Below are 72,089 nucleotides of genomic sequence, written 5' to 3' on the forward strand. Positions count from 1 at the left end.
GCTGTTCTGGAACTCACTATGTAGACCAAGCTGACCTTGAATGCACGGAAATCCACTTGCTTCTGCCTTCCAGGTGCTGAGTTTAAAGGTGTACACCGCTACTCCTGGCTCCCTTGTTTCTTTTAAGATGAATTTTAAGATCCTATGGTGACAGAGGTAGATGTTACTAACTTTTGCTGGGAAAGATATATATATATATATATATATATATATATATATATATATATATATATATATTACATAAAATAAAAATATATATCTTACATGTTCTCATCACAGAATGATAAATATCTGATAAGATAGGTGTGCCGAGTTTTCCAGTGTATACATGTGTCAGATAGCACAGTATACAAAACAGATATATGTGATTATTATATGCCACTTAAAATTGAAACAGATGTAAACAATTCTATAAAAGACTCTTAGGACAACCTTATGATAATCTTTACTGAAATATCTGCACTGGAGAAGCCCAGAGGACGTTTCCCCCAGTGTCAGTTAAAGTGTCATATAAGGAGGGATAGTCGGTGATCTTTCAAGCAACAGCCTCAGTATCTCTGTGAAACTTGTGCTGAGCTCCTGGGCCAGGATGACAGTGACCTCTTCATCCCGGTGTCAGCCTGTCCAATGCTGTGCTTCTTGTCCTCTCCAGTGTGGCTGCTCAGTTTTTCTGTATGCCAGTCTTTGTTCTTGACCCAACTCCCTTCCTTGCTCTTAGTTGTTTTGTTAGCTCTCATAGAACCCCATTCAAATAAACTACCATTATATCTTTCTTTCACACATGATAAAGACATATGATAAGGACTGCTACGTTTGGAGTATGTTTGTGTATTGGAGGAAAGGAATATAAAAGGAAAAGATAGTACGATGAGCCAGAAGTCTGAGCACAAAGTGTCTGTCAACAGAGGGATGAAAACATGAATCACAGAATACATGCACGACGGAATATTACTCTGCCATAGAAAGGAATGAAGAACTGATATATGTCATAACATAGACAACTGGAAAAACATTAGCTAAGTCAGAGGAGGTAGGCACAAAAGGTCATCTATTTTATGGTTCATCCACAGCCATTATCTGAGATAGAAAAATATACTGGGACAGAATGCTGGGTACAGTTGCCAAGGACAGGAGGCGTGGGAAGAAGAACAGCTACAGAACATGTCTGGGCTTTATTTCACAATCTTGGTTGTCTTCTGGAAATAAAAAGAGTGGCTCTACAAAATTGTGAGTAGATGAAATGGCCCTGGACTATCTATTATGAGATGGTGGCTATTACAGTATATGAATTTTACTCTAACAAAAAGTAAAGTTTTATATAAATGTATATATATATATATTATATTATATATATTATATATAAACATATATGTAAATGTACGTACATATATGCTGCCGTCATGTGTGGAGGTCAGAGACCAGTTTCTGGGAGTCAGTTCTCTCCTTCTACCATGTAATCCTCAGGGACTGACAGCAAGTAGTCAGACCTGGTGACAAGTACCCTTGACCTCTAAGCCAACTCACTGGCCCTAAAAAGATTTTTAAAGGGGGGAATGATTCAACAAAACTTTCCACCCTGCTTTCTTGATCTTAAAACTTTCAGATCTGTTTTTCTCTTTAATCACATCCGAAAGAATGTTTACTTTTAGTTTAGATACTCAGCTGGCATGAGTGGTCCTGAGTGACCTTCCAGATCTGGTCCTTAATAAAACAGCCAAATAGCAGTGAGAATAATAAAGTCATCTGATGAGGTGCAGTGGGACCGTGCGGGCATCCCAAGGACCGCTGCCTTTGAGTCGACTTCTGTCCTGCTGCTGTCTCTCCCTCTCCCTAAGCCTCCTGACATGATTGAAGATGACTTGTCAAATGATGTCATCCACTCAACCAGGGGAAGGAGCACAGGGGTCTTTGAAGGTGGCATACAGATCACCATGAGCCCCCAAGCTACTGAGTCTGACTCCGTGTTGCCCTTGGCTACATGAAACGACATCATATTTGTCTGTGTTGGCCTTAACTCTCCTTTTCTGTGTCCTTTGGTCCTCCTGGGACCCTGCTCTCTATCCCCCACACACCTAGAGTGACCTTCCCTTCCATTATCCCTCCTGTTTTCCATCTATCTACACCACTTACAAAGTTGACATCATGCCTCCATGATGGTGAATTATGCATAAGTGTTTCCTAACTACATTTCCCAGCTCTCAGCTCACAATCGGCCCTCACATCTTCCCGGAGTTGCTGGCTGACTGGAGGACAGCGGCTGCGCATATATATGGTGCTGTGCGTTGTTCCTTTCTTTTCTAGAAGACACACCTGGGTGAGTCACCGTTACTGCTCAGTCAGATTTTAAATTTCAGTACCATCAAGAAGTATTTCAATAGTGTGAATAAATCAACTAGAAACTGAGCTGCAGGGAACAATTGTCAGTCTATAAATGTGATTAAAATTCTAGCTTTAGCTTTGCCCGCAGGTAAATTTCTGCATTTCTATTCTGAGAAGGACTTTAGGTGCGTCCGAGGCTCACTTTGTTGTGTTTCCGCCTAACTTCAAAGCCAGCAACTCTTGGGACCCTAGGAGCCGTTTCCATATCTTCCTTCCCACAGGCATGGGATTCTTCTATAATAGGTTCGCGTTCTGTCCTGGCTTACTGAAGTCACAAAGGTGGGACATCCAGTATCTGAGGGCTGAGCTTTAATCAGAAACCGCGCCTCTATGCTTCCAGACAATATAGTGTATAGGACACCTCACTCTGTTGGCCCAGCCTCTGCTTGCCACAGAAGCACTGTTGGCTGGGTTCAAGGAAGCATGCCCCCAGTTTCAAGCAGCTTGTTAATGCCCTGCACCTCCAGGCTTTGGGAGCACTCACTCTCAAAAAAAAAAAACGGTGTTATCAGGGTCAGATGATCCAATTAGCTTGCAGTTAACCAGCCAAAGATGGCGTTGGGTCCCTGGCAGCTGTAGGTGTGTTTCAGGGACCGGAGCTTTCACTGTGCACTGCTTACTGCTCCCAGCCACGCCCCTAAAAAGGAATGTTGGAGAAAACTTATTTAGACTCAGTTTTTATAGTTTGCTTTTTTTTTTTTTTTTTGAGACAGAGTCTCTAGCCCAGACTGTTTTCCAAACCCCTGTAAAGTTGAGGCTGACCTTGAATTTCTGATCTTCATGTGCTAGAATAATAGGTACGTAGCATTGCAGTCCGTTATGCTCTACAAGATTGACATGTACTTTATAGCCCAGGTGACATCTTCAGCACCCTGATTTACTTATTTATTTATTTATTTATGTATTTATTTATTTATAAAATCCAAACTGCTATAATCTGAAGGAAAAGTTTGGCGAGGTCACTGTGCAATCGTAATCGGCTCTCTCCTCTCTCCGGAGCACACCACCTCCCTGGGTTCTTGGTGAATACTTGTCACCTACTTGTGAGAATCTTTTGGGATGAAGACTTTATTTTTCTTTCTGCTCGAAGTACAGTCTTTTGGGGAAAGCTCCTTGGTCTGTGTTCAGGAAAATTACTTTTGGGGCTGAAGCCAAAATTTCGGGTGACTTTGAAGTCCAGACAGCACCACAGTGAATACGGCTAGACCTCCAATGCTGTTATCTGCACAGCTGCTGCTGCTGCGTCAGTGCCTCTGACTCTTTGGAAATTAGATTGATTTCAGCGAGTTAATTAACTCATCAAACCTTCTCGGGTCACATCAACAGGCTTCTGAGGGCTGGGGAGAGCATTTGTAAACACGACTTCAGAGCTCTAGAAGAGCACGTGTGCAGGAGCTAGGTTGCTCGTCAGTCTTTTATGGCATCATTTTCAGAGACTGCAGGGGTCACTCTGAATGCTAACGGTTTTTGATGCTTGACATGGATAGACTTTTTGGTAAGATTAATCACCCCTATTTGCCAAGGGCTTGCATGTGGCTAAGCCCCAAGAGTAGCTTAGTTCGCTCCCGGGTTTCTGAGACGTTATTTGGCCAACTGACTGAGGAAATTTATCCCTAACATTTGCAGTTAGAAGGAAGAATTAACCTGATACCCTTTCCTCCTTGTTCAGCCAGATTGTTTGCTCGTATTGTTTTTTTTTTTTTTCTTTGTAAGGACCTGTATCAGCTCAGGACCCCCAAGTTCTCACCATGAATAAAAATTATTTCCCCCAAAGGACAGAGGGCAGGGAATAAGAGACAACCACAGGTGGGTAGAGGAGGAGGGAGGAGGGGAAGGGAATAAAGAGGGAGTAAGGGAGAGGGGAAAGTGGTATTTGTCCCAGAGGACAAAAGACTGTCTCTGGATAGAGAGGAGACAGATGTGGCTCACAGGAAAATGGCAGCTTATACAGGTAAAAGGGGGAAACCCTGTACTAGGACGAGTGTTTAATTTTAATTGGGTGTGTTAATTAGGTGAAGCAAAGCGGGCTTTTGATTGCTGGGCTTCGATACTTTGATAGTTGGACCTTGGTAGTCAGCCTCAGGAGGAAGAAGGGCCAAATAAGAAAATAGGACTTGTTGGCTGGCTTTAGGAATATAATGTAATGCTTTTTATTAAGGCAGAGGGAATCGGGAGAGGGGCAAGGCCATGCTTGCCAAGCTGCAGCTAGCTAGTCCCTTCAGTCCTGACTCTGGGGCAGTGACATGTAGATCATCAGTGTGGCTGCTGTCCCTCAAAGTGACAAATCTTTGGCTGCAGTCTCCCTGGAGGGCGATGGCTAGGCTACCTCCAAGTTTCCAGAGCAATTCAGCATGAATAAAGCCATCTCTGTGTAGTTAGTAATTTCCCCAATGGATTAATTACCTATTGCTGTAGGATAGATTGTTTCCAAAGTTAGCAGCAGAAGACACAAGCCAGCATTGATTACGCTGCAGCTTTTGTGGTCAGGGGACAGGTGGTTCTGGCTCCAGGTCTCCTCAGAGGCTGCAGTGAGGGGCTCAGCCTGTGCTCTGTCTCTGCTAGACTTAACTGGACTGAAGCGTCCCCCTCCAAGAGATGCAATCTCACGGTGGCAGTTGATTTTAGTTGCTGGCAGAAAGTCCGGACTCCTCAGTTCATGGACTTGCCATGGGAGCTCTGGTGTCTTCAAGGGGCAGCTGGGTTATTTCCAAGTCGCTGAGAAGCAACACTTAGGGAAAGACAAATTTATTTTAACTCATAGTGTCATGGCAGGAAGACATGGCAGTGTGGGCTCCTGCCTTCCTGTAGGATCTTGTGATTGGTCACATTGTGGCAGCAGGTGAGAAGCAGAGAGGGATTCCTAAGGCCACAGCGGAGTCCAGAGTCTCTCAGTCTGCCCCCAGCCACCTGCTTCGACAGCCTCCTAAAACAGTGCCACAGGCTGGGGACCAGGTGCTTAAATACAGGAGCCCATGAGAGATACTTCACACTCAAGTGTACTGCTCCCAGCACTGAGAGGATGGCCTTACAAGTACATGGACCTAAGTTGGAGTCCTTGCACCAACGTGAGAAAAGCTACATGTCGGGATGGGCATTTGTAGTTCCTGAGCTGGGAAGACAGAGGCAGACCCCTTGGGGCTCCTCAGCCTGCTGGTCTAGTTTAGTTGGTGAGTTGCCACAGCAGCCAGGAACTCTGTGTCAAAAGACATGGCAGATAATGTCTCAGAGTAACACTCAGATCATCCCATATTGCTTCAAGAAACCAGAATTGTTGGTTATGACAGAAGGTTTATCAACTACCAACTGGGTGACAGAGGCCAAGTTTAGTCTATGTATGGTTGGAGCATTCACGGGATCGGAGCACAGGGCCCAGGCCATTGGGGCTATATTGAATTGAGTTATGACACCTAGGTTTTCTCTATCTGATTTCATTATCTTTGAGTAAGTGAGGTCTTGGAAGGCAGACAAGGCATCTATTTCTGAACTGTAGACTTCCCTGACTCCTAGGGCCTCTGTGCAGTGTTGTCTCTCTAGCTGACTTCTTTGTTTCCAGGCCTTTGGACTCCAGCATTAACTCCTCATAATCAGAACATGGCGAGTTAGAAAGGTGAGCAATGGTCTGGGTCTGTTCCGTTCCCCTTCTTTTGTAAGAAGGACCTAATGCTATTTGCAAGGCCGATCTACGATACGTTAAGGCAGGTTTCTTAAAGTAACCTGTAAAGCAAGACCAGGACTGCGTAGGTGGTGAGGCTCTAATATGGGTTTATTCCGTAAGACGACACCTTCTCTGCCTCTCCCACTTATTGACAATAGAGACAGTCATGCCTGTGGTTGGATAGGTCAATCAAATCTCTCATGCCCAAATCTATCGTTCTTGAGTTTCTCCCCTTCAATTTCTAGACCACTTGTCTTTCCACCAAGGGATGGTGTTCACCAGGTTCCCTTTTCTTCATTTCCACAGCTGTCCATTTGTTACATGACTTCAAGTGAGGTCAAGTGAATAGAGGCAGAATACACTTCATTAGACCTGAGCCAGAGGTGGCTCAGTCAGCAAAGTACTTGCTTTGCAAGCATGAGGACCTGAGTCCAACCCTCAGAACCCACATGTAAAGCCAGACATGATGGCACATGCTTCTAACTCCAGTGCTGAGGAGGAGAGAAAGAGAACCATGGCAGCTCACTGACCAGCCTGTGGTGAGCCCCTCTGGTCTAGTGAGAGAGCCTGTCTCAAACAAAACAAAACAAAGTAGATAAAGATAGCACCTAAGGAATGACATCTGAAGTTGACCTCTGATTTACACACACACACACACACACACACACACACACACCCCATCAACATACAAAATAAAACCCAGCAAGTAGAGACTTGAAAGCCTGGTAACTATATTTCTTAAAGAAGTGGGACAGTAACAAAGTGTCAGAATTAAGACAGAGGCCTCCCTCCCTCCCTTCCTCTTTCCTCTCCCACTCTCCTCTTCTCCATCCCTTTTTTTCTTGTATTTCTTCTCCCCCTCCCCTCCCCACTCCTTTTTTCTTCCCTTCTTGATGTTGGTGATCCAGTCCAGGTCTTGTGCATGCTACACATGCACTGTCCCAGGGAGCTGCGCCCATCTGAGATTCGATTTCCCAGAGCACTATCAGATCTCTGAGTCATTTCTCCTCAGCCATGATTTGTCATTGCACATATTCATGTTGTACCAAATGCTGACACACTGGTGAGCTTGGGGAAGCTACAGCTCTCCCTGATCTCAAGTCCCTTGCTTCATAGTGAAGCCTCTGCACACTCTTTGGAGCCAGCCCCTGAAAAGATTCGGGAAATATTGTTGTAGGGCCAGAGAGGTATAGTTGCTGGCGTGCATGCCTGGAATTCATTAAACTTGTTTTTCCTTCAGTGTCTAAGCTATACAGACATAAATATATGGATATTTTCACCACATTTGGGTGCCATTTCCTCACCTATTTGGGCACAGGCCAGAGGTAACCCCTCTCATAAGGAACTAGGGGGAACATGTCTTGACATAGTGTAGAGCTGCATCAGTTTTAGATTTTTGGCACAGAAGCTTGAAAAAAAAAAAAAAAAAAAAAAAAAAAAAAAAAAAAAAAGGTGGGTGCCTGCAAACTGCTTGTGACCAGAGCTGCTGCTTCCAGGAATACAGTCAGGCTTTTGTCTGATTCTTCTTAAGTCACAACAGACAACTGACGTGTGTGTGTGTGTGTGTGTGTGTGTGTGTGTGAGAGAGAGAGAGAGAGAGAGAGAGACAGAGAGAGAGAGAGAGAGAAGCAGATATATAGAAACGGAGACTCAGAACAAGACAGAGAAACAGAGGGAAGTGGAGCAGGGATGGTGGCTTCTAGCGGATTTTTAGGAGCACTTGACCCTACAGCCAGAGCATCCGATGTGAAGTGAAAGACTCGGCTGCAGTAGATGGAAATGTCACAAAAGTGCATTGACACGAGAAGCAGATAGCAACACCAACTGGTTAAGCAATGGGACCAAAGGAGAAGGAGGGAAGGGGATATTTTCACTAAACGTTTGCGGAGCGGACATTTTCTGGAGGAAAGGCCATTGCCCTGGCTAAGAGGGCACAGCTGGCGCACCAAAGAGCATGGCCCCAAGCCATGACACCCACCCTGCTCTGCCAACTGAAGAGATGAGGGAGGACCATGTGCTGGCACTGAGTACTTTATCGCTTTCCACTAAGCTGGATGCAACCAAAGGAAACCCTGAGAAACCTACACGAGCCAAATAAGCCAGGCTGCATTTGTGACAGAGCTGAGGAATGAGAAATCAAAAGCTAAACAGTGGAAAACGAAGAAGCATTGCAGAACCAGGAGAGGGAACGAGTCAATAACAGTGGATGGATGCTGACAAAATAGCCAAAGGGGAGGATACCGGACGCTAGCCACAGAGACGTGCAGACTGTGGGGCGCTGTTGTATAACTAAGGCAACATGAATTCCGTTTTAACTTTTCACAGGGTGTTAAAAAACCTTATAGAAGTGAGTGCATCTGAAAAAGCTGAGAATTTTCAAATGTCCATTTCAGGCCCTGGTCCCTGTTGTCTCCCTCGTAGATGGTGGGACCGAAGACCACCAGCAGTTTCCTCTCACCTGCCTGCGCAATGGATGTTCTCGGACTGGTAGGAGTCTAAATGGTGGGAAGCTTGAAGACTTCATGAAGCCTATGGCTTCGGGGTAGAGGAAGTGGAGTATTTGGAAAAGAACCAATTATGCAGAGGACATTGCCAGGGCAGAGTTCTATTGTTCTTCACATGTTCTTTGCCCACAGAGCTCTTCCTCTCATATGCCTTAAAAGTGATGGGTTTCTAAAACAACAACAACAACAACAACAACAACAACAACAACAACAACACCACCAAATGTAGGGGTTAACATCTAGGTTAAGATGTGTTTTGTACACTGAAACAGATAGCTATAAGATATTGTAAACAGGCAGCTTTGGTGGAAATTTACCAGCCTGGATAAGAACTAATAACCATAGACCTTGTGGATAGGCAGCCTTGGTGGGAAGTACCAGCTTAGATAAGAAACAAGTGAATCATAGACAGAGTCATAGTGACATGTTCCCTGAAGCTTCACCCAGCCGATACTCTGTTCTGTGAGATATCTGTACTCCCCCTGAACACCTACACTCCTGTGTCATCCCCTTCCCCACATCCTGCCTTTTTGTGTTTATAACCCCTGTGTGAAAAAGTAAAAATCACGGTTTGATTAAAAACATAAAAGTAAATAAATAAATAAAAATTTTAAAAAGGATGTGTTTTGTAGGTGGTAGACGTGGTAAGCTATCCGTCATCATGTGTTTGTGAAGATACCATATCTTCTACTATGACGGGCATTGGTGGAATCTAGGCAACGCACCTTTGTTCTGAAGGAACCAAAAAGCCACAGGGTAAGTGGGGATCTTGCACAGTTTGAGAGGGTGATCTAGCTCCAGGGGAGGGTCCTGAAGGAGATCTTACTCGGAAACTTGGAATTTCTCTCTCCAGCATTCTGAAAAACTGACCCCACAGTTTAGTCATGCAGTAGACTACAGCAACTATAGTCAAGACTGAGGTGCTGTCCCTGAGTTGTCAAACTTGGAACAGCATCTGTGTGTGTGTGTGTGTGCCTGTGTGTGTGTGTGTCTAAAATCTGGCTTCCCAAAAAAGGGAGGAAAGGAGGTAGTTCAGTGGGTAAGGACACCCTGGTTAAGCCTGACTCTGATTCTGGATCCCTGGGACTCGATGGTGGAAAAAGAGAGCCAATTTCCACAATTTGTCCTGTAGCCTGCACCCATGTACTGAGGTACCCTCCACAATAACTTTAATTTATTTTATTTAATAATAAATATATATACTTATATATTGTAACTATATCAATATTATATATTGTAACTATATCAATATCAAGAAAATTTATTTCTAAACCAGATTTAGAAGTTTTGTTGGTGTCGAGCTTCTATAATAGGTTAATGAACGCTGTGAATATCTAAAAGAAGACAGCAAGATGCAGCATCCACGAGTTTCTTCTGTGAAGCATCTGAGTGGTGTCACACAGGATGGGTGTTGAGTGGGACACATTTTGGGGATATACACTTCTCACGTTTTCAAAACAACCCAAACACCTACCTCTGGTCCTCCTCTGAAAATGGGAGTTAGACTTGTTTTCATTTCACCCCATAACTTGTGGGGTAAGAGGGCACGTGTCATCCAAGTGCAGGAGGCGGGGAGAGGATGGGTGGAGATGTCAACAACAGACGTAACGTGCAGAGTCACTCCTGCGAAAGAGCAGGAGAGGACCTCATTCCTACTCAAGCTCATCTGTCCAGCCCTGCTCCTGGGATGCAGGGCCCAAACTGTCTCCAAGCTCAGTCCATCTCTAGCAGTCTCCAGCCTTTCCTCTCCACTGAGGAGGCCTCAACCCAGTCTCCCTCCACCTCTCTGCTTCCATCCCCCCCTCTCCCCCTACACCTTTCCCCCCTCTTTTCTCTCCTGCAACAGGGTCTCATGTCATCCGGGATAGTCTCAGATTCACTCATGTATCTGGGATGACCTTGAACACCCAATCCTCCTGCTTCTAGCTCCCAAGTTCTGGGATTACAGACATGTATCACCATGTCTGTTCTTCTGTTCTGTGAGGGATCGACCGCAGGGGTTTGCGTGCTCAGCAAGCATTCTGCCAACTGAGTCACACCTAGTCCAAAGTCTGCACTTCTCCTATGGCGTGTTCACAGCTTCGTCCACCTCCACAGGGGTTTCCCAGCCTTGGGCCCTGTCTGTTCTCCAAGACCTTCATGAGGTCTTCACATGTAGCTGGAGGGATCTGTAGTGCACATGCATGTGAAGAACACAGGCAGGGCTTGTGCTTCAGCCGTGCTGGCTTCCTTTAGTTGCTGCCTGTTGCCACCTGCCTGTCCCAGGACCTTGGCTACTGCCTTTACCTTGTTGCCTTTAGTCTTCAATAGTTGTCTCCTCGGGCATCCTTCTCTGCAAGTCTGTCTGGCTCAGATTTCCTCTAACAAGCCTTCATAGAAGCATAGAGCTCTTTTTTTTTTTTTTTTTTTTTTTGTATTTCTTGCAAACATGCATTATTTATCAAATTCTGTACTTGCATGGTGAGTAACCACCTTACACATTACACTAGCTCTTTGTATGTTTCATGAGGACATGCTGGATTTGATGCATTTCACTGCTTAGCATGTACCTGCCTTAGCAAGTGTTTCAGACTGATCTTGAATCACCATGTAGCCAAAGGTGACCTTGAACTCCTGGTCCTTGCCTCTGTTTCTCAAGTCCACAGATTACAAGCACATACCTTCACCCTCTGCTTTTGATAAGATATTTATACATGGGATTTCTTTCTTGATATCAACTATCTGATTTCTATCCTTGTCTAGGGCAAGGCTTCCAGGGAAGTAGTGAGGACTTGCAAGGGTTTCTCCATAAGCCGTGGAAAGTTCTTGGTGCTAGGAGACGTGCAAATCGCATTCTTTTACAGTGAATGCCCTTAACTGCAGGTTGGGAGCAGCCCACACTCTGATCTTAATAGGTTTGAGGGTTGGGGCTGCTTTGTGGAAAGCAGCTCAAAGGTTTAATTCTGTTTTATCTCAGAATGCCTCATTAGTGATCAGAGTTGCTAGATAATGCCTCAGAACCAACTGACAAGATGTTTAAAAGCACAAAAACAAACAGACAAAACACCAAGAGGATTCAGAAGCCGTTCTGCAGCTTATGTTTTTTCTGGTAGACTTTTGATTTCTGTTCATACAACAGTGTGTAAACCCTCTTCTAACTAACAGACATGGAGATTGGCTTCCCGAGTCATCTCTGCATCTGGAAACTGTTGAGTAATTAGCTTCTCACTTGTCTGAGGGCTGTTCTCGGATGTTGATAATGCGGTTATTGACAAGCCAAGAACATTCATTAGATGTTCATCCTAAGAGAAGGCTCTATGGGAACTCAACAGACACATCCAGTTGGAATGGATACTTGTATCTTGTCCCAACACTACCCCTTTCATGTTTAACTGCACGCAGAGGAAGCTGGAGGTGCCACAGAGCTGTCCATTTTCTTGGGTAGAGGGTAAATGGCAAATGGATATTGTTGTGACCCTGAAGGAGAACTTACTGCATGATTATTTCCCTCTGCCTCCTGGGTGCTAGATCACAGGCATGAACCGCACACTGGCTATGCGGTGCTGGGGATGAATCCAGCAAATACTACTAATACAGCTACACCCCGGTGTCAGGAATTCTTCAGTGCCTTCTCTGGCATGACCTTTTCATCTATGAAATGGGAATATAATTCTCCTCTGTCATTCAAAATGTCATAAGAAATGGCTAGCTAAAATAACACAAACCATTTCTGTAGGTATAAAACTCTGATGTGAACAAAGAATACTGTGCTTGGCCTTGCATAGCCTGCAAAGAGAATTGATGTGGACACAGAAAGGACTTACATTATGGCTTAAAATCAGTAGGCCTTTCTTTCTGTGTGAACTTTAATTTAAGTCTGAAGATTTATGGGAGGAAATGCCTGGCGGGGCATGGAGAGAGACAATAATTTGAGAGGGGTGGAAAAAACGTAATTACTATTTTATTTTCAACAAATATCAGGCACCTATCCTCTGAATTCACAGCTAGGTCTGAAGAGCATCAGCTGCTCTCCTGGGAAGCAGACACAGAGATTCCTTCCACTGAATCTACTGTGCGAGACAAAGACAAATCACAGGCGACTGTGTCTCTCGGTTAGCAGCTGTATCTTATGGAGCTCTTGCCAACAAAAGGAAACGTGGGGAAAATCCCTCTGCACTCATTTTAAAATGTTTCCCACTGAGCTTAGCAAGGGCAGCTTTATATTCTCATCTTTTCTACTAAGCATTTTGAGGCCGATGTCTAATAATGTTACGTGCATACTGGCCAAAACTGAGTCACTAAAATCTTAACGAGAAGGCAGGACGCCTATTAGCAAGACCCCAAGGCAGTGTGATGAGGACAGAGAAGCTTAAGTGTTTAGTCCACAGCCAGGGTGAGCCTCAGGCTCCAAGCTCGCTGGACCAACTTGCCCTCTGCCTCACTGGTGTTGTTGTTGTTTAAGAGCTCTGCACTTCTGTTCCATTTCCATAACTGTGCCTGTTTGAGTGAGAAAGGTATAGTAAAGTAAACAGCAAAGTGGTCGGAGGAAGTCCCTGTGCATACAGTCAGTGCATAAGTCTGCAGGTGACAGGGCATGGGTGCATACAGTCAGTGCATAAGTCTGCAGGTGACAGGGCATGGGTGCATACAGTCAGTGCATAAGTCTGCAGGTGACAGGGCATGGGTGCATACAGTCAGTGCATAAGTCTGCAAGTGACAGGGCATGGGAGCTGTACCGGTTTGTGTCCCCAGACCTGGGATGTGGAGGGTACAACAAGGAAATGCTAGACCAGAGCTACAACTGCTATCTGGCAAAGACAGCAGAGAGAGAGAGAGAGAGAGAGAGAGAGAGAGAGAGAGAGAGAGAGAGAGAGAGAGAGAATATCAGAGAACAACTCTCATGAATCTGCTGTCTCCTTTTAAGGCATACGACTCAGGGATCAAATAGCCTTTGCCTCTGAGTCATTGCCCTGACCAACATTAATTAATTTGTCCTTGCATTCCATCCCTGTTCCAGGTCCTCAGCAATACTCAGAGTCAACGTTTTCCTGAGGTCTGTCATCACAGGTTAATTTAACCTGGTCTTGAGCTTCAGATAAACTGAGCCTTAAGAGTAGATACTGCTTTTTCTGTCTTTCTCACTGGGCATTATTCAGTTGAGGTCCACAAGGAGGTAGCCATTTGAAAAACATTTCCCCTTTGATACTTTTCTTTGAGGACCAAGTTAAGGGGATATGCAGATTCTAGACTAAAGGAGACCATCTATGTAACAAGTCTCAGACACCAGCAGCTAGGGATCCCAGTCAGAGGCTAAGCCAGCCTATTTTCATTGCTTAGATTTTGCAGTATGAGCCTCTCAGGTCACCTATTGTGGCTGTGCCTCCCCCCCCCCCCCCAGCCTTGCAAAGGTGGCCTTTTGTTCCCCAAGAGTCACAGAACTGCTACTAACTACATCACAAAGTGTTTAAGGCTGTGATTGAAATTTAGAAGACAGCATCCAATGTCACCTTTGATGATCTAAAATTGCACACAAGGTAACCCGGGCTCCCTGTAATAGACAACCCACAGAGGCATGCTTCTGGATTGTGCTCTCCCAGGGTCTTGCTGCAGTCGACTGATGTTATTAAACCCCCAGGACCCTTCTCAGAAGGATGTTTGGCTCCAAATAGCAGTGTTCTCAGGGACATTGTGACCAGGTGCCCTCACACAATCGAATCTCTTTCATTTTATACAGAATCTGAGGCTCTCTATTATTAAGCTGACGAGAATAGCAGTATGGATTTTTCCTTTTCTGCTTTTCTCATTCCAGGGGGGCCAGGGGCTGTGCTTTCCGAGTTTAACCAGGACATGAGCTTGTGGCCATATAATGAGATGAAGGATGCACAGCCAGATTTACAGATGTCATGCAGCAAAGGAACACCAAATGCCTAAGCCGAGTGACCCAAGCCTCAGCCCCCTTCCTCTGTCTCCCTTCTTCCTGTCTCTCCTTCCCTTCCTTATATGTGCATTATGTACATCGTGTGTCTGTGGGTCCATATGTCTCTATGTATGTGTGTGTGTGTGTGTGTGTGTGTGTGCATGTTTGTGTGCATGTGTGTGCGGACTGGAGATTTACTTTAACAGTCATCCTTAAGCACCTGCATTTTGGTACAGGGTCTCTTTCCGACCTGTAGCTTACTAGGCTGGCCTGCCAGTGAGCCCAGGCACTTGCCTGCATCCATCCTCTCAGCATTGGGTTTGCACCATCATTTCTCTTTGTCATTGTTATTATTGGTTGGGGTTTTGTCTTTTTTTTTTTTTTTTTTTTTTAACGAAAACATGGCTTCTAAGGACGGAACCTTAGCAGTCCAGGGTCTCATGCTTACACGACAAGCACTTTACAGCCCCAGCCATCTCCCTAATACCCCCTCACTCCCACACGTTTTAAACGGGGAGATGAACACTTCTCTTGCCTAGTCCAGCCCTGTGGAGGAGTGGCCCCCCCAACAGCCTGTGGTAAGTACTGGCACAAGGTACTTACTGCACAAGTACTCCCTTGTTCCCTTCACAAGGAGCATTCGCTCGAGCTCGAGCTGACGATGGGGCCCTGGAGAAAGAAACGTAGCTGTTCCGGAGGTGGGGGTGGAGAGCTGCCTGCTCTTAGGGGCACAGTACTGCGTGGATTCATGGAGAATACCTTGAACGTGTATATGCCGTCTTCTTCCAAGCCTGATGAGCTAACAGGTGCAAGCATTTAGAAAGAAGAGGCTGAAAAGAGTTAAGGTGCAAAGAAGTGGTGTGAGCAGACTTCTGCGGGAACACTCTGAGAAACCAAACCAAGAGAGAAGGCAGGGTTACAGTTGCCAGGAGTGTCAAATTACAGCACTCTGCTCTAGGTGGGGGAGGACCCTCATTATTTCAGGGATTATGGGGGAGCAGTTGGGAGTTAAAGGGGTTATGTAAACTGTTATTATTTTAGGAACACAGAGATAGACCGTGATTTTATTATTCTATATTAGCTCAGGGTGAGCACATACTTTTTATTTTTTAGTTTATGCTGCATTCAACCCTCAGTCCTAACAGGAGCCAATCACAGCGGTTGCATTTTTTTTTTTGTTGTTGTTGTTGGAATTCCTTTCTTTACATGTCAGATTTTACCAAGTGGGTGATTGGTTCTTTCTTTCAGTACCATTAATTTTAAGTTTTATTTAATGAGTTTCACTTTTATATGAGTAACCACTGTACAAAGCACAAAGATTCCTTTCTGACTATTCAAGAACCTAGAGTGACATAGAATGAAAGCTTAAGCCGTGTCAGTATGAGGCCAAGCTTTGCTCAGCCCCCAGGGACAGAAGAGAGCTAACCTTATGTCTCTAAGTGTTTTATTTGGTCAGTTTCTTCCCTGGGAACAAGGCTAAGCACCTTTCAATCTCTTTCTCCCTGACTTTGCCCACAGTGCATCTAACTTTGGATAGCCCAGGATCACAATTTTCTCTGACACCCACTGTGCTAGCATTTCTGCCCTGCCCTGGCCTGGGTCAGGGTGGGGTGGGGTGGTGGTGGTGGGGGGGATGGTGGAATGGGAGAGGAGCAGTGCAGAGCATTGGCCATATTTCCAGGAATTTACTGCAGACCTTGTCTTTGTGCGTGAAATGTGGACTCTGGGTTTGCCTCACCCAATCAGAGGAGGTTTTGTGCCTATGGATTTGACTTATTCAGTTATACAGTTTGGAAAAAAAAACATATTCTCCTTGTACCTATGCAAATACTGCTCTGGTTGTACGAGTGGAGGGGCGGTGGACTGGAGCAGTCACTCAGGAGTTAGGAGCATTTGCTGTTCTCCCAGGGGACCAGAGCTCAGTCCCCAGCACCCACATCAGGCATCGGGAAGCTCACAATAGTCTGTCAAGCTTCCGAGGACCTGAGACCCTCTTCTGGCCTCTATGGGCACCTGCACACATGTGGTATATACTCAGATATCACAACATAAAAACAGATTTAATGACAAATATTTAAAAACAGAATAAGTGACAAAGGATGAAGAAGAGCCCAGGAGTGCGTTTGGCAGAGCCCTCATCCACTGCTGCTGTCGCTCTGTTTTGTGCATGAAGTGATTTCTTAATGATTTTGTAAAAGAATCATTACATTTAAAGTAGAATTTCCCTTATGATTTATGCATGATAATGTAGATTCATATTTTTCAGAGAAAAAACTCTCCCCAAATTCTGAGGTTCAGTTGGAATAAAACAACCACTAAAGGAGGTTTTAGCCAGTTTGAGGGTTGCAGCCTGAGAAGTTGAGGGTAGGTGCTAAGATACAAAGAAAGGAGAGGTTTTTCCTCCTATGTCCATTTAAATAGAACAGTGGACAGAATTAAGCGAGTTCTTGTTAGTCATCTGGTCCTCGGGAATTGATTTGTGCTTGGGTGATCTCAGACTAAACAGTCTGTTTCTACGAAGGCCTTGCTTTGTGAGGATTGTCTGGGACCCACATGCAGCCATCTCACAGTCTGTAGTGAAGGGGTACCCCTTATAATTGGGGTGTGGGCTGCCAGCCTGTTCCTGCAGATCCAGTTTCCAACAGTCCCTCAATCAGCTCTCCACCAATATTCTCCTTATTTCTGTCACATTCACTTTTAATCTGTTCTTTATAGCTAGGGCCTTTAGGTACATTTAAGGAAAATGCAGAAAATATTTATGGATAATGAACCTCTAGGGTCTGTCTATTTATTGTAATAGCCACAATATCAGAATGTGGTGACAACAAAAAAAAATTAAGTGCAATAAGCAATGAACTTATTAGGGTCTAGCTAAATGCTCACCCCCACGGATAGGAACACATAAACAATGCTGTCCCAGGGATAGGAACACATAAACAATGCTGTCCCAGGGATAGGAACACATAAACAATGCTGTCCCATCTCCGGCATGTGTACTAAGCCCCTGTGTATTCTGAAGGTCGTAAATTAACAAGCATTCATAAAGACAATCAAAAGTCCTTACAAATTAACCTACTTGTAGACAGCCGTGACTATGTTTTTATTTACTCATGTTCAAATCAGGGACATAAAGTCTTGCTGACATGAAACGTCACAGTACCCAGGCCCTGCCATTTGACTCATGTGGTTAACCAGAGGCCTAGTGTTTCTTTGTCATCTTCGGTTTTCACGTTATGGACATAAGGATATTTATTCAAACTGGAAAATTTGAGGTTACTTCTGTGATGCTTTTTTATTTTAATTAGACGAGGTCGACACTAGTTACTCAGTGACCATCTGGAGAGAGCAATGACTACTTAGGTTTAGATACCACTACCACTCTTGTCTTTGGATTTTGAGGTCTGAACTTGGGAAAGATAATGACGGATTTGTCAGAGTCTGGATGTTGTGGGCGCCTGTCACAAATGGCTCTGGATAAGGAATGGGTTCACGTGATATTGAAAGGAAGTCCAGACTGATTCCTAAACACTCAAACCTTTTCAGAACTGAAGGCCCGTGCAGAGGAGTTCAAAAGCATAACACAGAGCGAGCTGCAGGATGTTTTGGTAAGAAAGGCCCAATAGCTACCCACAGATGATTCTGCCTTCTTTTTGTTAAGACCATTGTATGTACTTAAGGATCAATTAGCCATCTTAACAGAAAGAGACCCAGATTCTTATTCAGTTATCTTCCTTTTAGTAACTTGTGTTAACCAAGTCACAAGACTTTTTCACTTTGTGACTGACCGTCACTGTGCTAGTTAGAAAAGTAACACCTCCTGTCTGTCTCAGAATCTCTGCACACAGGCCTTCAGAGCTGTTTACTCTTCATTCTCAATACACTTGCATCGTGCTTGAAGTCTTCCTGTTGGCATTGTTACTATCAGCAATGTTATCAGGAATGGCCAGGTGACTTGATTTAAAACAAACTAAATTATACCTACCCTTTAAAAAATACCTTATCTCTCCATATGTTTAATAAATCTTAGAGGAATACATTTATATGATCAGCTAATAAATTATTCATGTTACTTTGTTTACTTTCAGTGGCAGGAATGCCACTCAGAGGACAAGTTGCAGGAGCTGGGTTCTGGGATTTTGGTGAGGTTGCCAGGCCTGACCAGAAGCATACTTCCCTACAGAACCTTGTATACCAAGTTTCAAACTGCTAATTTGTTGCTGCCCGAGCTGCCCCACGTTAGGTGCCAAAAATGTTAAGAGCCACTCTATCAATGTTGGAACCTGCACTGCCACAAGCCTTGGGCAATTAAATAAATTGTTAGAGCCTGCACTGCCCCAGGCTGGTTGGGGTTCAGCAAGAGAGAGTGAGGATGGACTTGAGGAATGAAGACCAGATAGAGTGCGATTCAATCCCGTTTATTCTTCAGTCTCTCTTCCTAGTCCAAGTCTCAAGTCTTGAATTCCTAGTCCCTAGTTCCTAGTCCCTAGTGCCTCTAAGTTCCAAGTTTCAAGTTCCAAGTTCTAGTCTCGAGTCTCAAGTGCCTACTCTAAGTGCCTAATACTTAATAATAATTTCTTCTGTCTGCCTCTTGACTTTTATATGTCTCACTTCTAAGCCACGCCGTTAAGTCATGCCCTTAGGTCTTGTCTCTAAATCTCTAAGTCACGCCCTTAAGTCACACACCTTTAATCTCACACACCCAAGGGAAAATCCAGGGTATCTAAAACAAGATGTTATCAGAGTGTGCTCAGCTGTTGTAGGCTGTTGTAATCAAGTCTCTTGTCAGGGTATATGGCTCAAGATGGCTGCAAGGATGATAGCTGCCTTCTGTCGGCTCCCCACACTAACTGATACTGTATATTGTTGTGGTAAATCTCTGACCCAAATAAGTCTGGCCAAGGAAAACACAACTCAATATTTATGATTATAAACTGCAAGCCTAGATTGGGCAGATTTACCATTGCACTACTCTGTTCCCCAGCTATGAGATCCCTTACAACTTGCGGTTTTTCTAGGCCACGTTCTTCTCCTCCATTGTCCTTCCACCTCTGGCTCCTCCTCCTCTCCGTAGCCTCTCTCCTGTCAACTTCCTCTTCTGACTCCTCCCCTTCCAACTCCTCCCCTAAGCCTTTTTCTCCACTTCCCCTTCTACTGCCCAATCACTGGCTCCAGCCTTTATTTTACAAATTCAATTGGACAGAAGGTTCACAAGATTCACTCCTCCTCTGCAGCCCCTCCCACGAGTGGAACTACCATCAAAACCCGAGGCTGAGGCTATTTACAACAGTATATGAATAGAGTTCCAGGCATGCAAAATAGATACCAATAACTCAATTTCCTATTAGGTCAAAGCCTTTAACTTCACTAATGATGCTGAAAACACTAACTAAGATACCGTGGACAAAGTTTGTCAGACTGCTACTTAATGAGGGAAATGATGTTTGAAATAAGTGGAACTCGAGGTGAGGGGACAAGTGCAGTGCAGTTGCCTTATACTTCAGAACATATACAAAATTAATCCCAGGCAAAATAACCTAAATATAAGAGGATACCGCAAAAACTATTGGGGAAAACATAGGGGCAAAGCCTCCTGACCTTGTAGATAGCATTGACTCCTTACAAGAAAGCAGATGTAACAGAAAGACATTGGACATTATTAAAGTTAAAACCTCTTTTCATCAAAGTATATTACGTAGGAAATGAGACAGTAACCTACAGACTAAATACACATTTATATTGTATATGTATACGTACATGTATTGTATATGTATGGATATTTGCATTCAAATATCCAATAAGGGTGGAGCATCACAGAAATGTGACACCCTCTTAGAAGCCAGCAACAGAAAGATACTTCTATTTAAATGACTGCATAAGACTTACACTGGACACTTCTCCAGAGAAGAGTTATAAGCAGCCGAAATGCACACAGAGCAGAGCTCAGCGTTGGTAGTCAGATAGCACGTCACAGCCCCGAAGATAACTGAATAATAGTTAAAAACAAACAAAAAACCATGCTGGGTAGGATGTACAGAAAAAAATGTTGGCTGGATTGTACAGAAGAGGAAAGTGCATGTGATGTAATAATCATTTGGTGATTTCTATCAAGTTGTCTATGGAGCTTCATGTGACTGGTCAATTCTGCTTATGGGTAGATCGTCTGCAGGCTCGATTGAAGTACTCAGCAAACACCAGTCCCCAAAGCTTGGTATGGGATCATTGTGGTAGCTAACAGGTAGAGAGCATCGACTGGAGGGGTGACTGTGCAGTGTGTATGTGGTTCTCTTTTGGGGCCGTGGAAGTAGAACCTGGCCTTGTGCAACCATACAACATCCTGAGTGTAATAAATGCCACTGACCTGTACACTTTAAAGTAGTTAGCTCAATAAAAACTGGGATTGCACATTTATTTCTTTCATATGTGTGTGTGTTCACTTACATAAGATATAATTGTAAAATTTTACGACAGCTAGACATTGTGTGGTGCAGGGACTGGGATCTGGGACTTCACCCAGGCTGGCGGCATTCGACCCTGAGTTGTATGCCTAGCCCCTGATTTTGTGAGACAGGGTTTTACTGTGTAGTCAAAACTGACATGGCCCTTGAGACCTCCTCGCCCCTGTCTCTGTGGGGATTAGAGGTGTGGGCTACCATGCCCACGACAAATATGCCTTTAAAATTAAAGAACATTAGTGATACAATTATTTAGTTAGACAAATCTTTTTATGTTTTGTAGAATAACAATAGCTTTCTTGACTTAGGAAAACTTCTAAATACCAAGACTAATTAGGCTTTCTTTGAGAAAACCAATCTAATTTTTGAAGGAATTAGGATATTGTTTTTACTTTGTAACATAATCAGAAACATGTTGTAAGTGACTATTTCCATTAGAGTTGAGCTTGAACCGAAGGTCATGCAGATCAGCGGGCGATGGCTTGCTTATCATGCACATCGCCCTAAGTTTGATCCACAGCACTGAAAAAGAAGTGGAAAATAAGAAACATCTATGCTTAAATTAAAAAAAAAAAATGCATACCTATAAAGGTCTGTTTGTAGACCAGATACAAACTAAAATTCTTTGTGGGTTTTTTTTTGTTTGTTTTGTTTTTGTTGTTGTTGTTGTTTTTCAAGACAGGGTTTCTCTGTGTAGCCCTGGCTGTCCTGGAACTCACTCTGTAGACCAGGCTGGCCTCGAACTTAGAAATCCGCCTGCCTCTGCCTCCTAAGTGCTAGGATTAAAGGCGTGCGCCACCACCGCCCGGCATTCTTGGTGTTTTAAATCCTTTCACCTCCCTGTTTTGTTTTGTAACCTGTAAACAAGCACATTATTTTTGACTCTTTAATACATTGACTCAGCAACCTTTGATGTTTTCTTCATAAACAACCATCACAATGAAAGCATTAAGTTGGATTTTCTGCCTTCTGTTATTACTTTAAAATTTATTTTAAGCTTCTAAATTATTTTACATGCGTATGTGTGTTGTGTGTCCGTGAGCCCCTAGCTTCTGTATGCTGATCAAGTAGTCCGCTAAATCAGACTGAGTCTGTGTTAGAAGTTGTTCTCTGGGATGAGATCCGCCCGCTCATCCAGTGGGTACAAGTGAGAAGAATGGTTTTCCCAACTGTCTCTGAGCATTTCCAAGGGCTGGAGGAAAATAGAGAAGAGAAACAAAAATTAATGAGCACCGCAAAGAATGGTGATTACTTTTAACTTTCAAGAAGAGAAACAGAGGGCTGGTGTGGCTTAGGCTCACACCTGTTATTCTAGAAACTGGGAGGCTAAGGCAGAAGAATTGTGAGGTTGAGGCTGCATAGTAAGCTTCCTGAGCTACATAGTGAATTCTAGGTTGGGGCTAGAGAGTAAGACATATTTTCAGTAATATCAACAAAGAAAAAAGGAAGGAGGGAAGGAAGGAAGGAAGGAGGGAAGGAAGGAAGGAAGGAAGGAAGGAAGGAAGGAAGGAAGGAAGGGGAAAGAAAAGAAAAACCCCAAGGCTCAGGGAATATCATATAAAAATGGACAGAGAGGATTTAATAGCTGAGCGACGGGAGGCAGAATTGTGGAGTGTAGTCTTATGTAAAGAGATACCACAACTGGTTCACCTATAAACCCACAGCCACCATGCTTACCTGTACATGACTAAGCAAAAAGAGATCCCAGCATGAGGAGGGGAGGGCTTCTGGGCAGGGGGAGAGACTAGGTTTTCTTTGATGTCATGACCATTTGTGGACTTCCCATGCTCCAGAGGAGAGCTCTGCATGTATGCATATCTGGAAAGCTCTAATTAGACGCAGTGTATTAATTTTTAAAGAGGAGGACTTGAGGTTGGCAGCACGTGGAGTGGGGGCATTGGTAGTGGGGGTAGGCGGAGGATGTGATTAAAATACACTGCATCTATATTTGAAAAATCTCAACAGTTATGCATGCATGTGGATGTGTGTGCGCGCACATGTGTGTGTATGTGTATGGTGTGGTAAAAATTAATCGGTGCTTTTTTCCACCCCACCTTGGTTCATTTAGTTCCCAAATAAAAGACACAAAACCTTTATATTTATAATAAGCTTTAACAGTATTGGAGCTGGGCAGGTACCAACCCTCTATGCTGTTTTGTCTACTTCCCTGTCAATAACCCCATAAAATAAGTTGCCATGTTCTGCTTGGGCCACTTTTACTCCAACTGGTCAGTACTCGTGGCACGTTTTCATGATTCACTACCCCATGGTATCTTCTTCTCTCCTCTCTCCTCCTCTTGTGGTCTCTGCCCTAGACCCCAAGCCCGAGAACCAAAGCTCTGCTGTTGCCCAGCTATAGGCTGTCGACATCTTTATTCAACTAATAGTTTTAAATTACGGAGCAAAGTTGTATAGAATCATTTGGTATATATGGGATTTCCTCATCTCTAGGGGCAACCAGACTTTGGGGCTAGTATTTAGCATTACACTATATAGCCACAGACCAAACCTCAATGTGTGTGTGTGTGTGTGTGTGTGTGTGTGTGTGTGTGTGTGTTTACTGTGTGATTTGGCTTTACTGCACACAAACCAGCAGCTTCAGTCTCCCAAGTACAGTAAGAGCCCACAAACACCAAACATAAAGCTAATGATTACAGTCTCGGCAGACCTCAACTGGCTGACTGCCTTTCTAGTTGGTCTAGGGAATGAGAATATCCTTGAAGGTCTTGAAGTCACAGAAAGACTGTGTTCTGTATAATAGCCAACAGGACCCACTCCCAGGATGGGAGGGGGAGGCCAGGGACAGGGTTTGTCCCCAGTTAGTCTTTGTCTGATGCTCAAACAGCATAGGTCTTTTCAAAGAGCTACCTCAGGGGCTGATGGTTCCTTATAAACCGAATCTTGTTGAAAGATTAGAATATTTGCAAAAACACATCCGGAATGTTTATGCTAGCATTTCATAAATAAAGATTTCAGAATCCCCAAATTACAGAAATAACAGACAACCGGGATTCTTCATGATCTGCCACCTAACAAGACCAGAATTTCTGTTTCTGTCCACTCAGCGCTAAGTAGGGAGCCGTTAGCACCTTTGTCAAACATCATCTGGGGCCAGATCTGATCCAGAAACACAAATAGAAGCAGAGCCAGAGAGCTAGTTAGGAGCAAAAGGAAAGAACAAAGAAACAACAGTTGTACCACTGCGTGAGATTCACTCTGGAAACCCTAAGGCATCGTAGTAATAGCACAGGCCTCAAGCAGCACACAAGGCTCCTGAAGATCCCAGGGAACCAGTTGAGTTAGGTAAGGAAGGTATGGGTGAGAGTGTTCTCCATTTTCTTTTTTACTCCCTGAATATATACGTGTGTGTGTTGGCCTGTGTAGGGGCATACATGTATGACACATGTGTCTGGAGGCCAGAGGTTGACATTGGTTATTTTCCTGGATCACTCTACCCTATATATTGAGGCAGGGTCTCTCATCTGAACCCAAAGCTTGCTGATTAAACTAGTCTAACTACTCAGTTTGCTTCAGAGATCTCCGATTTATATCCCTTGTGCTGTGATCACAGGTGGGCTGCTACACAGGCCTAGCATTTATGTTGGGGCCAGCGTGCCAAACTGTGCTGTTTCTACCTCTTTGGCAAGTGCGCCTAAACAGGCCCCTCCTCCACTCTTCTTTTTCTCCCTCCTTTCCTCTCCCCTCCCCTCTCCTTCCCTCCCCTCCCTTCCCTGCTTCTATCTATCTATCTATCTATCTATCTATCTATCTATCTATCTATCTATCTATCTGTTTGTTTTAGAATATAAGGGTTATAAACTTGCTCATATCTGTGTTCTTGGAGGTGATAACTAGATAGGGTAAAGTTACTTTTGGTCCACTGATAGTGTAAGGTTTTCTGAGGAAGGCCATTCCTATAGAGATGTCTGTGTACCTAGGCCACACATGGCTGAACCAGCAAGCCCTGGAGACAAGGTGGCATGCACCCAGTTGCTGTGACTCGGAATGAACTTTTTGGAGCTGTGTTTCCCAAGCCTGACTATATAATAAAAAGCCTAGGTAACTTAAAAGCAGTAACTGTCTGCTCAGCTCTCAAGAGTCAGCTTTCATTGTTGGGAGGTGAAACCTGAGGATTTGTGGATGTCGTCAGCTCCCCAGATGAGCCTGCCTGCAGCGTGGTGATGAGGACATCTTTACAGAAGCCAGCCAGCCAGCCAGCCAGCCAGCCAGCCAGCTAAAACCTGTCTACCTATGCTTCTCAAGTTGCTGCGGCTGCTCTTGAAGCCATGCCAACAGGTCTAAAACCTGAGGGAGAAAGAGGGAAGAACTCAAAGTGAAGTGCACTGAGAGCAGGAGAGAGTCCAGTCCTCTGGGCTGGGGCTGGGCGGGGCGGGGCTGGGCTGGGCTGGGCGGGGCTGGGCGGGGCTGGGCTGGGCTGGGCTGGGCTGGGCTGGGCGGGGCTGCAGGAAGGGGGCTGCTCCCCTATTGGCTCTATGTTGCCACAAGTTCAAAGATGCCGTGGTATGTCCGTGTCCATTTCTATTGGAATGTAAGATGCTGATAATTGAGTGAATAATTGGCTTGCAGGAGCTGGTAGAACTGTAGCGTGGGTTTGTTGAATGAATTAAAAAAAATCACACATCTTCTAAGATGGGGCTTTTTTTTTTTTTTTTTTTTTTTTTTCCGCAATACCATATCCCTCTCCACGATCTTAAATTTTGATTCTCTGGAATTGAGGTCCCAGTACTCTTTCTAACGAATTATTACACACTAAGAGGAGTTATTCATTGCTGGTGACTAGTGATAAAGTCAGTTGCCTCTAGAGAATCTGGAAGGGACATTTTAGTCAGGGCAATATCTTTCCTTGTGTCCCAGTTGACTCTCAATGGGAACTTAAAATCTGCTTATTCAAATTATATGTGTGTGTGTGTGTGTGTGTGTGTGTGTGTGTGTGTGTACTCACATGTCACGGCGTGTGTGTGTGTGTGTGTGTGTGTGTGTGTGTGTACTTGTACAGGACTTGATGATACTCTTTGTAGCATAAATTTTGTTGCAATCTCAGAATATTTATGACACCCACCTCTCTGTCCCATCAGTGGGACGTTTGTTCTAGCATTCATCGTGGCATTTTCTGTAAGACGGAAACTGTTTTTATCCTTACAGTGTTTGGGTGGCAACTCATTTGCGAGATTGTGAATCTCAGGAAGCAGTGATGTCAGGACGGTGGCTTCGCGTGTGAGACTGTAAGGAGAGGACGCTCACCGGCAGATACGAGGGTTTAAGGAAATGCTGTTGTCATTGCTGCGGGTGCTTCTTAGGAATTGTCCTCCTGATGCTTTTGACATGACCACATGCTTACTTGCTGGGTGTATGTGTGCTGGGTGCCGTCTGAGTGTCAAGCTCTGCACTAGAGGGTTAGCAACAGTCAGAATACTTCCTGCCCTTGGAGAGCTTTTGATCTCGTTAGCAAGGCTGCACACAAGCAGAAGCAATAATGTGTGAAGAGTCACCTGCTGAAGGGATGGAAGCCCAGCAATACCTCTGTGCACAACGCCTGCAGCCCAGTGAAGAGTCTCTGAGCACATGGGTTGTGACCGTCAACACTCTCTCCGCTTGGGGTCTAGGATCCCCTAAGAGATAAACCCCTGGATATTTCTGCAATGGAACTTCTAAAGTGGGCAGCACCATGCCGTGGGATGGAGCCCCTGGCCTGCTGAGCATTAAGCATTAACTGCTCGCTGCTTCTTTACGGTGGGATGTGACTTGCCATCTCACACTTGTGACATCTGTAACTGCCCTGCCATGATGGATTGAGCCTTAAACAGTGAGCCCGAAACAAACCCTACTTTCTGTACGTTGCTTTTGTCAGGTACTTTGTTATAGCAATGAGATAAGTAACAAATTTATACGTCAATTATGAGACGTGGAAAGCTGAAGGAAGAGTTGTGCTGTTTACAGGTAAGCAAGGTTGTTGAAGTAATTATTTAATATGGCCGCCGGTCAAGCAGGCTATCTAAGCTGTGGTGGCTCTGCCTAGCTCAGCTGCCATGTTCTATGGCCAGAGGCCACATGAGTGCCACAGCTAGAAACAGCCAGCCAGAAACACCAGCCCTGTCGCCCACGAGATGCCAGCTTGGGAGATGGCTCTCCTGATCTTCCATGCTGTCTCCGCAAGGCTGGGCATTGCCCAGACCATCCCAGCATCTATACGGGCATGATAGAAAGATGAGACTCTAATGTTTAAATATTAATCAAAGGATTTATATGTTTGGTAATGCTCAATAACAATATGCCCATACAATTAGAGTTGTTTTCCAATTAGCTAACCTAAATATAAGTTGTTACCCGCGACTGTTCTCCATACCTGTATAACTCTTCATCCTCCTACATGTCTGCCCTCTCTAGCTCCTCCTCTTCCTCTCCTTACTCCTCCCACCTTAGCTCCTCCTATACAAGGTGATCCTCTGAAGAATAGGAACACAAGTCATGCAAGAACCTACTGTGCAAGTTGCTTACCTCCGTGTGTGTGTGTGTGTGTGTGTGTGTGTGTGTGTGTGTGTATGAGAAAAAAGTATTGTTTTCTGAAGATTTGCTTGTGCCTAGGGTTTGAAATGAGAATGTGATTAGGGCCTCAGGGACATGATAATCTGTGCTGTCATTGCTGCTGTTTAGAAAGGAAAGGAAAATGCTTCTGGAAGGGTGGAAGTCACTGAAGGTCACAGCTTCAGTGGGGTTAGCTGCGAGGGAGCAGTAAGAAACCCTGGGCTCCCACCCCACAATCCGAAGCCCAAGCCCACTGCATCCTGAAGCTCACGGGAGGTAAAGATTTTCCTCCAGGCTCAGGATTTAATGCCCTAGAACTAAGATGCTGTTTAGAGTCCAGTACAAGGAAATTGAATCTGAGCTCTCCACAACCCCATCACCTCCTTCATGACCTAAATTTAGTCTGAAGGGGAGCACAGGGCTCAGTCTGCCCCGTGGCTCCTGAGGTGTTTGCTGTTGATGAATGTCTTAGTTAGGATTTTACTGCTGCGACAGACACCATGACCTTGGCAACTCTTATAAGAACAACATTTAATTGGGGCTGGCTTACAGGTTCAGAGGTTCAGTCCATCACCATCAAGGTGGGAGCAGGCAGAATGTAAGAAGGCATGCTGCAGGCAGAGCTGAGAGTTCTACATCCTCATCTGAAGTTGTAGTGGAAGACTGGCTTCCATGCAGCTAGGATGAGGGTCTTAAGCCCACGCCTACAACGCCACACCTACTCCAACAAGGACACACCCTCAACAGTGCCACTCTCTGGGCCAAATATATGCAAGCCATCACAATGCATGTGTTCAAGAAGTCTGATGAGAAACAGTGACCTGATCACCAGCCTGACAAGGCATGATGCACCTGACAAGGCATGGGAGAAGAAAGGGTTCATGGAAAGGAAGAAAAACTCTACTAACCCTTAAATAACTGGAGGAGGTACTGTGGGCAATTATCAGCATGAGATTTGAATGTTTTACATACTTTTTAATTTTTGAGATTATAATTATTCCATTTCTCTCTTCCCTTTCCTCACTCTAAACCCTCCCATATGTCCTCCCCACTCTCCTCCAAATTCATGGCTTCTTCCTCTGTTGTTATTGCATGTATATATGTATATGCATATATATATATATATATATATATATATATATATATATATATATATATACACACACACACACACACACACACACACACACACACACACACACACATATATTCCTAAATACGGCCTGCTCAGTCTGTGTTATGTTACTCGTATGCATGTTTCAGGGCTGACCACTTATTTGGCCTCTGTGCTCTTGCCTGGGGAAGGCCACCTCTCCTGCTCTCAGTTTTACTCGGCTTTCTGTAGTTTTGTGTAGGGTTAAGGGGCAGGCTTTCCCACTGACTTTATCATGTCCAGTGTTCACATGTTGCCACATCCTTGTTCACCTCACATTTGGGTAGTCGATGGGTGAAGCTTTGATTGGACTTTTACAGGTAGTAAAGTGGCTCACAGGGAACCCTAGGAATGAGAGAGCCAAGCCAAGACACTCAAGCCAAGTCACTCAAGTCAGAGCCCCATGCAGCAAATGGTAAGATCATTCCGTGTGGTCACAGGCTGCAATGGTCCCTAGAAAAGAGAAAACTTTGCAAGTATCTTGAGAGGACATCTAAGAGTGCTTGAAGTGGCATCCTTCACTGGTAGGGTAAGTTCTGGTAAAGTCTCTGAAGGGCATTGTGAAGTGTTTAAATGGGATCCAGCTGTGTGCTGGAGCTCACTGGTAGAACTCTTACCTAGGATTCAGGAAGCCCCAGTTTTGACACTTGGCACTGAAAAACAATGTTTCTTTTAAAATTAAAACTGGGAAACTCAGAAAAGTCTCTGTGCTGTGAGGAGTTGGGAGGGGTGAAGGCTAAATATGGAACAGCTAGACAGACTTACAGGAGGAGGCTAGAGTCCAGACAGACAGACAGACAGACTTATAGGAGGAGGCTAGAGTCCAGACAGACAGACAGACTTACAGGAGGAGGCTGGTACTAAGGCTGTGATTGTCACAAAATCAAGGAAAGATGGTTCCACTTTTGTGGCTGAGTCCTGAGGAGCAATGTCCACAAATAAACTTTGACTTTGAGGAACAAAAGTTAGGCTGCCCCCTGCTCCCAGTCATGCATTCTGGCTATATCTTACCTTAGCAGTTGGGGAAAATATTTACTTCGTTCTCCTTCAAGGAGTTTTTGGTTATGTTTTTACTTTGTGTTTTTGTTTTGTTTTTCAGCTTTAAACATATCTGTGTATTCATTCATGTATACATAAAGTCTTATGTAGCTCAGACTGGTCTTGAACCTAACAGGTGCCTGATTCTTCTGCCTCCACCATCTTAGGTGCGTGCCAGCACCCGGCTGTTGTCATTTTGTATAATTAACTTTTATACCTCTCGAGATGAAACAGAATAGTATGAACAGAGAGGCTCCCAGTCATCACACCCTTCCTTTAATGTCTACTGCCTTTCCTCTATCTTGCCCATCTCTCCCATTATATATTTTGTCAAGTGAATCTCTGAGTCACTCAGTCTGGATTCTGAAAGAGGTCACTTTTAAAGCATAGTTTGCCCAGCTGTTCTGTGACGTCAGTGACAGCTACTGAGTCATTTCTTAGTTCCTCACATCTCAGGACTGTTTGGATGCCCAGCGTTTGGCCAACTGGATTCCCATTGTGCATGTTTATGCACCTGCTGTATGCCCTGTTAGTTGGCAATAGTACATGACTTCCATCACAAGCAGGACGTCTACCACTGTCTTCTCTTCTGCTCTGTGAGCGGCCTTCGGTGATTGATTGCTGTACTCACACTGATTTAGGAACTGTCCAGGGGGTGCTAGAATGCAATCATTCTTTCTTTCCTTACTACTTTGGTTATTTTTTCCTGTCACAATAAATGCTTCTTCATCTACTACTCCTGTGTGTGTGTGTGTGTGTGTGTGTGAGAGAGAGAGAGAGAGAGAGAGAGAGAGAGAGAGAGAGAGAGAGACAGACAGACAGACAGAGACACAGACACACAGAGAGAATAGAGACAGGGTAAATTCTTATTCATTACTGTTTGTTTTCAAAATTAGTATGTTAAAGTCAGGAGCGGGAGTGGCACATATATATGATCCCCAAACTTGGTAAGGAGTGTCAGGAAGATGGAAAGTTCACAGCCATGCTTGGCTACATGTCGAGTTTGATGCCGGCCTGAGCTCCCGAGTGGGGGTTTTTGCAAATGCCCTAGCTGGCAGAGAAATGGTCCACATGAAAGCAAGAAGGGAGTCAGATTCAACACAACTCAATAGTCGGTGTTAGTTCAAACTTTTAATGTTATATCTAGGCATAGAACAATTTAGGAAACGTTTCCTTGTGGCAGTTACCAGAACAAACTTAAGACGTGGCTTCATAGAAACGCCTTTGCCAAGGACCTGCGACATCTTCCAGAAAGAATGGATTCTGATGACTGAGAAACGGTTCTCAGGAGTCTGGAGGATTCCAGTGAAGCCCGGTTCTTCCGATAGCAAAAGATCACCAGGCTACCAACTGCTTCCTGCCCTGTGCCTGAGTTTAACGTTCCTGGTTTTTCTAGTGCTATTTTGTGTTCATACGAAGGACCTGGAGCCCGTTAGACTCCCTGATGTCTCTCTGGGGAGAAGCAAAAACCCACCAAACACAGATTAGAAACAAACAAAAGCAATTATTTGCAGTACGGATTCTCTGACAGCGTTCAGGAGGTTTGTTTCACGGGTTTAACCATATTTAGCCAGTCTTCATCTGTTGTGGCCATTTTCTTGTTGCTGTTGGAGGTGCCCCATTTTGAAAAGTTCACTGGGGGCCTCTTTAAGTTGGTGCATGATGAATTTCGATGGAAAGTGCAGGACTTCATTCTGATCATAATCTTTCAGCTAATTGCTTTGAACTTGTTCAGGGTCTAGTTCTCTACCATGGACTAAGCAAGGAAACACATGTATCAATGACTGACTGGTACATCTATTACGCCCCTGACATGTGTTTTGAGTGTGGTAGGGAGAAATACAAGCCAGGGTGCTTGTGTGGATGTCACAGGACAACCTACAGGAGTCAGTTCGTACCTCCACCCATGCGAGTACCAGGGACTGAACTCAGATTGGCTGGCTGGGTGGTTTTATCACTTGGGCCACCTCACCAACCTATGAAGTGTCTTCAAAGTACACATTTTCCCCACCCAGTTTTTCCTTTACCCTCTGCTGTACTCTGCTTTCAGTCTGGTTGCTGACTTCTTACCGACATCCCAGCCCAAAGTCTCGGTGCCTGTCTTGTCTTTTCCCACAATGCCTCTGCATCATCACTTATTCAGAAGCTGAAAATCCCAGGTCTCAAGACAGCTGGAACATCGCCTCATATGCGCTATCTCCAAACACATGGACAACAGCCTTGAAGTAGAAATTGCAGAGCGACTGCCAACAAGGTGATAACTGCAAACAGCCTAATTTTTAATGGTGCTTTTGTCCTGAGGTGACATCTCATTGGAGGCTGCTCCTCTGAATTCTCACAGAAGAGCTTCTGTTTGTGTGGTCACTTTGCTGCCTCGGTTCTCAGCTAAGTAGCTCATTAACTTGCCGCACATGGCTTTAGATATGCAAGGACTACATGCTTTTAAAATTTAGGTTTGGTGTAGTCAAGGTTACTTACTTAAAGGAGGTCAGGTTTTCTCCCAGCCTTCTTTATCCCATGTCCCAAGCTCTTATCAGCTCCCTCCCCCAATCAGCTGTCTTCCTGTCCCTTTCTTCTTTTCTCTTTGTATGTGTGTGTCGCATGAATACATGTGCACACGCATATCTGTGTATATGTGGAGGCAGAAGTTGGTATGAGGTGCTTTCTTCTATCATACTCCACATTATTATTATTATTATTATTATTATTATTATTATTATTATTATTTTGATAAGCTCTCTTCTGGAGCTGTCATAAGGAGCTCAGTATTTTGGCTAAACTTGCTATGCAGAAAGGCCCCAGTGTCTGCCAGTCTCTACCCATGCTGGAGATGTAGACATGAGCTACCATGTACATGGATGCTGAGGACCTGAAGTCAGCTCTTCACACTGCCACAGCAAACGCGCTGTACACTGAGCCAGCTCCTCAGCCCCTGCATAAGCATATTTTAAATATATAAGCAAATACTCATTTCCCTGCTTTCTGAGATAAAGGTTACGTTCTATTCCTGATTCTTTTTCTATCCTGCTACCTTACTATACGATGGAGACATCACAGGGCTATTTAAAACATGAAATAAAATACAAACTCACAGTCTCTTACCCATATGTGCCAAATCCCATCTAGAGGTTTATTATAAGCTTGTGGCAGAGTCATTTATAGAAGAGCTCAAATCTTAATATATAAAACCAATGCCTTTAGTTGTAACTTAGGAACATATTGGTATGGTTATATTTGGTTAGAGGCATAGCCTCATACTTCCATAGAAATGTTAAGTAGCACATGGCATGTTCAGTGTCTCAGCTCTCACAAGCGTGGAAATGATGAAGTCAGAGACGTATCTGCCTCCAAGCATTTCCAAGAAGGGTTCTGAACCCATAGCAGATGAATTGTTTATCAGTAACGTTCAGTCAGTCTCTTCCCGACACTTGTGTTCAGAGTGTTTGAATACGTGTGTGTGTTTCTTTGTATTAAGATTGGAACTACAGGGCCCACCAGATGGTTTATTGGTTAAAAATGCTTCCCACATAAGCCAAGCCTGACAATCTGAGTTTGATTCCCAGAACCCACACAAAGGTTTAAAAGCCAATTCCACAAAGTTGTCATCTGCTCTATGTAAGACCTCGTCTCCCCATCTCCCCGTAAAGTAAAAATGAATAAAAGAAAGAAGCAGAATTTGGATAAGAAGCACCCAGAGCTTTCTTTTTGGAGCAGTGTTGGGTAGCAGTAACTACCCAACTGTTCTACAAGCAGGAAAAGGGAGCCCTCTTTGTGTTGCTGATTGTATCTAGTTTTAACACTTGTACTGAACTCTGCACAGCCAACCACAGTTGAAAAGATCTTAGGACACTTGCATGGGAAAGCGTCTGAGAAGCCAGCCTGCTCCCTTCCTTCTGCTGGGAGGTTGCTCAGAATGGATGGAGGGTTAAGGTTGATTCTGATGTCAACAATTAAAATCATCTGAATAGGGATCTGAACCTGAAGAGAGTGTCCCGTTGCATTACTGGATGGGGGAAAGGCCATCTGGATTGTAGATGGCTCCGTATGTATCAGGCCACAGAAAGAGCACTTAGTAGGAAGAAGAGTATCTGTCACTTACTCAGGCAGCCTCCTCTCCTGCCCCTGGGCTGATCCACCCTGTTGTTGCTGCTGATTCCTTGGGTGTTATCAGAACCTGCACTGATGTTTCCTGCACTGAGCAAAGATCAGCAGCTCTCCAGGAACTTTGCATATTTGGAGACCCAGCTTGGGACTGCTGAGACCCCCAGCCTTGTGGAGAGAACAACTACTGGGTTATCATCCTCCCTAGTGAGGGACAGCAACTGTAGGACGACTCCAGATGCTTAGCACCCAAGTAATGCCTCAGTCTCTGCTCTCAGGTGGGATGCAGCTGATGTTACTGTTGTAACAGAAGCTGAACTTAACAAATCACTATTATACGTGTATTCATCCCCATAGTTTTCTTTCTCCAGTATTATTATACAGAGGTGTAGCCAAGATGGCAGAATGCTTGCCAAGCATGTGTAGATTCCTGAGTTCAACCCCCAGCATCACATAAAACAGCCCATGGGGTTGGAGACCTATATTCCTAGCACTTGGAGATAGAAGCAGGAGGATCAGACATTCAAGGTCAACCTCAGCTTCGTGTGACTTGGATTCCACCAGGGATGTATGAGACCTTGTGTAAAAAAAAAAAAAAAAAAAAAGCAAAATTAAAAGAAGTCAAGAAGAGACTGGTTATGCCCGAGACAGGGATTTCTTTCTCAGCTTAGGTGTGAGATTGGAGATGATGGGTTTCAAGGCGATGACTTCCCAGTGGTAGACACACTCATGCGAGTGACAAATATGTTCCTGCAGCTTGTGGCTGTTTGTTTCCTTAGCATAACCCAATTTCCTGACTGATACACTGCCATGGCCATGTAGCCAATGGTTTGATACCATGAGAAGCACTGGTTTCCAGACCAGTCTCTAAGTTTTTACTAGAGTACAATGGTTGATGTTTTGATTTCCTAGAGCTCTCTTGTCAACTACTCTGATTTTTGGTGTAGCTTAAGAATGTAATATTTGCGGGTCTCTTTGAGATTTTGTGTATGTGGTAAAGACTCTTTGGTGACACTGGTATCTTTAGATGTAGCAAAGGTTAAGAGCTGTGTGGATGCTGTCAGCATCAGACAGGAAGAACAAGTGACTAAGAGATGAATATGACAGGAAAGTGAAGAAATATGAGAAGGAGGCAGAATTATCTCAAGATGGACACATTTGTTGGGTATTTAAAATTGCCTTGCTCTAATTTGTAAAGATTTCGAAAGAAAGGTACATTAATGGATTGTTCCCATTTCTTCTTCAGAATAAGAAACTGGGAAGAATTACTTTAAGACATGAGGGTGTGTGGGGAGTACTCTCAGGATGGAATTTGATAATGTTTTTTTTTAATGAATTTATTTATTTTTAATGTGTATTTTGCCTGCATGTATGTATTTGTACCATATGCGTACATCTGTGTTGCACATCTGTTGTGTGCACAGAAACCAGAAAGGGTTTAGATCTGATTCCATACTAAAGGTACAGATGGTTGTGAGCCACCATGTGGGTGCTGAGAACAGAGATTGAGTCTTCTGTGTTCGTAACCCCCAAGCCACCTCTCCAACCCAGAGTGGAATTTGAGCAGCATCACATGTAAACATGTTTGTATATTTTTATTTTATGTGTATGTATTTTTATTTTATGTGTATGTATTTTTATTTTCTGTATATGTATTTTTATTTTATGTGTATGAGTGTTTTGCCTGTGAATATGTGCTCTATGTGCATAGGGTGAAGGCCAGAATGTTAGATCCCAGAGAACCTGAGTAAGACATAGGTGGTAGCTGCCCTGTGGGTTCACAGAAATGAACCCAGGTCTACCGCAGGGCAGCTGGTACTCTTAACCATTGAACCATCTCTTCAGACCCCAATTTGTTTTATTATTTGAAACTGGGATGTAGGCCTGGCTGGCCTCCAAGTCACTGGAGATCAGGTTGGCTTTCGCAGGTATCCACCTATCTCTGCTTCCCAGTTGCTGAGATTAAAGGCGTGTGACACAGGCATGACCAAACTTTGGAGCACTTTTTGATATATGCTCACACGAATATGTTCACTGTGATGGTTGAAAAATCCCTTTTGTTCCTTCTTTTACCTTCCTTCCTCCTCTTTTTATTTAATTTTCTTTAAAGAAAACTGTTAGGGTCAAACTCTCATGCCAATATACATGGCCATGCAAGAGGATTTGCTACAAAGATTTTCCTAGCTTAGGGATGAACACATTGTGTTTTGCTGAGATTACACAGCTCGTATTCACCTGACTGAGTGTAGCTAGGGATGGCCTAGACCTTCTGATTCTCCTGCGCTCAGCTGCCAATGCTGGGATTATAGGCATGTGCCACCAAGCCAAATTTGTGTGGTACTGAGGATCAAACGTAGGGTCTTGGAGAAAAAATCTCTTGTGTGCTGTATGGATACAACACCTGTCAATTAGAGGTGACTGGCCTGTATAGGAAATACAGGAAATAGAGGGTGGGACATCTGAGAAGAGAAAGGATTCTGGGATAGAGCCATGTGCAAGGGAGTGGGCCCCAGAGAACAGGAAGGAGGACACACACGGAACCTGAACAAAGATAGCCTGCCATGTGGCAGAACTTAGATTAGAATAAATGGGAGAACAGCCAATGCTTACAGCCTGGGTGTTTGTAAACATAATCGAGTCTCAGAGGTGTTATTCTGGGAGCTTGGGACTCAGAGGAGAAACTTGGTATTACCAAGGCCTCCTACAGTCCAGTCAAATATGCTGCCAACTCAGCGATAGCCCACATTATTGACACATTTTTGGATAAACTACTGAATTTTATATCCCCAGGAACAGAAATTTGTATAGAATGTTTCTATGGGTAATGCAGAAATCACTTACTCATGGAGCCGGCCGGGTGGGGCTCTGTTTAGTGTCCTGGTGTTATTAAAGATTCTGTGTGTCCTATTTCCAGAACTTACTGCTTCAACTTTGTAAAGAAATATATTGTGTGTATAGTAGGATTGCATAAGTTTTATTCAGTGCCTACTGTGTGACAGACATTCCAGTGTTCTTTGCCAAAGTAAACGCTTTGGAAGAACTTCAAGTTTGGTATAAAATTCAAAATCATCTTGGACCCAACTCATAATTCAAAACAATGGTAAACTCTTGAAAAGCACCAGCTTGTCTTGTCTTTAAACAATCTGAATTCGAAGTGTGAATTGGGCAGGCAAGAAAACGGAAGAGGACCAGTGTGGGTGAGGGAGTGGGTAATTCAGGACATGTGGAGGCCCCTGGATGCTGAGATCAGAGGTACAAACCAATCAACCTGGCGTTCTGAACTCACTGATTCACCCTGGGAATTTTTATTGCCAGATAAAGCATGTATTTCTCTTGCAGGATGATTATAGTGTAGGTGAGTATGGTGAGTCACACTCAAATTGATGTGGAGGCTGCAAGTCATGCAGAAACTGTGTGTTTATGTAGGGGTGTGTGTGTGTGTGTGTGTGTGTGTGTGTGTGTGTGTGTGTATCTGCATAGGGAGTCCATAGGACAACCTCAAGTGTCTCTCCATCTTGTTTTGTGAGACAAGGTCTTTCACTAGCCTGGAACTTGCTAAGTAGGCTAGGCTGGCTGGCTACTGCTCCCTGGATATTCACCAGCTCTGGGATAACAAGTGTGTGCCAGCACGCTTGTGGTTTTTTTTTTTTTTTTTTTTTTTTTTTTATGAACACGGGTATGGAAGTTGAACTCTGCTTCTCATGCTTGGAGAGGAGTACTTTACTCACTGAGCTATCTCCCCAGATTAAAAAAAAAAATGTCCTCTCAGAACACAGAGCATGTGTATTTACATTTTCCACCAGAATTCTACTTCATTCTCTAGTTCTGAAAGAACTGTAGGGGAAAACACCCTTGCTTCCTGCCTCCTGTCAGTATGAACTCAGTTCCCCAGTTACCTATAATTTGAGGACAGCAGAATACTCTTTTCCTTCCATCAGCCTTTTCTCAGCTCGTAGATGTTTGAACAAGTATGAGAGGAATAAGTTCTGGCAAGCAATAACTTGCAAACACAGCTGTTTCCGTTGTTTGGGGCTAAAAGAGACCAGCATATGTTCAGTCCACCACAAAGAGAAGCCCATTGGCTGTTGTTAGGAAGGCGGGGTCAAGGAGCAAAGATTAGCTCTCCACCCAGCCTAATCTACTGTTTATCACTTCCCTGCAGCAGCACAGAGCTGTTTTAGACTGTTTTGCTCACAAGGCTCCAGAGACAGGAAGGCATTTTTATGGGCTAGTGCCAAATCAGGTAGGTCACATACCTGATATTACAAGATCTTTCTGGAAGGGGATGGGACTAGAAAGATGGAAACGGCCATGCCTGAAAATGTGTTCTTAGAGTAAAGCCTCAGCCTGATGTTCATGGCCTGTACTTCCAGTCTCAAAGATGTACTTAATTCCGTGATGAGGGCACAGTTGCAGAGCCACCATTGCTGGGGTCTGAGGCATGGCTGCAGAGCCACCATTGCTGGGGTCTGAGAGCATGGCTGCAGAGCCACCATTGCTGGGGTCTGAGACATGGCTGAAGAGCCACCATTGCTGGGGTCTGAGAGCATGGCTGCAGTGCCACCATTACTGGAGTCTGAGAGCATGGCTGCAGTGCCACCATTGCTGGGGTCTGAGAGCATGGCTGCAGTGCCACCATTACTGGAGTCTGAGAGCATGGCTGCAGTGCCACCATTGCTGGGGTCTGAGGCATGGCTGCAGAGCCACCATTGCTGGGGTCTGAGAGCATGGCTTCGGAGCCACCATTACTGGGGTCTGAGAGCATGGCTGCAGTGCCACCATTGCTAGGGTCTGAGGCATGGCTGCAGAGCCACCATTGCTGGGGTCTGAAGCATGGCTGCAGAGCCACCATTGCTGGGGTCTGAGGCATGGCTGCAGAGCCACCATTGCTGAAGTTGAGATCTTGTTACTGGAGCTCTAAGCAGAGTAAGGGGGCCTTTGCCCTGTAGAGCTTTGGGATAGCATGAAGTATAGTGAAGTGCATGTAGTTCCAGATATGGTAATGAAAAATTGCTGACAAATGATGCAGAATGTTCTTAAGAACTGGAGAACAATAGAGGTCGAAGAACAAAGAACCATAGGAAATAATAATTCTACCACTTTTGGATAAAAAGCTGTCACGTTTTGATGATCCCACAATGATCATTTGATTTGATTGGCCACACATTCACTCTTAATATGTTGGCTTTACATCACTCTGAGATGAATTACTATGTACCACTTCAGCTTCAACATAAAAAGCCAGGCATATTGGTATATAGCTGTAATCCCAGGACCTGGGTGACAGAGGCACAGGGTCAAGAGTTCAAGTTCATTTTCAACTATATAGTGAATGAAGTCAGTGAAGTCAGGGTCAGCCTGGGCTACATAGCAGAAAATGTTAAAAACAAAAACCAAGCCAAACAAAAACATAAACAAAAAAGAAAAAAAGTCATAATATTACTGTGGTGGATTGAATACGTTTGGCACCATAGACTTATGTGTTTAAATGCTTGGTCCATGGAAGTGGCACTGTTAGGAGGTGTGGCCTTGTTGGAGTGGGTGTGGTCTTGTTAGAGGAAGTAGGTGTGGGAGGGGGCTTTGAGTTCTCGTATGCTCAGGCTCTGTCTAGTATGGATGATAGTCTACTTCTGGCTGCTTGAAGAGCATAGTCTACTTCTGGCTGCCTTTGGATTAAGACGTGGAACTCTCAGCTCCTTCTCAGCACCAAGTTTGCTTGCATGCTGGCATGTTTCCTGCCATGATGTTAATAGACTGAACTTCCGAAGCTGTAAGCCAGCCCCAATGAAATGTTTTCCTTTATACATGTTGCCTTGGTCATGGTGTCTCTTCACAGCAATGGAAACTCTAACTAAGAGAAGCACCAACAATCAAAGGTCTGTTAGCTGATACAGAGTTTGAGGGTTAAGGCTCCAAATGTTGTATGCGGTGATTTCTTTTGTCCCCTAACAAGGTTTCTGATGAGGTTGCTATCAGGAGGCTGGTCACAGCCCCTGTCCTCTGGAAGCTTGCCCGGGTGGGGGGACCTGCATTTAATCTCACATCACTCTAGGATGCAGGTCTCAGTTCTCCCTATGTGGCTCTCTCCACAGCTGCTGGACTATGTCACAGGCTAGAGCCAAGTCTCCTGAAAACACCACCTCTCCTGGAAGTTATTAGCCACAGGCCCGTTAAGATTCATGCTTGGAAATTTCTCAGGTGCTTCGCTCAAAGGATAACCCATACTCAAGCGAACAGCATGCCTTCTGAAGACAGAGAGATAGCGGCGAATCTATGGCAATATTAAAAATGATTCTAGTGTGCCAGAGGGAAACTATTTTACGTTGGCATGGCAGAAGCCTTTCTGTTCTTTGTTTGTCTATGTATTGCCTGTAGTTCAACTTTACACCAAACTCCTTTTATCACCCACTGCTAACACTAACAAAAGGCCTCCTTTGAGGCAGCAGATGCCTAGTGAAGGATAAATGTTTGTTTATTTTCAGAGAAATTGGGATTTTCTGATAGATTTAGCTACATGTGGTTCTAACAAATGCCACCAGGAACTCCATAGACATGTCATGTCTGAACCACACTTTTTGCTCTCATGCTTACACTGCTTTACGGGTCCTCTGCAGTATTTTCTCTACTTTCTTTCTCTTCTTTTTTTGTTTTTTTTTTTAAAACAAGGCCTTTTATGTTTTCTTTCCCTTCCTTCCTTCTTAACCTCCCTCCTTCCCTTCTTCCTTCCTTTTTTCTTCCATCTTTTCTCCTTTCTTCCTTTTTTCCTTCCTTCCTTCCTTCCTTCCTTCCTTCCTTCCTTCCTTCCTTCCTTCCTTTCTTTCTTTATCCCCCCCGCCAGCCCTTTTGTCTACCTGTCATAGGTAGTGTTCACTGGGAAGAGGGAATTTTACTTGAGGAATTGCATCTATCAGATGCCTGTTGGAAATTCTGTGGGGCGTCTTTTGATGAATGATTGATGTGGGAGGACCCAGAGCACTGGGCAGTGCCTGCACCTCTAGGCAAGTGGTTCCAAGATGTATAAGAAAACAAGCTGAGGAGAGGAAGGCAGTGAGCAGGTTCCTCTGTGGCCTGTGCTTCAGTTCCTGCATCCATCCAGGTTCTTCCTTTCAATGGTGAATGTAAATTATAAGATGAAATAAGCCCTTTCTTCTTTTGGTTTCTTTTGTTCATGTTGTTTATCCGAGTAACAGAAAACAAACTGATCTTGTTGTATGGTGCAAGCTACCTTCAGACATTTGGCAATCTCATCCCCCCTTTTTCTAAGTGCGGAGATCACATGCATTTGCCACTGTGCTCAGGTAGCCGTCCTTAGTGATGATGGCTGTTGTGTGTTGAGCGTGTCCTCTTTAGGACTGGATAGTTGGACAGAAGGCCTGGCTTACTTAGGGCGTTATATTTATTATTGTTATTATCATTATGCTAGCATGTATTCAGACTCCTTTACCATTCCAACCGGTAAGTGGTGGGAATGGGTATATAAGTCCCAGTGCTTGGGCTGGGGATTGGGGGGAGGGAATGACTCTTACTCTGAGTTCAAATTCCTAGCACCCATGTAAAACACCAGGCCCTGTTCTACATGCTCACCAGCATTAGTGAGGAAGACCACTCGGTCCTGAGAGTTTGATGGCCAGCCAGCTTAGCCAGAAAGGCAAGCTTCCAGGTTAGTAAGAATGCCTGTTCTTATGAACTCCTTCTCTAGCTTCTACCTGCTACATGTACATGCATACTCATGTATACACAGCATGCACGCATGCACACGCACCCAATATACTCCCCAGCTCCCTTTTCCTCAGAGAGGATAACCTAGAGGCATGCATCCTGTCTTGGCTTCTTAGTTTCCCAGTGGATTTTGTTCTAGTTGCCATGGGAATAATTGAGCTGACAATAACCTCTTTATTGTTTTTCAATTCCATGTTTTCCTACCCAGTATTTTCTAGAACCATCTCTTAAACTTTTGCAATTGAAAAAAAAATCCTTAATCCAAATTATCAACATGAGGAGCAAACTGAGTGGGAAAAGAAATAAAAACTGATCAATTACAAAGCAGATTGAGCATTCACTTACTTCACAAAGACAGTGATGCATTTCACTAGAGGAGAAGCCAGCAAATATCACCCCTGTTCCAAATCTGTTCCTCATATCATAAATAAAGTTTTATTAAAACATAGACATGCTCATTTATTTATATGTGATCTATGGCTGTTTTGTCTTACACTAGTTGGCACAACAGGAATCATATGGTATCCAAAGCTTCAAAATTTACTATCTGGCCCTTTACAGAAATAAAATGTCAGTAATGAACTAGACATAGTCTTTATGTTTAAGAGATCTCTGTAGAATTTTGTAACAAAGATAAGGAGAAAGAGAATATCCTGTTTCTATAAAGACAATTCACAGGACCTTAATTCCATGTGGAATTCAACACGATGCCCATTGCCCCAGTTAAGAGAAATTTTAAAATATAAATAGAAATGTTGGCAGTGGAGGTTGGGCTGCATCCTTGAGCTTGGGCGGGATATCCGTGCTGACTATCAAGAGAGGAAGGAGCTGTAGTGTTCACTGAAGGCCTCTTTTACTGCAGTTAAAATAGATAGATACACACAAAGCATTCTGTCACCAGGAAGCCTGGGGCTATTTAAATGCAGGCCTAGCAGAGGGCTTTCTCTTTGGTCATCCTGCAGTGATGACAGGACCTTTTCCCAGGTCCTCTTACGTTCTGTATCCACCTGAGCTCAGCACATGCACGTTTCTACCATCAGTGCCCAATACTTCTAATGTATGCACATTTGTGGCCACTTGAAACACCACACATACAGAGAGAGAGAGAGATAGAGAGAGAGAGAGAGAGAGAGAGAGAGAGAGAGAGAGAGAGAGGATAGAGGGAGGGATAAAAGGGGGAGGAAGAGGGAGAGAGATAGACACCTACACTCACAACACAAATACACACAGAGAGACACCTACACAGAGGTTCACACAGACACACACACTAGGCACAAACACATACTAGACACACACAACACAGACACACAAACAGATTCACACAATAGACAAAAGTACACACTAGACACACAGAAACAGACACAGACATGTATAGATAAAGAAACCTACACACACAACACAGAACTCCATACACATACATACACAGAAACACAGAGAGACAGAGACACACACACACTTGACACAAACACATACTAGACACACAGAGACATATACAGAGATACACATACACACCACAGATACACAAACAGACATACACAATAGCCCCAAAGACATACTCACATACACACACAAACTCACACAGACACATACACAGACATACACAGATATAGACATCTACACATACAACACAGACACAAACAGATACATACACACACATGCTAGATACAAGCATACTAGATACATACAGACATACACACATACATACATACAACAGACATACAAATAGATACACACACAACACAGACACACACAGATACATACACACGCTAGACACAAGCAAACTAGATACATACAGACGTACACACAGACATACATACAACAGACATACAAATAGATATACACACAACACAGACACACACAGATACATACACACACATGCTAGACACAAGCATACTAGATACATACAGACATACACACATACATACATACAACAGACATACAAATAGATACACACACAACACAGACACACACAGATACATACACACACATGCTAGACACAAATGTACTAGACACATACAGACATACAGAGACATACATACAACAGACATACAAATAGATACACCTACACATACGACAGACACACAAACAGATATACTGTACACAAACACTTACTAGACACACACAGACACAGACACACAGACACAAGACACAAACACACACTAGATACGAACAGTAGACACACACAGACATACCCATCCCCCAATACACACTGTGCTTTGGCTACATTGACCTCAGCACTTGATCTACTCCATCAGCTTTCAGCTTTCCCACAGGCTGTGCGCTAGCTATGTCTATGTTTCTTATACAGCTTCTTGGAAACGCCACTTATTTGTCCCCAAACTCTGGTTGTGCGAAACAGGAAATTAAGTTGTGTCTTCATGGAGCATGCCAGGGAAACACATGCTGCTGCTTCAGACGCCCTCCGCCCCTCTCTGAGTTTTTATTCCCTATGCCTTTGAGTGAGGAAAAAGAAACCCTAAGCCTCCTGTTAGGAAACTACCAATACCTGGGTCTTCTGAACTGTACTTTTAGCACTGTGAACAAAATCTTAAATTCACTAAAGAGCTAGAATCTGAGGGAAAGCTTTATGACTTACTTCTCAACAAGGGACTTATTTTATGCCCTTTACCTCCTGACACAGTTTCACTGTATGTACTGTGAAGCAAAGTTAATAATGTGTTATATTTTCACTGGCCCATGGAAGCCTCGGGTGGCTAGCATGTGAAGATGTGTGGTCTGTGCTCATTGTTCAAGTGGATGAATGAGTGAATGTAGAGACATAGAGACAGAGGAGGGGGTGACAGGGTATGGTTGTTCCTTCCAGATTGCTGCCTGACATTGCAGCACATAGGAAACAATTCTGCATGCAAGCATGCCTATTTCTCTTGGTTCATCTGTGTGTAGTCATTTCATATCTATCATCCAGTTCAGGGCTTCATGCTACACAACTCGAGTTCCTCCAGTGGACAGGCAGTTCATCACTGCCATGTAGTCAGTGGGAGTTAGTGCTACAATATGGCTCTTTTAAACTACTTACTTGTGTGTGTGTGTGTGTGTGTGTGTGTGAGAGAGAGAGAGAGAGAGAGAGAGAGAGAGAGAGAGAGAGAGAGAGAGAGAGAGAGAATTCATGTTCTCCCACCATGGTTCAGGGGATTGAACCCAGGTCCTTAGGCTTGTATGGCAGCGCTTTTACTAGCTGAACCATCTTGCTGGCCCCAGTGTAGCTTTTGAGATATGCATTCTCAGATTTGATTCTAACTTTAACATTTGTTATTCTATTGTTTCTACCAGTAGTTTTAAGATTCTTGCACCCTCTTTCCCCTTTCCAGTGGAAAGAATCACATACCAGTGCATCATTGTGAGAACGTTCCACCTAAGAAACAACAGCCATGTTGTCAGTGTTCTTCTGTGGCATGTTTCTGTGCTTAGCCATGATGGTTTGTGGAGACGCATGTCACTGTAACCTGTCTCAGGATAGAACTTTCTACAGTGATATGAAGCATGAGTGCTGTTTTGATAAATGGCCACAGGTCAGGTGGCTTAGACAAAAGTGATTATTTACTCTCAGTTGTGGAGGTTGCAAAGTCCAAGGTGTCGGCCTAACTGGGCTTACCCTGAGGGCTCTGGGGAAGGGTCCTTTTTGGTTTTTACGGTTACTCTCAATCCTTACCTTGTGGCCATTGACTCCAGTGTCTGCTTCTGCCATCTCTTGGCTTGCTTTCTCTGGATGTGTCTAGATGGGACTTTGGAACACATCTCTTGGGAGGTGACACAATTCAACCTATGAAAATGACTGTAGCCATACTTGGGGTGGTAGAAAGGAGACATTTCTATCCAGGAGCTTGCTCAATGACCACAGCCATGTGGGGTCACAGTCTCATGTCTATCTCAGTTTCTTTGTCTGTTCCATCTTAGAAATAAGGACACTGGGCAGAATGTTCACACAGACTTTTTCACAGTGATATTCGTTCTCTGTTTCTTTCTTTCATTCTTAAACTATGGGCATTAAAATACATTTATATCTTTGTAGAACCTACCTATAGTCTCCACTTTATTGAGTAAAGTGATTTAGAGTCCAGCTTCATTTCAGTCACTACTATTGGCAACTTGCGTCTTTGTACATGCATGTAATGGTCAGAGATCCATCTAAGAGCTTTCTAAAAAATATGTTTTTAACTGAAACAGAATTATATCATTTCCTTCCTCCCTTTTCTTCCTCCAGCCCTTCCTAGCTATTCTCCCTCAAACCCTGCCCATGGACCCCTTTCAAGTTGATTACCCTTTTTTTTCTTTATTTTTGTTATATAATATACAATATATTTATATATATATTCATATATGTGTCTTTATGCACACATGTGCATTCATGTACACACACACACACACACACACACACACACACACACACACTTTGCTGACTCCATGTTTTCAAGGCTGATCATTCTGTATTGGAAAACTCATGCCTGAGAGAGGTTAACTCTTCTTCACAACAGTCATGAGCTGCCCCAAGTTCTTTGTCTGGAGTGGGGTCCTGTGAAATTCTCCACCTTCTCATTTACACATCATTGATATTCCTATTGTTCCTGTCTTGTTAACACTGCCATTTCTAGGAGAGACTTTCATGGCAGCTTCACTAATACTGTGGCTCTTTCAATCTTTTCATTCCTTCTTCTGAGATGTTCCTGAGCCATAGAGGCTGGAGCTGTGGTGTGGATGTATTTGGGCTCCCTCAAATCTGTTGCTTTCTGCATTGCATCCAGCTGCAGTTTTCTGTGATGGCTCCATGTGCTGTAAAGAGAGGCTTCTTTGATGACCTCAACACTTATCTGTGTGTGTGAGGGTAAGGTTAGAATGTAGTAAGGAACCATGCTGGTCTAGCAAAGTAGCATTAATAGCTTATTTTTCCCAAGGTTCATGACCTCACTAGCCTCAGGAAGCTAGCTAGGTTTACAGCACCAGGAGTGATTTCTTTCCTGTCAAGTGAGCCTTACATCCAATCAGACAGCTGCTGGTTGCTACTGACATGTGGGTGCCACTGATTGCACCTTTATGGGTACATTGCCATGTTGGTAATTGTCATGGTTCATAGGTGTTACAGTTGAGTATGACAGTTAAACAGCTTCCCTCTCTTGGCAGCTGGTATAGTATTTCTCTGGAACCATGGAAGCTAGACAGCAGGAAGGATGCGTTGAGGTCAGATTCAGTTGGAATCATCTGTGTGCAGTGTGTTCAGCAATAGGACCCACCTTCAACAGCCGAGGCAGGGAAGGGATGTGTCTATAGTCTGCATTGTTTTGGGAATCACTTGGACTGTCCTGAACAACCATTCAAAAGGTTTCTCATGCTTGGTACTGGGGGTTTTGTTCATCTGTGGTTTTGTGGGGAGCAATGGCAGCCCAAGTCACCTTATTTTTTGAGACAGAGTTTCTTATTATCCCAGAGGTTTCTACTTAGAGCAGGTATTGTACAAAGAATATCTGCTTTCCACTTACAATGCAATTGAGCATGTTTTATAGCCTGGCAGAACCTTTAGGGTCTCCCCAGAGTTTTATTGTTAAAGAACCTTTAAATCTCAGTGCTCCTGGAGCCATAGAAGATGCAGTTTTTATTATGAATGATGTCATTACCTAGGAAATAACCACTAAGATCATATTCTCTATGAGGGTTACATTGAAGAGAAGTGTACAATCCTTTCTTATGTATGTGAATAAAACAACCTAAACTTGCCAAATTGGCTAAGTACATTTTGTAAAACAGCCAAATCAAAGGACTTTGTTGTAGAAATAGTTTAACATCTGCACTCTATAATACATTTTCTTCTGTTAAGTTTTGCATGTGTGACAAATCTGATAATCAGAATTTCAACTGGGTTCAGTATAATAAAGGGTAAAGGGCTATAGAATCCAGCCAGGTATAAAACTCATTATCGTGTAATTAGTTTCTTAACTCATTAGGAAAAGGTTTGCCAAGATAAAAATTTGCACAGCTTCTATTAACTTAACACTAATGTGAATCAGTGGCATCTGAATTAATGAGGTTTTATTTTTAATTTTTCTTTAAGTATATTAAACTTTTCTATCATTACACTTAGCATTATCTGTTCTAGTTTCCTTTTATTGCTGTATTATAAAAATGCTCTGACCAAAAGCAACTTAGGGGAGGAAAGAGTTAATCTTATCTTTGGCTTCAAGGTCACACTCCATCATTGAGGGAAGTCAGGGCAAGAACTCAAGGCAGGAACCAAAACCAGGCCTGCTCCACAATCCATGCAGCATTACCTCCAACCAGGGAGCTCGCTCACAGCCTGGGTTGTATATCAGGAACCATGGAAGGAGGTTCCTTCACAGGGTCATGTTTAGTTAGCTTCTACATCTAGATCAGGACAGCCTGCTTAGGGGATGGTACCACCCACAGTAGCCTGGACCCTCTTACAACAACTACCTCCAAGACAATCCCCAGGACATATATCCACAAACCAGTCTGGTCTAGAAAAATTCTTTTCTCAAGTTACTCAAGGCTGTGTCAAGTTGACAATTAAAGGTATGTGTGAAGTTGCTTTCAATAAACTAAAATGCTTACTCGGTAACCAAAGATGACATTATGAGTATATTCTTTGCAGTTGTCCCTTACCCATAATTAGCTTATAGAAGATACTTATGGGACAAAGTTGAAATCATCATTGTGTGTGGGAGTTCATGGAGCGGGACAGGAAATGGGTTGTTTTTTTATTTTACTGTGAGTAGGTGGCTTAGATAACTTGATCTTGGAAGGCTTTTTTGGGTTTGTGCTAAGAGACTTTATGTATCTGGTCTTTGCACCTGGTTCCTAGAACAAAGATCCTAAAATATCAGGTCTTCCACAGGGCAGTAGGGATGTCTTTTGCTAATTATTGGAAGTGTCTTTCTGCTGTCCCTGAGCTTTCTGCTGATGGGGTTACTCTAGACTAAAACCTAGCAAGCTACTGGATGGTCACAGGTAGTCAGGAATACCAAGCAAGGCCAGTCACTTAATGATAGGCCTGCATAATGAAACCTCTTTTATAGTCCGCAAGCATCACAATTCAAAGAGCTTCTGAGCAGGCAGAAGCACCATATTCAGAGTGGGTTGTGTATCTCAATGCCCCAGGAACAGAGGCTTCTGCCTTGGGACAATTTCTTTACCCCATGCACTGCTTCTCTGGCATCTGAATAAAGGAAATCTTTTGGGACTGACCTTTTCAACCTATGTAATTTTGTGATCACTTTGGGTGGTCAGCATGTGAATAAATTGAATTGTTGGACACAGAGTTTAGAAAAATCAGAGAATGGGTGAGCCTGCTTTCTTCCTTTCTCAAAAGTTTTGTGAGCCATCCTGTCTAGGCTATAGGTGGGAAGTCTCTCTACAGTATGTGCCATGACGCCGAGGGTAGCAGTCTTGTCTGATGTGGTGTTACCAGGCAGTCATTGCAGGGTGAGAAGCTAGCTGCTTACAGGAGTATCTATAGGTCCAGGGGTCAAGAAAATAAGGAGGTTGGTTATCATGGTAAAGGGACTCTTGCACTGTCAAAGACAAGCAAATGAGCAGAGGTTTCCAGAGTCTCATGTGTGTTGGGAACATTGCCTAATTTAGACTGAAAACAGTCTCCTACCTCAGGGTTTTTGTTTTCATCCTCTGAGAGACTTATGATATAGGTACGATATCACAACTAAACCTATCACATCTCTACTATTTTGTAACCCCCTCCTGTGACGAATCTCTTTCTACGGTGCTTCTATGCCCTTATTTAAGCATTGTTGTTTATCCCTGAAGTTCGCATTTCTGGTTTAGACTGCTCCCCTGCACACTGCTCTCCTCCAGGTTCTGGGATTTGAAGTGAAGTTAATTTACCTTTGTGTTGTCCTCTCAGCCCTGTTAAGTTGGATGCTGGAGGACACGTGTTAGAACACTCCATGAGAACCAAAGTGTCTTTCAGCTTGTAGATTGCTTTTTGTTTATTTAATTGTGTCTTTCACAGACGATATATTCAGCAATTTCCTCTGGGATGTTTTATACATTAATAATTCAAAAACCACTGACCTATAATCATATTAAAATCCTTATTTCATCTCCAGTTTACTTATAATAGAGTCCATTCACACAGGCAGAAGCCTCATGAATAGATAGATATCTTGCTTCTATAAAACCAGTCGCTGCCATTGCATTATGGTGTAAGTAGGGACTGCAAAATCAAATAATGAGCATTGGACTATTGTAAACACTGTCATTACCATTTAATTGCAAAACATTCCAAGTGGCATGGGAGAATTCATTTAGTATTCTCCTGTCTACTTGATTTTCTTCATTTGGTTAGGCTTACTGATCCTTCCAATAAAATAAAAGCAGCTTATGATGACAGAAAGCATCTTTGTGGGCTGGGGGGAAGATGCTTCCGTAGGTCAAGCATGAGGCTGCAGTTCAGACCCTAGCTCTAGGGAAAGCAGAGATAACAACTCTAGCAGCAGACTGGCTGGTTCAGAACTAATCCAGGTTCTGAACCAGCAAGTTGCAGACCCAGAGAGAGAGAGATTCCAATACATAATCTGCAGAGTGATCAAGGAAAGCATCTGATGTCAGTCTCAGGCCTCTACACACACACACACACACACACACACACACACACACATGCATGTATGCATGCACATACACATGCAATGACATGTGTGAACATATACAGGCGAGTGTGCAAACCATATACAGAGACGTGCAAATAAATACATAAACTCTTTCAAGGAGGGGTTGGAGTTTGGAACCTCTGAAGGGTTGGTTGACTGAAAGTTATTTCTCTAGCTAAACTTTGTCCTTAATAGTCTTTGGGGTTAGTCACTTGGCCTGTGTCCCAGTGGAAAACTGGAAGTGTTTGTTTAAAACGGCAGCAACTCATGTACTGTCTGCCAGGTTTTCATTATCCAAACAAGTTGTAATGTCATGTTAATGACAGCGTGGTCGCCATTTCATCCTTTAGTTTTATTGAGACTTACTGTGTGAGAAAACAGCAGATGAGTTTCATGTTGAAGCCATACGGGGCCATTTGCTCAATGTCTGTGTGGTTATTTAGAGTTTTCAACAACAATTACAGTTGATTTTTGCATGGTATTTGGATTAGTATGTTGTTATGTCAATTTAATCATTACAACCCCTAACAGAATAGACTATGTAGTAGTCTATCTATTTTGGCCATGTAACAACAAACAAGCCTGTGTCTTAAGGATCCATTGCTATTTATTAAGTGGAACGATCTCACTGGGTACAAACAACACATGGGGTTATTTACTTTTTCCTTCGTGGCCTTGTCGGAGCTGCCTCCTGACATGGCAGAGTACCCTGCACAGACTTTGTTGCCTTCTACAGGCTATCTGTTTTAAAGGCAGTCTTACTTAGGAAGCTCCAAGCACTGTCAGGACCTATAGTGTTTACTCTAGTTCAGATCAAAACCGTCTTCCATTTGAGACAGAGTTGCTTCCTCCCTATGTCTGGTTTCAGCTGAGGCCTAAAGATGCAGTGGGAAAAGGCCAGGGCTTCCTTCCTTCTTTTTTGACTTCTGGAAACTCCTTTCACACTCCAGTCTCTGGAAGTGGATCATACAGTGGCTTCCTATTTCTGAGAGTAAGAGGAAGCCATTGAATTGCCTGTCTGTAACACACGCATGCACATGCACACGTGTGCACACACACACACACATATACACATACACGTACACCTCTCTCCCACCCTCCCTTCTTCCCTCCCTCCTTCCCCTTTTCAATCTCTTATACACAATTTACTCTTTCCAGTGTACTTCTTTCTTGAAGAAGCTAGAGATGAGCTTCAGAGTTTATCAGAGGGCTCTTGACACAGGAGGCTGGGCTCAAAACCTTTGCTGGCAGAGGCTTATTAAACATACTCTTCAGAGACAAAACCTATTCCCTAAAGTTCTTTAGTTTACCAATAAATACCATAAACAGTTAAGAAGTTTAGTGCTGATTGTCCTTTAGGTGTGATCTATAATCACCTGGGCATGGATCTAGGAGGTTATCTTGATTTCATTAATTAACATCGGAAGACCTGCCCACTGTGGGTAGCACCATTCCCTGAGTGGGGTTATGGGGTCCTTAAGGTGTAGGTAGAGGCAGAGAACTGAAAAGCAGCGAGTATTCATGGCTCCTTGTTCGTGATTGTGGATGCAATGTAACCAGCTACCTCAAGATACTGCTGCCTTAACTTTCTGTCATGATGGACCGTATCCCTGAGCTGTGACCAGAATAAACTGTTGACTTCAGGGAACTTTATCAGAGCCACAGGGAAGGTAACTGAGAATTAGGTGAACAGGACAGAATGGTCAGTTGAGTTTTGTTGAGGTTTTTGTCATTCTTCTCCTCTTCCTCCTTGTCGTCATCGTCATCGTTGTCATCATCTTCATCATCGTCGTCATTGTCATCGTCATCATCATCATCATCATCATCATCATCATCATCATCATCAACAACAACAACAACAACAACAACATCATCATCATCAGTGGTGCTGCTGCTGGGGATTGAACCTGGGCATGACATGGAGCCTTGCGTGCTGAGTCAGCTAGACAAGGGTTGGAGTTTTATCTCCGGCCCTTTTATATTTTTAATTTTGAGACAGGGTCTCATAAATTATCCAGATTGGCTTCATGCTTGCTCTATAGCCCAGGCAGGTCTTCAACTCAAGATTCTCCTTGCTCCAGCCACTAAAGTAGCTGTGAATACAGGCTCGCCCCACCTGGCCCAGCTTTCAAGCTTTGAAATTATTTTTCCTGCTGAAGACGGGCGATTGGAGTCTTCTCTGCCTTGGATACCTGGTGAGACTATGCTGGTGTCCGCACTGATGCAGTGGGCTCTCTCACACCAGAGCAGAAGCAGCGCCATCTGAACAACTCTGTACCCATCTGAAAGAACATATCGTCTGAGCAACACGACAGCAGTTCTGAGCATCCTGCTGCCTGTTTTAATTTGTTGATATTTTCCTTTAACTACTTTGATGGGAACATTAAATCAATGTGGTTGATTTTTGAAGAATGAAATCTAGAAAATTCAATTATTTAGTGCCTGGAAGGCTTCAAAGATTAAAATGCTGCATTAAAAAATTGTAAGGATTATTAAAATTAAGTGCATGGTTTTTTTCCATGCAATTAAATTAAACTGTTAAAAGGGTTTGCATAACTGCTAGGAACATACTTAGTGTTGTTTTTGTTTTGTCTTTTTTTAATTTCCCCAGGCAAAATTAGAAACGTTTTTTCCTCTGTTGCCTTTTGTGTCTTTATTTTAGATAGATGAAATTTGATTTGATTTAGTTTGAAACAACATTTATACAGTGTAACTGTGTTGTGTGGCTCAGCTGTGGTGCTAGGCTCAGAGAAACACAGACCTAACTAGACTTTCTGTCAAGCAGCAGCCCTGTGTATACACATGAACATTGTGTATGTGAGTACAGCTGGAGGCCAGAGGTCAATGTCAGGCGGCCTTCCTGAGGAGCCACTACCTTTTAAAAATGACATGTTTTACTTTTAGCATATTATATATATCATATATAATATGCTATATGTAATATGTATATAACTATTATATAATACATATAAATATATATATAAGATAGTTATATATCTAAATATATACAATATATATTTATTGACCCCCTTCTTCTTCTCAGCTGTCTCTTTCTTGCTCATGCTGTTTTCTGTTTGGCTTCAATGCAGGTCTTATGCAGGTGGCCGCAGCTGTGGTATGTTCCTGACTGCAGAGGCATATCACATGCAGGAAACAGCTTCTCACAGTACCCCTTCCCATATTCTAGCTCTTAGAAACATAGAGTAAGCCAGTCTGGCCGGCCAGAAAGCCCAGGGCTCTGCCTGTCTCTACCTTCCCAGAACTGAGATTCCCAGCATGCATGAGTTCTTACACAAGCTTCTGGGCATCCAACTCAGAATTTAACGCTTTCGAAGAAAATGCTTTCTAAGTTATCTCCAAGTCCTTATAATATTGTCCATTTTTAATGCAATCAGTCATATAGTGAGAACAGAATCTAAAGTCAGCAGTAGGAGGGGACACCATCAAGGTTCCAGGCATTGAAGGGTTAAAACAAGAAGGACCTTGCTATGAATTAACTGTGGCAATTCTGCAGAACTATCACCTTCCCTTTAGGTAAGGATTCAAATGTTTGAGGTACTCAAGTACGAAGCACAGTCAAGAAGTGTGAGGATAGAATTTTCCTTCCCTAGCTCTGCCTTGAAACTTGGTGAGCACCACTCTGCAGTCTTCGGTGTCCACATTTCCACTGAGTGTGCCAAATGTAAGCAGGTTTCTTCCCTCGCTCAAGGCTCTGACTGCCTCACAGGGAGTTCCCCGTCATGTTCTGAAATCAGAAGTCTAGTTAGGTCTGTGTTTCTGAAATCAGCGTAAGGACCAGCAGTTAGGTTGTCCAGTGAAGGCAAACGGAAGAGTCAGAACCAAGATGTTGGGTGACACTGTCAGGGATGTTAGAGAGACAATGAAAGACAAGGCTTCGAGACAAACTAAGGAAATGCATTAAAATTAAAACACACATTCAAAGGCAAGATGGCCTGCTTGTCTTTGTTAAATTAAGGGTAGGGGCCACCCACCTAAGACACATTTAGTACTGAGACCAGATTCTGAAGAGAGCACACTTATTCTTGTTTGTCATCTATAAACACAGAACAGGAACCCTTTCTCAGAGGTGAAGCAGTTGCAGAGAAGGTGGGAAGGCCAATAAACGAGGGAAGAGACAACAGAAAGCAAGAGGGAGGTGTGTGTGCCTACAGGGTACTTCTGTCTCACATGCACCCCAGCGGCTTACAGGGCTGGCAAACCTCACTCCTGGAGAAACTGATTAGACAGACCTCTCAGGAAAAGACACATTCTGGAGTCTTTTAAGAAACCGTTCTTTCGTACTCTTTCAATTTATTACTGTTTGTTATTGCTCTGTTAGACTTTATGATTCTCAGTTTCAATTTAAACTCAAAAAAAAATTTACAACTCAAGAAAATTGTCAGATCCCGAGATTTCTTACCGAAGCATCAAGCACTGTGCAGGGTAGACAAATCTATGTTGCATATTTGTAAGGAGATTTAATTTCATTTTTATGTATTCATATGTGACGGTGTGGGTATCCACTTTCCACAGTGTGTGTGGAGGTGAAGATGCAGTTGTAAGAGTCTCTTCTCTCCCACCATGTGGGTCCTAGGGATCAAACTCAGGTTATCAAGCTTGCTGGCAAGTGCCTTTACCCACAGAACCATCTTGCCGGTCCTATGCTGACCTACTTTACGTCTTTATGTTGCATGCTTTTCCATTTCTCTGCATTTGTATCATATCTATTGTTTTTCTTCGTTTAAAACTTCAGGCCTGTGACTGGCGAAATAACTCAGCAGCTAAGAGGACTAATTGCTCTTCCGGAGGGCGGGGTTTGATTCCCAGAACCCAAATGGTGGCTTACAATCATCTATAACTCTAGTTTCAGGGTATCCAATACCCTCTTGTGGCCTCCCTGGGCACCAGGTACATAGATATATGTGGGACGGTGAAAGGCTGCCTGATTTCTGGTTGAGCACTGGCTAGAAACCACCGGAGACCCCAGGTTATCCTGAGAGGCCCCAGGTGACCCTGAGGGACCACAGGTGACCCTAAGGGACCGCAAGTGTTTTGCTACCCTCACAGACTCCAGGCTCCTGACATGAGGCCGCAGCCTTCCATAAATTTGTGTCTTTCAGTCACGTAAGGGCAGTACCCCTATTAGCCCTTCCACAGGTAGAGGGTGTGTGTGACTACAGGCCATGGAGCCTCAAGACAGATCTCCATATTAATGAGGTACCTGAAGGCCAGAAGGGCTTAGCCAATTAAACTTTCCTTCCCAGACACTCCTCCCTGCAAAAGGTATTTAGCCCTGAGAAACTGGGCTAGGGTTTTTACTCATTTACTCTCCACCATGACAATAAAAGCCTTAAAACCATGGACTGTTTCTCTTTCATCGAGATCTGCCGTGGGGAAGAGTGGAGAAGGCCTTCACCTACGGAGCCGCCATCTAATCTCCCGCAGAAGACCTCTTTGCATTTCCAGCCATGGCAACCACCAGTCCAAGCAAGTTGTAGAGACCAAGCCAAGGACTTCTCCCCGTGGGGCGCAGCTGGAGCTTCTCTCCCCCTCTCCCCTTCTGAGGCAGTGGGCCAATCCGGCCCACGCCCCCTCTTTGTTCTCAGTTCTTCTGTGGCTCCCAGCGCCTGGGTGCCCAAAAGCCTGAGAACCAGACTAGCCAACCCCAGCAGTCCCCAGAGACCTCAGACTGTGCTCCCCCAACCCCGGAGCGGGGTCCTGCGGCTTCCCATAGCCCGACACCCACCCAGCGCCTGTGTGGAGTAGATAGTAATCAAACTTCCCATGGCCCTCCTCCCTGAGCGGTCTGTGGTGGGGTGGACGCGGGACTCCCCACTTTAACCCAACAGATATACATGCAGGTAAAACACCTGTGCTCATAAAATAAAACTCTAGGGATGGTCAATTTTGAATATTTTTCTTCTAATTTAGTTTTTGTATTTGATTACTAGCCCACAATCTTATTATTTGGAGGATCTTCTTTATAAAGATATATTTCCATTGATTCTTTGAGGGTTTTGTACAATATCTTTTGATCATGTTCATCCCCCCTTCTCCCAACTCCGCCAAGATCCATCTTTCATCGCCCCACTTTCTTCCATCTCGAAGTCTTCCCTTTCCTTTTTCTAAAATCCATTGGGCCTAATTTGTGTTATCACACTCCTGAGTATAGGACTATCCAGGAACGTGCTTGCCCTACCGGAGGCCATACCCTTAAGGGAAACTGTCTTTCCTTTTCCCAGAAGCATCAACTACTCATAACTCTGGAGGCACGGGGGCTCATGAGCACCTCGCTGCACCGTGCTGGAATGTTGACTGACTTGCCTTGTACAACCACAGCCCCTGTGAGTTATGGATGCAGTGGCCCCGTTGTGTCCAGAAGACACTGTTCTGCTCAGGTCTTCCACGATGAGCCTTTGAGGAGGTGACAGATGCTACATTTGTGTCTGGGCACTTACAGTGTCTGGGCACTGTGCTGGTGCATACTTTCTGCACTTGGTTCAGTTGTGAGTTTCTGTGTTAACCCCGTCGACTACACAAAGAAGCTTCTCTGATGAGATCTGTGAGCTGCACCCCTCTACGGGTATAGGGGATTTACAGAGAAGTTTGTTGTTGTAGAACAACAGTAAGTTCACCTCTGTGGCCTATATGTTCTTGACAACATTTATGGCACAAGGAATGAGTTTGTTCCTGTGGAGCAGGGGTTTTATCCAATCAGAAAGTGTTTGGTTACCCCCCAATAACACTTGTGGCACCATCGCACCCATGGGTATATCATGCCACTCTGGTCATTATTGCCATTCACAGAGTTTATAACTGGGTAAAATCATTGTTGGCATGTTTGCTCCTGTCGCCGGCTTATATAGCACATTTCCTTGATATGAAAGCTAGCTAGCAGAGAGGAAGAGTCCTGGTCAGTACCAACTTGATTTCTCCATGACCTGTGATCAAAATATGTGGTGTCTTCAGCAATCGGATTTTACCCAGAGCAGTGGCAGTAGCCTGTATTATGAGGATCTCTAGGAAATCTATGATTAAGAACTTGAGCTAGGATATCCTACATTTGGCACTGGGCTTTTTATTTGGTAACCTATAGCTTCTAGGAGGGGCATTGCCTGATGTAAAAAATAACTCCAATTAAATTTTGTGTGTGTTTGTGTGTGTGTGTGTGTATCTTTCTCTCCATATATACATGAATATAATATAATTAATGTAATAAAATAAATATAACATACATGTAGGTATTGGAGAAATGTATATCTATTGGATAGGTGTGTACATATCTCCGTATATGGCATCCATTTATGTAAATATTTTTACAAATGTCCACTCCGCTCAACTAGTCAACTATGCTAGACTCGATAGTGCCTCTTTCCTCAATACGCAAACCTCACAGGTGTATTCACCAGCCTCAGAAGCTCTTTATTATTTCTCACTGCTGGTACACCTGGGAGGTAGTCCTGGCTCTTACTTTACTTCTTTGTTTTCTTTTGTTTTTGTTCTTGTTGTTCTTGTTGCTGCTGTTCCTCCTCCTCCTCTTCCTTCTCCTCCTCCTTCTCCTCCTCCCCCTCCTCTCCTTCTCCTCCTCCTTCTCCTCCTCCCCCTCCTCTCCTTCTCCTCCTCCTCTCCTTCTCCTTCTCCCCCTCCTCTCCTTCTCCTCCTCCTCTTCCTCCTCTTCCTCTTTCTCTCCTTCTCCTTTTCCTCCTCATCATCCTCCTCTTCCTCTTTCTCCTCCTCCTTTTCTTCTTCTCTTCCTCCCCCTCTTCTTCTTCTTCCTCCTCCTCCTCTTCCTCCTCCTTCTTCTTCCCCTTTTTCTTCTCATCTTCTTGTGTGGGGTATGCATGTATGTTCATATTGGGGCATGCGTAGATGTAATTTGGACACTCATCTTGATGTTGAGAATCTTCATTACCCCCTTGTCTTGTTTTCCCGTGGGATAATAGTCTCTCAGTTAAACTCATATTCTTCTATATAGCTACTCTGTCTAGCCAGCTTGCTCTGAGGATCTTCCTTCCAGGGATGGAGTTACAGATGGCCATCCCATCTGGCATATACGTAGCGTCTCAGGATATGGATCTCTACAAAGAAACAGCAGCAATGCAGGTCTCACGTGAGGCAAAGGCACATCTTCCAGGGCTCGTGTTAGAGGCAGGAAGGACTCCATGTGTTCTAATCGTGCAAGTCACTCCTGTTTCCTGTCCCAGTTCCCACTGAAGTAGGAAGGACTCCATGTGTTCTAATCGTGCAAGTCACTCCTGTTTCCTGTCCCAGTTCCCACTGAAGTATCTTACTTGCAGTTTAGCTATGGGTTACAGGATGTCTGTAGTGCTAGAGTGACCTCCATTCTTCCATCTCTTTGCTCTCTTCTCTGAAATGTTCCTTGTTTTTTGCATATACCTGTGTTTCCCCATTCCTCTGAAATTCCAACGCCACCATCTCCTTTTGGAAACATTCCTACTGTCTGTCTTCCTGCCATATGTGTGTCATCTCTCTTTTTAAACCCTCATCACACTTCTTTGTACAACTCTAACCCACAGCAGGAGATCTCCATTGCTGTGTCTGAGTCTGTCTCCACTGTGGTCCTCTTGCTTGTAGAGACATCACCCCCAGCCCTGGCCCTTATTTAAGGTGCAAATCTTTAAAACTTCTGAGTTTTCCCTCTGAGTAGGGCACCAGAAGCATGAGAACATTAGCAGGTAAGCCTCGGGGTCAGTTCCAAGGCACACATCAGCTTTTCTGGTTTTGCCTGGAACAAACAGCTTTATCCCAAGAATACAGGGAGACTGAAGGACAGAGGCAGAGTCTGATATCTCTCAGCAGATACCTCAATGTGCTGCTCTCTTATCCTGATCCCAGTTGACCAAAAGGATGAGGACAGGGAGGAGAAAGGATATATGACAGCCAAGAAAGCAGAACAGAATGCAAGACCAGTCCTTATGAAGCTTGGGGGTATAAGTCCTCCATGATGCTTTGAAAATCCCTTGTTGCTTTTACTGAAACCAGTCGGAACCCAGAGAGGACAGGTTGAAGTTCGCAGCTGTCAGGTTGTCCCCTCTCCTCTCCATAAACATCATAGGCTTTCATGTATTCTGGGGGTCCACCTTAAAGATAGCTCTTACCTAGAGTCACACAGACTGCTTTCTGTGTGCTGTGTTTGCCCTTACACGACTCCAAATGTTTAACGGTATTGAATGTAATTCAAAGAACTTCCTAATTTGTGATTAGTAGGCACAGTGTATTTGTTCAACATTTATTTATTCTGCCCTTCCAAAGCAGAGGTGGGCTGCTCTGTAATACCACGGGTAGAAATAACAGCGTGTCCCTTCTCTTTGAAATTCAAAGTTCTTCCTGTCTCAGGTTCTCACAGTCCTTTCTCACCTGCCTACCACAGGCATGTCCACCTTCCATGCTTGCTCCACCTCTCCAGACTCTCAGGCTAAGCTGCCCAAGCTTTGGCTACTCACAACCTCTTTTTGTTTGATCAGCTTTTTTCTGTCCCTCAGGCATAGAAACCTTGTTGGACAAATTAAACATTTACTAATAATAAATCAGAAAGGAATTTATTTTAAAATCATTCTTTGCTATACATGTAATCTTACCATTTATTAAATATGAAAGCAAATTTGCATACTAATGAGACATGCTTACTTATGCTTTACATAATTAATCTTGGCTGTGGGCCATAGAGTCTCTTCATATTTTTTCAGAGTCAATCGATATTTTGATTTTATAATTGTTAGTGCTAAGAACAGTACATCATATAAATGTGTAGTACAGAATGGCGGAAATATATTTGAGGCCAGCTCAGAAATTGTTGGAAATTCTGTACTAATTCCAAGTAAAAATTCATTGAGCAACTTTTTATGACATTTAACTCCACAACTTACTTAACAATTTTTTGAATCAAATATTCTAACACATATAATCTAAGGTTATTGATACGTGCCAAGGGATGGTGGCAAATAACTGTTAAAAATCTTTGTTTTCCATAGTTAAACCTTTATGTTTCTATAAGAGTAGAAACAGTTAAAAAAATTAACAGCCTTAATAAGCACAGAAATTCATAACATAATCATCTCAAAATCAGAGTCCATGTATGTGTTCGGGCTGTATTCATTGGTAATCTGTGATGCTACACATGTGGGCTGTGGATTACATATGTAATGTGTTTGGAACACACTAGAAGTCCAGGGTGTGCACCTGAGTCCAAACAGCAATACAAACCAGGGCTGTGCCTGAGGGTAGCATGGGGCCCAGAGAAACAGTGTGAAGACATTCCTGCGAGGGCCTTCCTACATTCAGGCTGATTGGCTTCTGTCTCTCTTCTCTTTTGTCACTGCTGTGTTGTGCAACAGTGACACCTGTTCACTTGTCTTTCTTCAGTCCTTGAGGAATTAATGGCAGGTTGGCACAGTGGCATGAGGCATGCACTGCAAATGCTTACTAAGCCAGGTGGCTTTAAACATACCACAGACTCTTCAATGCTATTCCCCTTGAAAACGAGGAACCTAGCCCTCCCCACCTTTTAGTGTGTCTACACTCTGTGACACACTTCTAGTAAATAAATAAGGAAGGTGGCGTGTAGGTTCCTGCACTTGAGCGCACTTGCTGTTCCTTGGGTACTGCCCACTTTATTTTTGAACAGGGATTCTCACTGGCCTGGAACTTGCCATACAGGCTATGTTGGCTGGTCAGTTATCTCCAGGAATCCATCCATCCCTCTTCACCTCCCCAGTACTAGAGATGGCCCACCACACATGGCTACTTTAAAACAGCAACAAAATAGCAACCAGCCCTACCTACTTGGATTCTGGAGGTTGGAATCAGGCTCTTAGCCTTTCAAGGCAAGCACTTAACTGACTGAGCCATCACCCCAGCCCAGATTTTGTCAATTCTGTCCACATACTATCTCTGGTCTCCAGGCCTTTGCCTTCTCATCAAGCCATGCTGCAGCCTAGAAGCATAAAACCTAGCTGCAATCTAAAATTCTCTAGTCAGCTTTGAAATCTCCCTCACCTGGGCAACACTAAGGGTAACTTATTGAGACTTTCTGGGATGGATCCTAGGCACCTCCTGGTTTGAAAGTTGGCTAACATCTCTGAAGGAAGTCAGATGGAAGAGAAGCAGCCACCTTACTCTGTAGTGGCCTGGCTGCCCTTACCAATTATTCATCAACACTGTGAGAATCAGTTTGCAATTCTCTGCAATGTGGTACTTCCCAAAAACACATTATCAGGGAAGCAAATGGGACAGTGTTGTGGAAAGCATGGCAAATGGAGAGGATGCACCGTTACTGTCACAATCACACCATTGCTACCTGTCCAGTTCCAGCCCTAATTACCTCTGTGCAGACTGCCTGCATGTATCTCTACTCTACAGTTCATCTTTATGTATGCTGCCCTAGTTAGGATTCTCACCGCTGTGAAAAGACACCATGACCAAGGCAATTCTTTTAAGGGCAACATTTAATTGGGGCTGGCTTACAGGTTCACAGGTTCAGTTCATTATCATCAAGGCTGGAAGCATGGCAGCATCCAGGCAGTCATGGGGCTGGAGGAGCTGAGAGTTCTGTATCTTCATCTGAAGTCAAACAGGTGGAGTGGCTCTCACATGGCTAGGGGAAGGATCTCAAAGCCCACCCCCACAGTGACACACTTCTTCCAATAAGGCCACGCCCACTCCAACAAGGCCACACCTCCTAGTAGTGCCATTCCCTGGGCCTAGCATATTCAAACCATCACATATGACCAGATTAGCTTCTCTGAGTCACCTCTTTATTTGAAAAACTTTCTGTCTTTTGATTTCTCCTAAGGCCACTAGTCTAGATCTTTTCAAGTCAAAACCCAAACAAGGGAGATGGCATGCAGAGGTGACACCCTGAAACCAGGAGGAAAAGAAAGAACAAATCACCATCAGACTTCTAGTGGCTGAAGGGGAGGCTGAAGGGGAGAAGGCATTCAGTGTCTGCCACATCCCTGCATCCTTCAGTGATACCTTTGCCCACGCCATGGATCTTTCTAGCACTAAAATCAGTGGAATGAAGATGAATGCTAGTCTGAGGCATCCTCTTCATGAGAGGCCGTGTTGGCCACTCAGGATGTGACCCAGCCAGTGGTGCTATGGGTTGGGCATCATTGCCCTGCATATCAAACTATAGGATATAATCAGAAACAGGTCCAAGACCCCAGACCTGATACTTAGTAATTCCTCAGAGGTTTAGTCTCTTGAGGATGAAGACCAGGCAGACTGAGGCTCTAATCCCAACCTCCTAAAACAGCACCTGCATAGAGAGGGATCATAGTGTCTGCTGTCTGTGAACAGATTCTCAGATTAAGGAATTCTCAGATGAAGTTCTGTTAATAGGTTGCCTTCACATAAATTAAACAATAGCAGTGGCAAAACCCAAACTACCTTTATCACTTTATTTTTCTTCTCATAAATCTGCTCAATATCTTAGCCTGTCACTATAACAGACTACCCAAGAGTTAGCAAAGAAAAGTGATTTATTCTGGCGGGAGAGCCCAGGATGGGCAAATGCAATCAGATAAAGACTTAATGTTGCTTCAGCTCATGGCTCCAAGTGCTCACCCAGGACAGAAAGATAATCACAGTCCTGTGAGTGACAGGAATCCATAGGAAGACCCACACAGCTTTGAAGACTTTGCTCCATGACACTCCTACACTAGAGACCAGACTTCAGCATGGGTTTTAGAGGGGACAGTCCACATTTAACCATAGCTACCTGTGTGCATCCACCCACTACCCCACTGGGCAGTAAGAACTTTGAGTGCTTATCACATAAGAGCATCATGCTAAAACTTTGGGGGGAAAGTAGCTATGTAAAAGATGCTAAGACATGGAGAATCAGTCTTCTCCAGGGACAAGTTCCTGAGCTCCTGATACATTACCTGATTCCAAGTGGTCAGCCCTAAATATATGTGAATATAAGCAGTATGTGTGCGTGCATGTGTGTGTGTGCGTGCATGTGTGTGTGTGCGCGCACACGCGCAAAGATAATAAAGAAAAGGTTGTACCTTTGAGAAGGAATGGGGACATAGGAGGAGTTGGAGAGGAGACAGGGTTGGCAGAAATGTTTCAAATATAGTATATATTTGTATGAAGTTCTCACAAAAAATGTTAAGAAAGATGAACCAGAGGATGAACCAAGAAAACAACTGTCTAGACAGTAAAAACAAACAAATCTCCCTAATTTAGACAGAAATAATTCCCTAAGTTAGCTTTAATTGTCCGATCTCTCTGCTTCTGTTCTAATATAGACATCTTCGACACTTACAGTGTTTCCTTCATTCTTGAAAGCTCTTAAGAGATGAAAAGACATAATGCCACTTTCGTAACCTCTTTGAGGATTAGAATTGGCAAGATGCTTCTTGGCTGTGAGACCAAGCCCACAGTCAGAAAGGCCAGATGTTGCTCTAATAGTCTGTCATTGCCATCCTGAAATTCTTAACAGCTTTTGGGCAAGAATCCACATTTTATTTTGTATTGGGTCCTCCAAAAGGATAATATAAAGTGGTATTTTGTTATTCCTGTACTATTGTTTTATTGCTTTGTAAAAGACTTTAAGGCAGAGCAAAGGGGTGTATATAACAAAACCGAGAAGAACTCGTTTATTTATTCTGTTTATTTACTTAAGAAGGACCTTCTTCCCTAGCCCAGGCTGGCCTTAAATTCTTCCCTAGCCCAGGCTGGCCTTAAATTCTTGACCCCCCCCCCCCCTTACCTCAGCCTCCTGAGTGGATGAAACTGCAGGCTTGTTCTATCATACCTGTACAAACTGATTTTCAACGAGGCAAAGGAAATAGGAGATAGGAAAATTAAGATGGCCTGGAACTGAGTGTGCTACGTTAGAAGTACATCAGAATGCCCAATCTGCCTTCCTGAAATTTCCTGCAAGTGTGTGCGAGGCTTTCTAGCAGCCCTGGTGAGAAGCCAGGATGCACAGGTATACGGTGCACATTACCCCAGGATCAGCAGGTAAGGGAGAGCTTTGTGTCCATGATGAGAAACTCATATATATTAACACACTAAACTGTTCTTTTTTTATCGAATATTTTATTTATTTACAGTACAGATGTCATCTCCTTTCCCCTCCCTAGACCCTCCTATCCTATACTCTCTCTTCCTTTATGCTTTTATACCATTTTGATTACATGCATGTATTAAGGTCAGTTCTAGGCTAAGGGTCTAGCAATACAATAGATGCAAATAGTCAAGGAACAAGCAAGACAATAAACACAAATAGTCAAAGGAAAAGCAAAGCATTAAACCCAGTTGCACAAACACTCCTGTGATCACTGTTTCTAAAGGCTTGTCAGGATGACCAAAGAATCTGAGCCTACTTCCCTGTCCTAGCCCAAGGTCATTTTCATGTCTGAAGACTACTTCCTTTTTCTAGACTAAATTTTAAATTTCTTTCTAAAATTACTTCTTTGTTCTGGCCTAATATTTAGATTCATGCCTGAGATTACATCTTTGTTGTAGCCTATGATTTAGACTCCTACCTGAAATTACTTCTTCGTTCTAGTCTAATGTCAGATTCCTGCTTGAAGCCTACTTCCTTGTCCTTGGCCAATGTTATATTCCTGTCAAGCAGCCCCTTTCCTTGTCCTTGGCCCATGTCAGCTTCTTGCCAAGCAGCCCCAAAGGCTCTCCACCTCGCCCCCTTTTTTGTTAACAAGACTGAGCCTGTCTTAGGTCATTCTGACAAGAATGCCTTCCTTACCCTCCATGGAATGTGCATTATCAAAGGCAATGAACTTCTGTCTTTGGTTGGTAAGGCTCTGTGCAGAATCTTATCCATCCTTGGCTTGCTAGCCTGTTAATTTAATAGCTTTGTCTGGGGGTCCATTTTCAGGTTTAAGCCATGTACTTTGGCTGCCAGCATGTTGTTAAAGATAAGCTTTAACATGATGGCCAGGAATAAAAGTATTCCCAGGACAAGAAGGGCTAGCCTGATCAAGCTATATATGCCATTTCTGAGGTTTGTCCAAAGTGGAAATGCTGAGCTCTGGCCATGGATAATTTTATCTGCATTATCTGCAGCATCAAAGGCCAACAGAGCAGCATTCTTTAAATTCATAATCTCACTATGCAAAGTTAACACACCCAGAGAGGTGTTAGGATTATGCCAAATATCCTACAGGTGTCTTTAAACTTTTTTTTCTAATTATAATGACAAACATTGTGAATTTCAAAAGTAACAGTACTCCAATAATATTTGTCATGACACTTGGGATGGCTCCTCACTCTTGAACCCTGAACCTCCTTCAGATAATTTGAATGGGTTATAGAGCATCATTCGTTGTTCCAGATACCTATATAAATCCTGTTGTATACTCAATACATTAGTAACATTTTTTGCTAGATGGCTAACAAAAATAGTTGTTTTAACTCCCTGTGTCAATGCTATTGCAGAAGCAGTGGTGCTAGCTATTAATGGAATTAAAGCTGTTATACCAGCAATAATCAAGCCTGCTACCCTCTTGCTTCTGCTTAAAGCCTAACTCACTTCTTCCAGCACTTTCAAGCTTTTTTCAGAGAACCAAGGTTTTCAAATACTCAGGGCTGTGAGACAAAAGCTGGTTGATAGACCCCTGTAACAGACATGCCAGGTTTCAACACACTAACATAATTGGAAATTATACAGTCAGTGCAACTTACAATAAATACTGTAGAAGAGACAAAACCAATTTTAGCTTGACAATTAAAAGAGCCTTAAAACAGAGTACGTCTAGAGGCCAATGAACAAACTTGGGTTTTATGTGCCATTCACTTTGCTTTCTAAGCGAGGGTCTTTAAGTAGGCCTAGAACTTACAGATTAAGTGTTCCTGGCTTGCTAGTGAGCCACAGAGATCTGTCACTCTGCCTCACCAGACTGGGAATATGAGCAGGTAATGCCATCCCCATCTCTTTTCTTTTTTCTTTTTTCTTTCTTTTTAGCAGAGGTTTCTTGGGATCCAACTCAGCTCAGGGTCCCATGCTTGTGCAGCAAGCACTTTCCTGACTGAACTGTCTTTTCAGACCTTATACAAATTTATATTTAAATTTAGATTCTCCATATGAGAGAGAACTTAATATTTGTCTTTCTGCAACTGGCTTAACTTGTTTCACACAGCGATCCTTGGTTCCACTCATTTTCCTGCAAATGACACAATTTTATCTGTACAGACAGATGAATGAAAAATCCCATCAGGTACACACATCACCTTTATCCGTCAGCGGTTGCAGGACATGTAGCCTGGCTGCATTCTTTATCTTTGAGAACTGCCAGCAATAAACATGGATGTGGAGGCCTCTCTGTGGTCATGTGACTTACATTCCTTCGGATGCATTCCCAGGAGTCAAATAACCAGATCATATGGATCTTCTGGTTACTTTGTGATGAGCCTTCATATTGTGGCCCGTAATGTATACTCCTCAGAGTTTCAGGACTTACCTGAAGGTCTTTGATCTATTTTAAGTTGACTTTGGGATCTAGCTTCAGCCATTAATATATAGATATCCAGGTTTCCCAGCCCTGTTAATGGAAGAGCACCCCCCCCCCCATGAATGCTTTTGATGCTTCGTTGAATATTAAGTGACTGTAGCTATGCAGGTTTATTTCTGAGATCTTGATTCTGTTCCATTAGTCTACCTGCCTGCTTTTGTTGGGTTGGTTTTTATTTTTTTATGTTCCTTAAATAAGTGGCAACGTGCAATTTGGAAAAATCTCTTAGCATAGCCTTGCAGAGCTATGACAGGAGCTCTTACCCTAAGTGCTGAACACTTACTTGATGAGTGGTTCGGTGAATGAGCACATATGGAGAAGAACACAAACTGGACTTGGCATCCAGCTCTGGTGGGCTAACTTACTTCAGAGATAAACTGCAGAGCATTTGGAAGAATTGATGGCTTACTTACTTTTGGAAACTCTTCTTTAAAAAGCTGTTATTTTTGAGACTGGAAAGATGATTCAGAGGTAAACACTGTAGACTGGCATTCAGTCCCCAGCACACACATGAGACAACCATTTGTGATGCCAGCCCTAGGGGATCCCACAGCCACTTCATACATGTGGCGCGCACACATGTGCAGACATAGAAACATACACAGAAATTTTAAAAAAATAGAGAAATTAATGCCATTGTCAAAGAACACTATCAACAGAGGTAAACAAACAAACAAACAAACTAACTTCATAGAATGGGAGAAAACCTGTAGAAATTATTATCTGCTAAGAATGAAGCACAAGAATGTAGGGAGAGGATCGAAAACTCGGTGGAAGCAGAAGCCAGTGAACAACACATCAGGGCTGAGCAACGGTTTCCAACAGCCAGTTTTTTCAGAGAACAAACACAAATAAACAAAGACTGTGTGAAAAGAAGCTCAACATTGCCAGGCTTTGTGAAAAAGAGAGACCAAGGAAACTTACAGAAGAAAGCATTTGCTTGGGTTTACATTTTAGCAAGCGAGTCCATGACCATCATGGCGGGGAGGATGGCAGTAGGCAGGCACAGCGTTGGAGCAATAGCTGAGAACTTACATCTTGTTCTATAAACACGAGGCGGGGAGAGAGAGAGAGAGAGAAAGAGAGAGAGAGAGAGAGAGAGAGAGAGAGAGAGAGAGAGAGAGAGAGAGCACTAACTGGGAATGGCACGAACACACCTCCTGATCTTCTCTAAAGAATCCCATGAACTGAGGAATAACTTTCAAACATAGGAGCCTATGGGGGCCATTCTCATTCAAACGCAGGTGGGAAATACCCAGATGTCCCTCAGTAACACGTGGATAGTAAAGTGTGCTCTATTAAATGTCATACTACTTGGTCTTAAAGTGGATGGACGTTCTGACACATGTTCCAAGGTGGATGATTCTGGATAGCACTAGACGCAATGAAATGAGCCAGATACAAAAGGATAAGAATGTATGGTTCTGCTTGCATGATATGCTTGGCAGAAATGAAATTCCCAGAGTCAGACAGGAGAGTGAGGGTCAGGAGGGCCTGGGGAGACAGAACAGGTACTTACAGGCCCAGAATTAGAGTACAGAGTGACAGACTACGTCTGAAGTTTGGCAGTGGTAATAGGCAAACAACTTTATGGATGTAATTAATACAGGTTCAATGTACATTTTATCCCATTTTTTCTTTTATTGAACATTTTCTTTATTTACATTTCAAATGTTATCCCCTCTTCAGGTCACTCCTCCGGGGACCCCTATTCCATCCCTCTTCCCCCTGCGTCTATGAAGGTGCTCCCCTGCGTCTATGAAGGTGCTCCCCTACGCACCTAACCATTCCCACCTTCCTGCCCTGGAATTCCCCTATACTGGGGCATCAAACCCCCACAGGACCAAGGGCCTCTCATCCCACTGATGTCCAACAAGGCCATCCTCTGCCACATACGTGGCAGGAGCCATGGGTCCCTTCATGGTTGGTGGCCCAGTACCTGGGAGCTCTGGAGGGAGTGGGGGGGAGGGGAGGTCTGGCTGGTTGACATTGTTGCTCTTCTCACAGGGCTACAAACCTCCTCAGTTCCTTCAGTCCCTTCTCCAACTTCTCCATTGGGGACCCTGCACTCAGTCGAAAGGTTGGCTGCAAGCATCTGCCTCTGTATTTGTCAGGCTCTGGCAGAGCCTCTCAGGAGACAGCTATATCAGGCCCCCTTTAGCAAGCACTTCCCGGCATTTAAAATAGTGTCCAGGTTTGGTTACTGTATATGGGATGGATCCTCAGCTGGGACAGTCTCTGGATGGCTTTCCCTGTATTTCCTCCTATGAGTATTTTGTTCCCCCTTCTAAGAAGCACTGAAGCATCCACTCTTTGGTCTTCCCTCTTCTTGAACCTCATATGGTCTGTGAATTATATCTCGGGTACTCTGAGCTTTTGGGCTAATATCCATTTATCAGTGAATGCATACTGTGTGTGTTCTTTTGTGATTGGGTTACCTCACTCAGAATGATATTTTCAAGTTCCATCCATTTGCCTGCGAATTTCATGAAGTCATTGTTTTTAATAGCTGAGTAATACTCCATTGTGTAAATGTACCACATTTTCTGTATCCATTCCTCTGTTGAAGGACATCTGGGTTCTTTCCAGCTTCTGGCTATTATAAATAAGGCTGCTATGAACATAGTGGAGCATATGTCCTTGTTATATGTTGGAGCATCTTCTGGGTATATGTCCAAAAGTGGTATAGCTGGGTCTTCAGGTAGTACTATGTCCAATTTTCTGAGGAACCACCAGACTGATTTCCAGAGTGTTTGTAAAAACTTGCAATTCCATCATCAATGGAGGAGTGTTCCTCTTTCTCCACATCCTTGCCAGCATCTGCTGTCACCTGAGTTTTTGATCTTAGCCATTCTGACTGGTATGAGGTGGAATCTCAGGGTTGTTTTGATTTGCATTTCTCTGATGACTAAAGATGTTGAACATCTCTTCAGGTGCTTATTGGTATTCGAGTTTCCTCAGTTGATAATTCTTTGTTTAGCTCTGTACCCCATTTTTAATAGGGCTATTTGCTTCTCTGTAGTCTAATTTCTTGAATTCTTTGTATATATTGGATATTGGCCCTCTATTAGCTGTAGAACTGGTAAAGATCTTTTCCCAATCTCTTGGTTGCCATTTTGTCCTATTAACAGTGTCCTTTCCCTTACAGAAGCTTTGCAATTTTATGAGGCCCCATTTGTCTATTCTTGATCTTAGAGCACAAGCCATTGGTGTTCTGTTCAGAAACTTTCCCCCATTCCCATGTGTTTGAGGCTCTTTCCCACTTTCTCTTCTATTAGTTTCAACATATCTGGTTTTGTGTGAAGTTCCTTGATCCACTTGGACTTGAGTGTTGTACACGGAGATAAGAATGGTTGAATTTAAACCAACAGGCTAAGACAGGAATGTCAGCGCTGGCTTCTTTTGCTCAGCTCTGGTTTCCGGCCTACAAATGAATGACCTTGAGTGTATTTTTCAGATGTTCTCGAAGTTCATCCGTCAACCTCCAAGGCCTATGGATGTGAAGAAGTTAATGGCAAACCAGGTGTTGTGTGGGTTGTCTTGGGGTAACAGTCCTTCAAAGAATGGCTGAAGAGTTTCACCCTTTAACCTTGCATTCGGTTTAGGAGAACCCATGTAGTCACACAGTTCCTGGAAGAAGATCTTGACAAAAATCCTACTAGACGATGGACATACCTTCCCCACCAAATAAGCAAATAAAAAAATAACCATTAGAAAAAAAAAAGAATGGATCAATTTGCATTCTTCTACATGTTGACAGCCAGTTGAACCAGCACCATTTTCTGAAAATGCTGTCTTTTTCCCATTGCATGGTTTTACCTCCTTTGTCAAAGATCAAGTGACCATAGGTGTGTGGGCTCATTTCTGGGTCTTCAACTCTATTTCATTGATCTTCCTGCCTGTCTCTGTACCAATACCATGCAGTTTTTATCACTATTGCTCTGTAGTACAGCTTGAGGTCAGGGATGGTGATTCCTCCAGAAATTCTTTTATTGTTGAGAATAGTTTTTGCTATCCTGGATTTTTTGTTATTCCAAATGAATTTGAGAATTTCTCTTTCTAACTGTATGAAGAATTGATTTGGAATTTTGATGGGAATTGCATTGAATCTATAGATTGCTTTCAGCAAGATGGCCATTTTTACTATATTAATTTTGCCAATGCATGAGCATGGGAGATCTTTCCATCTTCTGAGCTCTTCTTCAATTTCTTTCTTCAGAGAGTAAAGAAAACAAAAAAAAAAAATGATGTGTTGGATGTTGAAATTCTGCAGGCCAGTAAAGTTGAAGCAACTGGCTTTCATAATCTATTTAAAACTGCCTCTTATGAGAGAGAAATCAAAGTGTACTTGTACAGTTAGCATCTGGAGTAAACGTCTCCTGTAAGGACCCAAAGCAACACAGAAGTGCTCAACATTAAGGGAATGATTTTCTAGTGAGAAACAGGAGCAAGAGCCCTGTTGGGTTGGTCAGCTTCGGCAAATCAATGCCATCAGCTCTGGTTCCCCTCTACCTGTCACAGGTTTTAGTTACCATTGTGACGTCACATGTGGGTTGTATAACATCTAGCAACAGGAGAGGAGTTACTGCTTTGTAGATGTCTTTTTTAATGGAGAAGAACCCATTTATCTGACTTCTCCACTCCCACTGCACACACCAGATTACATTTTCATCCTCGTACTGACCAGTGACAAGAGAAATGGTTCCATTCACCGCTGCTAGATTGGTTAGGAGGCTCTGCAGCTCACGCTGTGCAGAAGAAGAAAACTGATGGACAATGGGCACCTGCTGAGCCCCCAGTCTGATTAGGAGTATATCCTTGGAAATTCCCGTAAATACCTCAGAGTCTCAATTTCTACCTCTGTGACCTGAGGGTAACAGTGCCTCTCAGCTGGGTGGCTGGGTAGACTGAGATGGTGTTTACAAAACACCCAGTACAGCCATTTATTTATATCATTGCACTGAGCCTTATCTCATTGCTGACACAAACAGGGAGTGTTTCACCAGTAATAATTCTCCTGAATGGGTCAATGCATCATTTCTTCGTTGTCTCCATTAGTCTGCCCATGTAGGTAAACACAGGAAATGAACAGCCCAGACACAATTAGTCAATGTGGGATACGGGGATCCAATTTTCTTTGGGTACAAGAGTTCTAGGTAGATGAGTCTGTCACGGCTCCCATCATCAGTGCTCTAGACTGGGTGGCGTATACGACAAATTCGTTGTCTCATATTTCTGCAGATAGAAGCCTGAGATTAAGGGTTCTGCAGTGTTGAGTCCTTCTGGGGCTGTGAAAGAAATTGGGTTTCAGGTCCCTCTCCTTGGCTTGCAGAGGTCTGTCCACTCCCTATGTCTCCACATTATCTTCTTTCCTTAGTTATTTGTGTCCAGTGTTCCTTGTCTCCTGCGAACATTATTCAGTCTGATTCAGGACTCACCTCATGGCTTCATTTGATTTAGCCTCTGTCTCCAAATATGCCCACATCCTAAAGTCTTCAACAGGTGAGGTTG

General features: G+C 43.6%; 1 long non-coding RNA gene across 1 annotated transcript; it reads right to left on the bottom strand.

Moving 5' to 3' along the window:
- Window positions 1–275: 275 nt before the first annotated feature.
- On the bottom strand, window positions 276–15,294 carry LOC143443763 (uncharacterized). The gene is made up of 3 exons (XR_013113058.1): window positions 15,038–15,294; window positions 10,013–10,161; window positions 276–3,016 (listed from the first exon to the last, which is right to left on the bottom strand). It is a non-coding gene; the product is annotated as an uncharacterized LOC143443763 (long non-coding RNA).
- Between the last annotated feature and the right edge of the window lie 56,795 nt (window positions 15,295–72,089).

This window comes from Arvicanthis niloticus, chromosome 10 (genome assembly GCF_011762505.2).
Source record: "Arvicanthis niloticus isolate mArvNil1 chromosome 10, mArvNil1.pat.X, whole genome shotgun sequence".
Classification (NCBI taxonomy): domain Eukaryota; kingdom Metazoa; phylum Chordata; class Mammalia; order Rodentia; family Muridae; genus Arvicanthis; species Arvicanthis niloticus.